This window comes from Triticum aestivum, chromosome 5D (assembly GCF_018294505.1).
Source record: "Triticum aestivum cultivar Chinese Spring chromosome 5D, IWGSC CS RefSeq v2.1, whole genome shotgun sequence".
Lineage (NCBI taxonomy): Eukaryota > Viridiplantae > Streptophyta > Magnoliopsida > Poales > Poaceae > Triticum > Triticum aestivum.
Window position 1 is genome coordinate 327,677,542 of NC_057808.1, and position 71,941 is coordinate 327,749,482.

Genomic DNA, 71,941 nt, shown 5'->3' on the forward strand with positions numbered 1-71,941 from the left:
ACAGCGAGCAGCAGCGAAACATGTCTGGGCCGGCCCAAACGGGGCTGTTGCGCGGCCCGCCACGATGGCCCACCTGGCACGCAGGCCTCTCGGGCGGCAGGAGCACTGAAGCGACGCGGCGTCGCCCTTTCCCCCCCCCCCCCGCCGCATTCTACCTACCTTATCCTCTCATCTCACTCGCTCTCTCCTCTCCTCTCATCTCACCCACTCAAACCCTCTCGCCCTTTCCCCTCCCCCCGCCGCATCGCCGCCCGCGTCGACGAGCAGGCAGCCTCACTCTTATGCCCGCCTGCCACCGCATCGGTCTCCTGCATCCACTGACCTTGGGGCTGCCTGCTGTGTGCTGCGCGACCGAGCGGGACGGACGGGGCGCGCTTCCTGGAGCACATGCGGGTGATCGATCCGGTCCCGTTCCGGTCGGATCCGTGGCGGCGCTCCTCTCCGGCAATGTCGCAGGTGGATCCGCAGTGACGCGTCCTGATCTGCGACGCCACAGCTCCGGTACGCCACTCCCCATGCCTCACAAATCCATTCAACGCGGGCTGCTCAGATCCGCCCCCTCCTCATCTTCTTCGAATCTTTGCGTCACTGAACTCCTTCTCTGTTCTTTCTGTGCCGCGGCGCCGTGACCAAACCTCACATGCACGGCGAGGACGACGACTGCTTCCCGACGCCGCCGCCCTCGGCAAGGAGGAATGACATGTACAAGCACTCGGCACAGCGTGCGCCGACCGACGCGACGCAGGGACACAGCCACCTCAACCAACGGCGCGTCTGAGCACCCGTCCACATCCCCACCGCTCCAGCCAGACGGCCACAGGACATCGCTCCGTGCCTGCCTCATGATGCTGCACCAGGCCAAGATACAGGAACGCCCCGCGCCGGTGACCTCGGCATCAACTCCCTCTCAGCAACCGCTAGCTTGCACGGATCCCGCTTATCTGATGGTAAGCAACTGAATCCTTAAGTTGTGGCAGCATCTTTGCATCCTTAGCTCTCTTTTTTAGGGTTTTTCCAGTAGGAGTAGTTTCTAGAACTTTGAGCAATTTTGTTTCCAGATGTTGCACTGAATATCAAACTTTTGGATCTTCTTTACAGTAGATGCACGGCTAATTTCTGAATTTTGTTTGCAGTAGGGGTAGTTCTATCTAAAAACCGATAGTTTGTAAACCTCGATGATAATAGGATAGACCTAAACCTCGATGATCATTTGATGATACCCGTGCCTAGGTTTGGAATGTTTGTAAATTAGCTAGTCAAGTTTTATTATCCCGATAAATCAGTCTCGCATAAATTCTAGTTAAGTGAATGCTGCCATTCTTTTATGTGTGCAATTTAGCTGTTTCCTAGCAGCAAGTATTAATGTCAAAGTTACATTCTTTCTGTCAAATTGGCAACTTTAGATAGCAAATGTTATAAAATTTTATAGTTGATGCGTTCTATTCTTAGTTTAAGCTATCTTTTTAATGCCATCTCTTAATTTTTATGTGATTTATTTTACCCTAAAGTTTATAACATCTGACCACCGTCGTGGCCCGCCTCCTGCTGCAGTAGCTGGCAACATCGACCGTCTCAGCATCTGCTACCTCTTCAGGTGATGGTAAGCCACTCCAAACCTTTTTTTTGTTGCGTGAATAAAGGTCTGTTTTGTTGACTACCAAAGCCAGCCTTACCAATATATTGGTCACGCCCATGAGTTTTGGCACTTGTTTGGATTGAAACCAATTTTGGACCATGAGTAAGATGAACCCACCAACGACGTTTTTTTTGCGGTCATACATGAGTAAGATGACTTCCTCTCTAAAAGCTTCTGTTTAATCTCTTGGACCAAGAAAACAAAACTTGATCTATCTTGCTTTTCACTTGTCAACATACAAATGGCCTCCGAACAATCAGTTTCAACTTGAAGAGGCAGGTTGCTCAATTGCATAGATAGTGTGATTCCTTCCGACAGTGCACAAAGTTCAGTTTCTAATGCATCCGTGCATGTTAGTAGGTGACGGCATGCAGCGAGCACTATATATCATTTGTTTTATTACCCTGGTTGCTTGATTGATTTCCCCTCCAATTATTTAAATACATAATTTGTTTTATTTGTTCAGGCAAGCCAACAAACAGGGAGTGCTGGCAACAGAACTCTAAATCCATCGATCAACTGAAAAACATCAATGTGAAACAAGCAGTGGCAGGTCTATCTACTTTCTTAACTCACTCAATTATTCGTGCAGCAGGAGTAGTAGTTAGGAATTTTCCGAATTAGTACATGGACTGAATTTCAAAGAAATGGTACTTTAGGAGTACATGGAGTTGATGCACTGTTGTATTGTTTACAGTAGATATGGTAAAGTTTATTGAATTTTGTATGCGGTTTAAATGGTTGCAGTTATGAACTGCTATGAGGTGTGCTCAGTTTGATATTCTTAGCATAGTGGTTGGCACTGGATGTTTGGTTGTTTATCTGTAGATGGAACTATTGTGGGAACTGGATCATGTTTTTAGTTTCTGACCTAAGTGACTACTACTTTAATTAAGGTAGTTATGGATAATTAGTTCACACAGAGTAAATTGGGTTGATCCAGTGTTTACCAGGGATATTTGTATATATGTTGGCATATGATCTAGTGCATAAATTGATTGATCGATTGCTTAGCACAATGCTGGTTAGACTAAATAATTACTTGATGGAATTATTTGCATCTAACGTGTTGCACACATACATAAGGCAGAACAAGCATACTTGTAAACTACTATTAAGGACAAATTTAATGGGTTAACTATTTCTTGTGGTGGAAGTTGGATGAGGGGCCCATTGTGAATAATTTGAGACCATTCCATCGAAGCATTTTCTCATTATGCAGTTTTTATTACATGAAAGGACTTAATATTATGACTGTCATGATATATTTTTTCAGAAGTGTTTGTTTATTTGTTTATTTTCTGGCATGTTCCGAATTGCATGCTTGCTTTTATTGCTATAAAATGTGCTGCTGTAAATCATGTGTTCAGAGTTGCATGCATACTTTTGTACTTTCTGACATGTTGTATGGAACAGATAAATAAGCTAGGGACACTGTACATTTTTTATATATATTTGTAATTTGGGAATAAGTTCAAAATCTTACTAAAATTATTTCCTAATTTTACAACTTATGCAGAGAGCAAGTGATTAATTGTTATTTATCCCGTCTTTCGTAATCGCTAATTCACTGGATTCTTAATGTGCAGACTGATGCAGAAGCAAAGCATTTCAAGAAAAATTTCCTCCAATTGAGGGAAAGAAGGGGCCTACACCACTGACAGCCGTTGCCATGCACAAACGGTGAGCTCAGTGCACGGTTTTCACTTTCCTAGGAGTGCTTGTAGCATCTGCAAATAGTGCCAGCTCAAAATAAGCACGTGCATCGTATTACTTGCTCTATCTTGCTCAAAATAAGCACGTTCATATATTTGCTCATAGTTGGTATTGGAGTATTACATATCCATTGTGAATAGTTTTAGACTATTCCATCGGAGCATTCTGTCCTCATGCAATTTTAATTACATGAAATGACATAATATTATGACTTAGACGATATATATCTTCAGATTTTTTTTTGATAAAATAGAGCTTGCCTCTCCGATTTCATATAAAGAAATCATCCGTTCACAGACATTTCTTCAGAAGATAATTATATTTGTTTGTTTTCTGGCATGTTGAAACACTTAAAAAGTTATTAGTTTGTTCTTCTGGCTCAAATATATTTGTGAGATTTCATTAAAAAATATTGCTTGGCTATGCAAATTTAGGCAGTGAACTATGGTCATAACTTAAAAAGTTAGGTGTATGCCACACTTGCGATGCCCAGAATAGACTGTTAGCCTATAATATCTGAAAGAACTGTTTGTATTCAGTTGCAGCCCACCTAATAGGACTGCTTGATTAGATCTACAATCAATTGTATTGGCTCTGAGCTTTTTATAAGCCGGCACTATCTCCACTGGTGTTCTTCATTTGGAATTTGATGGTATGCCTGACCAAACATGATCCTAATCTAATTATTTTACAAAAGAGAAAGATCCAGAAATTTGATGGTATGCTTTTTTTAAAACTACTTAAGGACAAATTTAATGTATTAATTATATCTAGTGGTGGAAGTTGGATGAGGGCCCATTCTGAATAATTTTAGAGTATTCCATCGAAGCATTTTCACCTTATGCAGTTTTTATTACATAGAAGGACTTAATGTTGGGGAACGTAGTAATTTCAAAAAAATTCCTACGCACACGCAAGATCATGGTGATGCATAGCAACGAGAGGGGAGAGTGTAGTCCACGTACCCTCGTAGACCGACAGCGGAAGCGTTATCACAACGCGGTTGATGTAGTCGTACGTCTTCACGATCCGACCGATCAAGTACCGAACGTACGGCACCTCCGAGTTCTACACACGTTCAGCTCGATGACGTCCCTCGAACTCCGATCCAGCCGAATGTTGACGGAGAGTTTCGTCAGCACGACGGCGTGGTGACGATGATGATGTTCCACCGACGCAGGGCTTCGCCTAAGCTTTGCAACGGTATTATCGAGGTGTAATATGGTGGAGGGGGGCACCGCACACGGCTAAGAGATCTCAAGGATCAATTGTTGTGTCTATGGGGTGCCCCCTGCCCCGTATATAAAGGATGAAGGAGGGGAGGCCGGCCAGCCCCTGGGGCGCGCCAGAAGGTTGGAGTCCTACTAGGACTCCCTAGTCCTAGTAGGATTCCTCCTCCCACATGGAATAGGAAAAGGGGAAGGGAAAAAGAGAAGGAAGGAAGGAGGCGCCCCCCTTCCCTAGTCCAATTCGGACCAGACCAAGGGGAGGGGCCCAGCCACCTTTTGAGGCCTTTCTCTCCTTTCCCGTATGGCCCATTAAGGCCCAATACGAATTCCCGTAACTCTCCGGTACTCCGAAAAATACCCGAATCACTCGGAACCTTTTCGAAGTCCGAATATAGTCGTCCAATATATCGATTTTTACGTCTCGACCATTTCGAGACTCCTCGTCATATCCCCGATCTCATCCGGGACTCCGAACTCTTTCGGTACATCAAAACTCAATAAAACTGTCATCGTAACGTTAAGCGTGCGGACCCTACGGGTTCGAGAACTATGTAGACATGACCGAGACACGTCTCCGGTCAATAACCAATAGCGGGACCTGGATGCCCATATTGGCTCCCACATATTCTACGAAGATCTTTATCGGTCAGACCGCATAACAACATACGTTGTTCCCTTTGTCACTGGTATGTTACTTGCCCGAGATTTGATCGTCGGTATCTCGATACCTAGTTCAATCTCGTTACCGGCAAGTCTCTTTACTCGTTCCGTAATACATCATCCCGCAACTAACTCATTAGTCACAATGCTTGCAAGGCTTATAGTGATGTGCATTACCGAGTGGGCCCAGAGATACCTCTCCGACAATCGGAGTGACAAATCCTAATCTCGAAATACGCCAACCCAACAAGTACCTTTGGAGACACCTGTAGAGCACCTTTATAATCACCCATTTACGTTGTGACGTTTGGTAGCACACAAAGTGTTCCTCCGGTATTCGGGAGTTGCATAATCTCATAGTCATAGGAACATGTATAAGTCATGAAGAAAGCAATAGCAACATACTAAACGATCGGGTGCTAAGCTAACGGAATGGGTCAAGTCAATCACGTCATTCTCTTAATGAGGTGATCCCGTTAATCAAATGATAACTCATGTCTATGGCTAGGAAACATAACCATCTTTGATTAACGAGCTAGTCAAGTAGAGGCATACTAGTGACACTCTGTTTGTTTATGTATTCACACATGTATTATGTTTCCGGTTAATACAATTCTAGCATGAATAATAAACATTTATCATGATATAAGGAAATAAATAATAACTTTATTATTGCCTCTAGGGCATATTTCCTTCAGTCTCCCACTTGCACTAGAGTCAATAATCTAGTTCACATCGCCATGTGATTTAACACCAATAGTTCACATCACCATGTGATTAACACCCATAGTTCACATCGTCATGTGACCAATACCCAAAGGGTTTACTAGAGTCACTAATCTAGTTCACATCGCTATGTGATTAACACCCAAAGAGTACTAAGGTGTGATCATGTTTTGCTTGTGAGAGAAGTTTAGTCTATGGGTCTGTCACATTCAGATCCGTATGTATTTTGCAAATTTCTATGTCAACAATGCTCTGCACGGAGCTACTCTAGCTAATTGCTCCCACTTTCAATATGTATCCAGATTGAGACTTAGAGTCATCTAGATCAGTGTCAAAACTTGCATCGACGTAACCCTTTACGACGAACCTTTTTGTCACATCCATAATCGAGAAACATATCCTTATTACATTAAGGATAATTTTGACCGCTGTCCAGTGATCTACTCCTAGATCACTATTGTACTCCCTTGCCAAAATCAGTGTAGGGTATACAATAGATCTGGTACACAGCATGGCATACTTTATAGAACCTATGGCCAAGGCATAGGGAATGACTTTCATTCTCTTTCTATCTTTTGCCGTGGTCGGGCTTTGAGTCTTTACTCAATTTCACACCTTGTAACACAGGCAAGAACTCTTTCTTTGACTGTTCTATTTTGAACTATTTCAAAATCTTGTTAAGGTATGTACTCATTGAAAAACTTATCAAGCGTCTTCATCTATGTCTATAGATCTTGATGCTCAATATGTAAGCAGCTTCACCGAGGTCTTTCTTTGAAAAACTCATTTCAAAACACTCCTTTATGCTTTACAGAATAACTCTACATTATTTCCGATCAACAATATGTCATTCACATATACTTATCAGAAATGCTGTAGTGCTCCCACTCACTTTCTTGTAAATACAGGCTTCACCGCAAGTCTGTATAAAACTATATCCTTTGATCAACTTATCAAAGTGTATATTCCAACTCTGAGATGCTTGCACCAGTCCATAGATGGATCGCTGGAGCTTGCATATTTTGTTAGCACCTTTAGGATTGACAAAACCTTCTGGTTGTATCATATACAACTCTTCTTTAATAAATCCATCAAGGAATGCAGTTTTGTTTATCCCTTTGCCAGATTTCATAAAATGCGGCAATTGCTAACATGATTCGGACAGACTTAAGCATAGATACGAGTGAGAAACTCTCATCGTAGTCAACATCTTGAACTTGTCGAAAACCTTTTTGCGACAATTCTAGCTTTGTAGATAGTGACACTACTATCAGCGTCCGTCTTCCTCTTGAAGATCCATTTAATCTCAATGGCTCGCCGATCATTGGGCAAGTCAATCAAAGTCCATACTTTGTTCTTCATACATGGATCTCATCTCAGATTTCATGGCCTCAAGCCATTTTGCGGAATCTGGGCTCACCATCGCTTCTTCATAGTTCGTAGGTTTGTCATGGTCTAGTAACATAACCTCCAGAACAGGATTACCGTACCACTCTGGTGCGGATCTTACTCTGGTTTACCTACGAGGTTTGGTAGTAACTTGATCTGAAGTTACATGATCATCATCATTAACTTCCTCACTAATTGGTGTAGAAGTCACAGGAACAGATTTCTGTGATCCAATAAGGGAGCAGGTACAGTTACCTCATCAAGTTCTACTTTCCTCCCACTCACATCTTTCGAGAGAAACTTCTTCTCTAGAAAGGATCCATACTTAGCAACGAATGTCTTGCCTTCGGATCTGTGATAGAAGGTGTACCCAACTGTCTCCTTTGGGTATCCTATGAAGACACATTTCTCCGATTTAGGTTTGAGCTTATCAGGATGAAACTTTTTCACATAAGCATCGCAACCCCAAAATTTTAAGAAATGACAACTTCGGTTTCTTGCCAAACCACAGCTCATAAGGCGTCGTCTCAACGGATTTTGATGGTGCCCTATTTAACGTGAATGCAGCTGTCTCTAATGCATAATCCCCAAAACGATTAGTGGTAAATTGGTAAGAGACATCATAGATTGCACTATATCCAATAAAGTACGGTTATGACGTTCGGACACACCATTATGCTGTGGTGTTCCAGGTGGCATGAATTTGTGAAACTATTCCGCATTGTTTCAACTGAAGGCCAAACTCGTAACTTAAATACTCTTCTCCACGATCAGATCGTAGAAACTTTATTTTCTTGTTACGATGATTTTCTGCTTCACTCTGAAATTATATGAACTTTTCAAATGTTTCAGACTCTTGTTTCATTAAGTAGATATACCCATATCTGCTCAAATCATCTGTGAAGGTCAGAAAATAATGATACCTGCTACGAGCCTCAATATTCATCGGACCACATACATCTGTATGTATGATTTCCAACAAATCTGTTGCTCTCTCCATAGTTCCGGAGAATGGCGTTTTAGTCATCTTGCCCATGAGGCACGGTTCGCAAGCATCAAGTGATTCATAATCAAGTGATTCCAAAATCCCATCAGTATGGAGTTTCTTCATGCGCTTTACACCAATATGACCTAAACGGCAGTGCCACAAATAAGTTGCACTATCATTACTAACTTTGCATCTTTTGGCTTCAATATTATGAATATGTGTATCACTACGATCGAGATCCAACAAACCATTTTCGTTGGTGTGTATGACCATAAAGGTTTTATTCATGTAAACAGAACAACAATTGTTCTCTAACTTAAATGAATAACCGTATTGCAATAAACATGATCAGATCATATTCATGCTCAACGCAAACACCAAATAACACTTATTTAGTTTCAACACTAATCCCGAAAGTACAGGGAGTGTGCGATGATGATCATATCAATCTTGGAACTACTTCCAACACACATCGTCACCTCGCCTTTTACTAGTCTCTGTTTATTCTGCAACTCCCGTTTTCGAGTTACTACTCTTTAGCAACTGAACTAGTATCAATTACCGAGGGGTTGCTATAAACACTAGTAAAGTACACATCAATAATCTGTATATCAAATATACCTTTGTTCACTTTTACTAGTCTCTGTTTATTCTGCAACTCCCGTTTCGAGTTACTACTCTTAGCAACTGAACCAGTATCAATTACCGAGGGATTGCTATAAACACTAGTAAAGTACACATCAATAATCTGTATATCAAATATACCTTTGTTCACTTTGCCATCCTTCTTATCCACCAAATAGTTGGGGTAGTTCCGCTTCCAGTGACCAGTCCCTTTGCAGTAGAAGCACTTAGTCTCAGGCTTAGGACCAGACTTAGGCTTCTTCACTTGAGCAGCAACTTGCTTGCCGTTCTTTTTGAAGTTCCCCTTTTTCCCTTTGCCCTTTTCTTGAAACTAGCGGTCTCGTCAACCATCAACACTTGAAGTGGTCTCGTCAACCATCAACACTTGATGTTTTTCTTGATTTCTACCTTCGTCGATTTCAGCATCACGAAGAGCTCGGGAATTACTTTCGTCATCCCTTGCATACCATATTTCATCACGAAGTTCTACTAACTTGGTGATGGTGACTAGAGAATTCTGTCAATCACTATTTTATCTGGAAGATAAACTCCCACTTGATTCAAGCGATTGTAGTACCCAGACAATCTGAGCACATGCTCACTAGTTGAGCGATTCTCCTCCATCTTTTTGCTATAGAACTTGTTGGAGATTTCATATCTCTCAACTCGGGTATTTGCTTGTAATATTAACTTCAACTCCTGGAACATCTCATATGGTCCATGACGTTCAAAACGTCTTTAAAGTCCCGATTCTAAGCCGTTAAGCATGGTGCACTAAACTATCAAGTAGTCATCATATTGAGCTAGCCAAACGTTCATAACGTCTGCATCTGCTCCTGCAATAGGTCTGTCACCTAGCGGTGCATCAAGGACATAATTTTTCTGTGCAGCAATGAGGATAATCCTCAGATCACGGATCCAATCCGCATCTTTGCTACTAACATCTTTCAACATAATTTTTCTCTAGGAACAAAAAATAAACACAGGGAAGCAACAACGCGAGCTATTGATCTACAACATAATTTGCAAAATATTATCAGGACTAAGTTCATGATAAATTTAAGTTCAATTAATCATATTACTTAAGAACTCCCACTTAGATAGACATCTCTCTAATCATCTAAGTGATTACGTGATCCAAAGCAACTAAACCATGTCCGATTAACACGTGAGATGGAGTAGTTTCAATGGTGAACATCACTATGTTGATCATATCTACTATATGATTCACGCTCGACCTTTCGGTCTCTGTGTTCCGAGGCCATATCTGTATATGCTAGGCTCGTCAAGTTTAACCTGAGTATTCCGTGTGTGCAACTGTTTTGCACCCGTTGTATTTGAACGTAGAACCTATCACACCCGATTAACACGTGGTGTCTCAGCACGAAGAACTTTTGCAACGGTGCATACTCAGGGAGAACACTTTTATCTTGAAATTTTAGTGAGAGATCATCTTATAATGCTACCGTCAATCAAAGCAAGATAAGATGCATAAAGGATTAACATCACATGCAATCAACATAAGTGATATGATATGGCCATCATCATCTTGTGCTTGTGATCTCCATCTCCGAAGCACCGTGCTTGTGATCTCCATCTCCGAAGCACCGTCATGATCACCATCGTCACCGGCGCGACACCTTGATCTCCATCGTAGCATCGTTGTCGTCTCGCCAACTTATTGCTTTTACGACTATCGCTACCGCTTAGTGATAAAGTAAAACTATTACATGGCGATTGCATCTCATACAATAAAGCGACAACCATATGGCTCCTGCCAGTTGCCGATAACTCGGTTACAAAAACATGATCATCTCATACAACACACTATATCACATCATGTCTTGACCATATCACATCACAACATGCCCTGCAAAAACAAGTTAGACGTCCTCTACTTTGTTGTTGCAAGTTTTACGTGGCTTCTACGGGCTTAGCAAGAACCGTTCTTACCTACGCATCAAAACCACAACGATAGTTTGTCAAGTTGGTGTTGTTTTAACCTTCGCAAGGACCGGGCGTAGCCACACTCGGTTCAACTAAAGTGAGAGAGACAGACACCCGCCAGTCACCTTTAAGCAACGAGTGCTCTGAACGGTGAAACCAGTCTCGCGTAAGCGTACGCATTATGGCGGTCCGGGCCGCTTCATCTCACAATACCGCTGAACCAAAGTATGACATGCTGGTAAGCAGTATGACTTATATCGCCCACAACTCACTTGTGTTCTACTCGTGCATAGCATCAATGCATAAAACCAGGCTCGGATGCCACTGTTGGGGAACGTAGTAATTTCAAAAAATTTCCTACGCACACGCAAGATCATGGTGATGCATAGCAACGAGAGGGGAGAGTGTAGTCCACGTACCCTCGTAGACCGACAGCGGAAGCGTTATCACAACGCGGTTGATGTAGTCATATGTCTTCACGATCCGACCGATCAAGTACCGAACGTACGGCACCTCCGAGTTCTACACATGTTCAGCTCGATGACGTCCCTCGAACTCCGATCCAGCCGAGTGTTGAGGGAGAGTTTCGTCAGCACGACGGCGTGGTGACGATGATGATGTTCCACCGATGCAGGGCTTCGCCTAAGCTCCGCAACGGTATTATCGAGGTGTAATATGGTGGAGGGGGGCACCGCACACGGCTAAGAGATCTCAAGGATCAATTGTTGTGTCTATGGGGTGCCCCCTGCCCCCGTATATAAAGGATGGAGGAGGGGAGGCCGGCCAGCCCCTGGGGCGCGCCAGAAGGTTGGAGTCCTACTAGGACTCCCTAGTCCTAGTAGGATTCCTCCTCCCACATGGAATAGGAAAAGGGGAAGGGAAAAAGAGAAGGAAGGAAGGAGGCGCCCCCCTTCCCTAGTCCAATTCGGACCACACCAAGGGGAGGGGCCCAGCCACCTTTTGAGGCCTTTCTCTCCTTTCCCGTATGGCCCATTAAGGCCCAATACGAATTCCCGTAACTCTCCGGTACTCCGAAAAATACCCGAATCACTCGGAACCTTTCCGAAGTCCGAATATAGTCGTCCAATATATCGATTTTTACGTCTCGACCATTTTGAGACTCCTCGTCATATCCCCGATCTCCGAACTCTTTCGGTACATCAAAACTCAATAAAACTGTCATTGTAACGTTAAGCGTGCGGACCCTACGGGTTCGAGAACTATGTAAACATGACCGAGACACGTCTCCGGTCAATAACCAATAGCGGGACCTGGATGCCCATATTGGCTCCCACATATTCTACGAAGATCTTTATCGGTCAGACCGCATAACAACATACGTTGTTCCCTTTGTCACCGGTATGTTACTTACCCGAGATTTGATCGTCGGTATCTCGATACCTAGTTCAATCTCGTTACCGGCAAGTCTCTTTACTCGTTCCGTAATACATCATCCTGCAACTAACTCATTAGTCACAATGCTTGCAAGGCTTATAGTGATGTGCATTACCGAGTGGGCCCAGAGATACCTCTCCGACAATCGGAGTGACAAATCCTAATCTCGAAATACGCCAACCCAACAAGTACCTTTGGAGACACCTGTAGAGCACCTTTATAATCACCCATTTACGTTGTGACGTTTGGTAGCACACAAAGTGTTCCTCCGGTAAACGGGAGTTGCATAATCTCATAGTCATAGGAACATGTATAAGTCATGAAGAAAGCAATAGCAACATACTAAACGATCGGGTGCTAAGCTAACGGAATGGGTCAAGTCAATCACGTCATTCTTCTAATGAGGTGATCCCGTTATCAAATGACAACTCATGTCTATGGCTAGGAAACATAACCATCTTTGATTAACGAGCTAGTCAAGTAGAGGCATACTAGTGACACTCTGTTTGTTTATGTATTCACACATGTATTATGTTTCCGGTTAATACAATTCTAGCATGAATAATAAACATTTATCATGATATAAGGAAATAAATAATAACTTTATTATTGCCTCTAGGGCATATTTCCTTCACTTAATATTATGACTGTCATGATATTAAGTTTTCAGAAGTGTTTGTTTATTTGTTTGTTTTCTGCGATGTTCAGAATTGCATGCATGCTTTTATTGCTATAAAATGTGCTTTAGAAAATCATGTGTTCATAATTGCATGCATAATTTTGTAGGTGAACATACAGAAAATGCAAGATAAAACATACTTTTGATTGTATACCTCAACCAAACATGATCCTAATATAACAACTATTACACTTTTAGAGAAGATAAAGATCCAGAATTGTTCGTACCTAGAGGAACTCGCCTTCTTGATGCTGTTGTGATTTTCCTCCAGGTATGCTGTTGTGATGGCCAAAGGAAGAGCAAGGAGGGGGAGGAGGGATGGCAGAGGAGGTTAACATCTATAGGTAGGCCATGCGGAGAATAACTGGGTAGCAGATCATGGCTGAATATAGTTGTACCATATATACCATTATTTTCTACCATATATACCATTGTTGATGGTGCAGATATATTTCCTTTTTCCATCAAATGCACACCTGTTAATAAATTAGAAAAGATGTAAAAAATCAGAACTTACTAAAGAATTAAATTATTGTATCTGTTCTTTATCCCAGTATCAGATAATATATTCCCAATTCCATTATTTCAGCCCACTTATTTTGTGAATACAACAGAAAAGGAAATAAAAGAAACTTCCTTTTCCTACTCCCCGTGGTCGTCTGTATGTACAAGCATTATCTCTTTATTAGGAAAATCGTATCTCTAGATTTAATACAATCTTATTTCTCTATCCCAGACAAATGAAATATTTAATTTACTAACTCATATTAATGTATACACCGAAGGATTGCAACGGAGTACGTCTGCTAATAAATCAGAGAAGATGTAAAAGATCCAAACTTGCTTAAAACAATTTTGTTTCTTTACTATTTCTTTAAGTTACTGAATAGTTTTTATGAGGTATAAAATTTTCGCATATAAAAATACAATAGTTACAATATGCGGTTTGTCTATTAAAATATTAAAGTGGTAACGGTGAAATTATAATGAATTTTTTGTTCCCTTATTTTCTCACTGAAAAATAATGCTTTGGCCTTTTATGTCACTTGTTTGGTTGACTGTATATTAACTCATTGTATTTATCTTTTGATGTGTTGATTTGGCAGCTTTTATTATGAAGCTAAGCTTCTAGACACACATCTGATCTGGTAGGTATTTGTATGAGTTGACAAGACATTCGATATGAAGCTATTAGAATACACCCCGTTCGACTGGTATGACATATTTTCTTCTGTCTTGAACTCGTCGTGCTCCTGGTAACATGGGATTTCCTTGCTACTAATGTATCGTATTGCATATGTCTGTTTTCAGTGTAAATGTGTTCTTTGATCAACCAAACCTTGGTGAATGTACAATCAGGGGGAGCCTTGATGCCTTCTCATGTAAGAGTAATATCCACAAAATTTTGATAACTTGAGTCCATTACATCATGACAATAGGGTCAAGCTCCACTTTAATTTGCAGGCAAAGCATGCAGGAAATGATTGTTGGCTTTCAATAAGCTTTGAATATGAGGTACATACTTTCCATCAGCCTATGATTTACGACAACTGCTTTTCTTTTAGCGCTGATGTTGATAAGTAGGCATTGCCGTGTTAGTTATATATAGTTCGTATTACCAAATATGTAGTTCATGACTTGTTCTCATTGACGTGATATTTCGAGTTCTAGTTAACATATCTTGGATACAGTTATACGAAACGAGGAATTATAGGGTGTGTCGCAAAACAAATGTTTAATATATCCAAAACAACAAAAAGTATTTAAACCTATATATACCATCCAATGCATTTTATAGTTATTCGTATTGCCAAATAGATAATTCTCAATTCGATCCCTAACAAAGCTGTAGTAGCCATTTATTTGCGACATATGAATATGCATCGGACCATAGTCAGTCGTTTAAAACCCTCAATGCCGCTCTAATTTCAGCCGGTATGTTTCCAGCTGCTTCGTTGTTTTTTATCGTCAGCATCTGGACCAGCAGGTTCTTTCTGAGCTGTATTGAATCCTAGAGTAGATGGAAAAATAGTAATTTATAAATTGCTGGAAAAAAATCGCACGATAAACCTCGTTATTGTGTACTTACGTGAGTGGTCTTCCTACCAGAATCAGTAGTACCATTCTGGTGGGCCATCTCCTGTAGGACAAGGAAAGCGGAGTCTTTGCTGTTACAAAAAAAAGAAACTATATTAAAACTATAACGGTGTGCTTATAACACGTGTGATCAATTTAGTATATTACCGCCTGCCGGTTGAAGAGATGCCGTGCGGTGACCAGTCCATGAGATTGTTATTCCAACCAGGGATCCTCATCTGCAACACATTGTTGAACTCTTGTTTCAACATTGTGATTTCCTTCCTCGTTTCAGTGCTATGAAAGCTGTATGGTCCACCATAGACGTCGATTGATGGATCAATTGGGAGAACCCTCCTAGTTTCCATGTCGACTACAAGTAGTCCGTACGAAGAATCCGCAGAAACAAATGGTAGTAGATACTGTTGTAAATAGACACATGTTAGTACAAAATATAATAAGCAAATTAAATTATAAGAACGAGTCTCTTACAATGTTAGAGTTGAACACATCATATTTAGGAAACGGCCGAACAATGACATTGTCAATCAGCACTGCGGTGCATGTTTCTTGCTCCATCGAAGAGTGTCTGAGGGCCCGTGCAAGAGAATGAAACTGCAAGTCGAAAAAATGTTTGTTTCCAAGCATTCTTGTACCTGCAGTGCTCTCTACTTCAGCGCTCACAAGCTTACGAACTGCAAGATTGAAGCATTCGGGATGAATTTGTCCAAAAAGGCTAATTGTTTCCTGGAGCATCCGTAGGCTGATTTCAATCTGATATGGTCGTTCGCTTCTAATCCAAATTGTGCTGCCCAAAAAATGCAGACCAATCTTTACCAAATAACATCCATCCATCTCTGTATCACATTTAGACTAACTATTTTGTATAATATAAAGCAGTGACAAAAAGTTATTTAATTAAAAACATGCTAGCGCTTTTGTGATAACCTGGTAGCTATTTTTTCTGTAATAATGTTTTAGATGTATAAAAATAACATGGGCACATGTACAATAGGTTAAAAGGTGTGATACAGAGGCACACATAAAATATATAACACCGGTGTAACAGTGCATAAAATATATACACTAAAATATATAACACCTAGACAACCAAACATAATATAGTGGACTATCATGGTTAATTATGTCTAGCCTGCTGTGGTGCCCAACTGATATCTAGCCTGCTGTGTACGAGAGTAATATGCAGAGCAATACAACTTACTTTAGTGCCTCATCGTCTTGGACAACAGTGATAAATTGAAAAATGTATTCAACGGCATCTACTAGGGCATTCACGTTGCCCGCAGCCTCCTAAGGGGCGGGCAAAGCCTCTTGTGGTGCGAGATGAACATCCACTGGCTCTCTCACAGCCTCCATTGATGAGAGTGGTGAGTGATCGAAAATTGGTGAAGACTGGGGTGGGTGTTGAAACAGGAGCTCGTCGGAGGTTATATGAAGGGATCAGATCCTGTTTGACAGCTGCATTTTCGAGACTTAAGTGCCTTCCACATAATACGGCAACTTCCATTTTTGAAAGCCAAATAATAAGCAAACTTTTGATTACACCTGATTTTCAACATCGGATGCATTAAGTCTCACAGCACATGGTACCTAAGGCAGATGGAAGGTGCCCCATATCCTTCCATCCGTGCATGTCTATATTATTCATTTCCTAGTAGAAATTATTTTCAGCTCCGGACGGATCATATCTTTCTCCGATAAGTGGAAGGTGCCCCATATATTTCCCAAACAAAACATATAAAGAAACCGGCCGCCTGTCCCAAACAAACTATCTATATAATTTATGTGTATTTAATCAGTTCAACGTGTACTATAAAATTTTGTCTACATTTTTTTGCAAACTGTTCAACGTGTTTTAAAAATCATCGTGTAAAAACAATAAAGTCTATAAATCTGTTAAACCATGTCAAACGTGTTTGTAGAAATGTAAGAATAATTTTACACATTATTTTTTGTAATACATGTAGATTTTATTATAGTTTTCTTACTATTTTTTGAGTGCATGATGTATATTTCTCAAAAACACTTCTAAAATTAAATAATAAACGAGAATTTTTTAAAACTATGTTGAATAGTGTTTTCTTCAAATGCATTAACACTTCCTTCAAGTTTGTGCCAGCTGTAATATTTTCTTACATTTCCTTGTTCAAACAGGAAAGAGAAAATCAAAAAATAAACATGAATTAGGGAAATGAATAAAAAGAAACCTATTGAGATCAGCTTACAACTCTTTCTTGCTTTTCATGTGTAATACCTATTGAGATGCATATGCCTATTTTTTGGTCCTCTGAATCAGTCATTAGTGCCTCCTTTATTTTATTGTTATTTAACGTCATAGGTAGGTATATATGGCTATTCTGTTTAGAGAGAGTTCATACATACAACACATTTTTTTTCAATTATATTATATTTGAACAAGATGTGACTCCATTAGAGTAGCTTAATAGTATTTTTCTTCCTAACCCCCCCCCCCTCAAATCAGAAAATGTTGGTAACATATACTGTTTGTCAGAAAATGCTGGCACCGTCTAGTACTTTATGTAGTCAATAAGAATGCACTTTGGCGGGGACTTATTTTGGTTACTCTATTCAGGAACACATACAATATAATCAGCTGGTTATCAGAAACATCATGAGCATGACAGAGAAATGTGGATCATGTGCGAACTTGAAGATCAAAGGCAATTGAAGGTACGTGCCTTATATCCACATGTTTTTAATTTGGCTATTCCATAGCTGGCATGTGACGATTGCCGTCAAAGTAAACCTCGTATCGTATAGCAGTGCGTGTATGGATGGAGTTACATGATACGAGTTAGTATATGATGTGAGGCATGACTGAAAACCTCACTTGCCGGCTGAACCTGCCATGGTCCATTACAAAATGCCTCCGGTTCACCTGGAGCAACAAACCTGCTCCTGACCGCACGGGTATTATAGTACAAAATATACATAGAAGCCAAAATATATTGAACCAACATAGCTAGTGGATATCAACAACAATCACTCTTTAAACTTTAAAAATATAAGAGAAAATGTCATCTGATCATCTGATCAGCACGGGCATTCAAACAGATTAATTCCTAGCAAGCAACTAAACATCACTTTATTTTTAGGTATTTATCGATGCAGCAGTCCTCCTTAGCCACCAATAAATCTCAACGCTGCTCTAACTTGCTCTGGAATGTTATCCTTTGCTTCATTCTCCCTGACCATTAGCATCTGGACCATTAGTCGCTTCCTGAGACTTTGTGGATCCTTCAAATTATGCATAAACAAAGTCAGAAGATATATTTAGCAAATATATGCAAGCTGTAACCTCATTACAAAATCACTTACGTCAGTCCTAGGCATGTTATGAACCATGTCATTCCCGATGGTTTCATACAAATGGGCCATCTCCTGTAAAACTTTGAATCCGGAGTCCATGCTGTCACAAAAGCAAACATATTGTAATAGCTATATTGGAGCACGCACTAATATGCAAGCCAAATTTAGAATAGTACCGCCGAGGTGAAACATGAATGTTCTGTTGTTCAGGCCATTCCACAAGTTGGCTGTTCCTATCAGGGGCCTCCTGTTGCAAGACAAAGCTGAATTCTTGCTTCACTAAAAGGGCTTCCCTCTGAAGTTCAGTGCCATGGGGGTCCTCCTCAAAATGAAATACAGTCTGATCCGAATAATCAATAACGATAGTCCTCTCCATTTCCATGTTCACTGCTAAAAGACCGTAGGACAAATCCACGAGTGACAGTGGTAGAAGATACTGCATTTGGTAGACAAAGGTAAATGGCAAACAAAGTAACCAACTAATTTATAAGAATGAGATTACTTACAATTGTAGGGGTGTGAAACACGTCGTATCTTGGAAAAGGCTCAAGCACGACATTGTTAATCAGTGCACTGGTGCGATGTTCTTGGCTTAACCAAGTCTGCCTTAGCGCCCGTGCTTGCACATGGAATCCCAAATTGAAAAAATGTGTCTTTCCAACAGAGCTGGTGCCTGCGCTCCTCTCTGCTGCGTCGGTAGTAATCTTACGCACAGCTAGATTAAAGCATAACGGATGGACAAGTCCATCTCCTAGGATGGTGTCTCGGATGATCCGTAGGCTAATCTCGATAGGGAATGGGCGCGAGCTCCTAATCCAGATTGTGCTGTAAAAAAGAAAGATCAAGGTTCATAACAATTATATGACTTCAAGTAATCGTAAACTCAAACGATAAAACTGTGTTGCTGTCTATAAGATATGAATAATTAAACAATAGTATATCTCACATCAAATGACCTAAAAGAGATTGTAATCTCTACCAAGTTAAGTATTTATATATTATGTACGGGCAATAAATTAACAGATTGCAGTGTTTTCGTAGTAGTACATGGACCTGCATTAAAAATGTTGTAGATTTTGGATGGATGGGGCAGCATAGTAGTTTATAGCTTGTTCAACATTGTTGTAGAAGGTGTTAGACCCCATAGTTTTGGACCACAGTTTCTTACGTATTTCGTTTGAATAGACAGGAAAGTAACCCATGTTTTATGAAAAACAAGTCCTTATCAGCTATTTATGTTAGACGCCGCAAAACACTGGTTTTAGACACAATTTACTAGTACAATATAATATCTGGTAACAACCATTGAATATGTATTTATATACTGGTTTAAGAAAAATAACTACACAATCAGCCTTTGTAACAGACGTCTGAACTTAGACAAAGACCACGCGATCCTGACCAGTGTATATCTTCTAAACGTAAAGTATATATGTACAGGGCAGGAAGAGTTTTTACGGGGGTATATCTTCTAAACGCAAAGTATACATGTACATGGCAGTGGACTTAGACGATGAAGTGCAAAAAAATATTAGATCTATCGGGCCGTGAGAACTTACTCTAGTAGTTCTTCGTCTGAGGAAAGTGCTATGAAATCGTACACGTAGTCGACTGCGTGTCGCACTCCCCCAAAATTCGCCATTGCTTCCATTAACGGGGCAAAAAGTCAGTCGTACAACTGGTAAAGCGAGAGAGGAAGGAGCCCGTAGGATTTTATTGAGTAGAGATGAGGCCGTAGGGAATTGTGCGACAACAGTTAGGAAGGTGCACCCTATCGTTCCTTATTTGAATGTTTCCATATAAATATACTATCAACAATTAAGGCACGATATTTGTTTTGATTTGTTTTGATTACACTATGCAAATGAATCAGTGACAGATTAAATGTTTCCTAATATATGTCCCTTTCCCCATAACTTTCCCAAACGAACAAAAGAAAGAAACCGGGTTTACTCTGTCGTGAGGGGGTGCAACGCTCAATGCCCACCCGGAAAGCGTTGTTGGTTGCGTGTGTTGTGGGGCCCAGTGTTTTACCTATAATACATCTGTCCCCCTCTAAATAAATCTGCGCCCCCCTGATTTAAACGGTGGGGCCCTGATTTATTTCCCTACCAAATCTGCCACCCCCTGATTTCAACTGTGGGGGGCGGTGCCTTTCCTCTAATAAATCTTTCCCCCACGTTTTTTTTGTGACGGGAATCAAGCTTTCCATTAAATAAATCAAGATTTCCACATTTTTTGAATATTATAAGGACGCTACCGTGGAAAATTTATATCATATTGCATCGTGAGCCGTAACCAAAATCAATCCATAATACAACAATATGGTAGTGCACGAAACCTTAATAAATCAAAAACACAATAAAGTTATCAAATGAACATACATAGAAGATAAAATATTATATAATTATTTGAATAAAATCATAGACAATTATTGTTTCCAACCCTAAATAGCTGTTGCGTAGTAATTTTTTATTGTCCTTTCTGCATGCACCGATCCAACTTCAGTTGCTTATAACCCTCAAGGCCGCCCTGATTTCTTCTGGGATGTTTCCATATGCTTTATTGTCTTTCACCATCAATATCTGGACAGTGAGTTGTCTCCTAAGCAGTACTGGATCCTAGAAAATATGCAACACATCAACCATTATATTAAGTGTTTTTTAAATAAACTTCACACAGAAACTCATCGTATATGCACTTACGGTAGTGTTCATCCATGTCATGCTACGCAAACAACCAAGCTGGTGTGCCATCTCCTGTAGGACAAAGAAACCAGAGTCTTTGCTGTGACACAAAAAAGTGTTAAATATTACAAGACATGCTAAATTTAATACATCACCGGCGAGCATTATAACGGTGTGCATCTTCTGGATAAGATCAGTTTAGCACATTACCGGCGAGCATTAGAAGACATGCTATCTTGTCGCCAATCCATGAGTGGGGTATCCCAACCCGGGATCCTAGCCTGCAACACATCGTTGAACTCTTGCTTTAACAATGTGATATCCTTCATCATCTCTTTGTTATGAGTGCTCTCTCCAACTTGCCCGACGTCTCGTGATGGATCCAGTACGATAACCCTCCTTCTCATACGGTTTACTACAAGTAGCCCGTATGATGAATCCGAGATAGTCAACGGTAGTAGATACTGCAGCAGGTCGACACATGTTAGTTGCTATTATGATATTAAAATAAACATTAAGTAAGTTGGTCTCTTACAACTATAGAGCTGAAAACATCGTATTTAGGGAAGGGCTGGACAACAGCATTGTTAATTAGCATCGTGGTGCGCTCTCCTTGAGGCATCCAGGAATACCTAAAAGCCTGTGACTGAGCATGAAACTGCAAGTCAAAAAAATGTTTGCTTCCAACCATGTTGGTGCCTGCATGCCTCTCTACTTCCGCGTTCGCAAGCTTACGAACAACAAGATTGAAGCACGCGGGATGAAGACTTATGTTAGTTAAAAATAGGGTGTCATGTAGCATCCGGAGGCTGACTTCTATCCGGTATGGTGTATCGCTTCTTATCCAGATTGTGCTGCAACACAAAAAATGCAAAACAACCTTTAGCAAAAAAGTGTGCAGCATTGGAACAAGAGTATGTTAAAAATGGTGACTTATTTCATATAGTTTGATTGCTGTTGCCAAACAATAATATTTACAGCAAATTAAGAGCAGCAAAAAGTTGGTACCTACCTTTAACATCTAGTAACTCGCTTCTATTAGGATTGAAATAATAAGTTGTTTCGTTCTAATAATCTGTTAGTTGTGTACACGAATATGGCCATATGTACAACATAGTGGGGGAATAAATTTACAGTACTATATTTGTAGAGAAGAGACTATGAGAAAAAAATATTCAAAAATTAGAGTTGCTGTGCGCTGGAAATATTGATAATCCATTATAAATAATTAAATCCTTCGTCATGGCTGCAACGTCTTATGGTCTCTACAAACAAAAGGAGATATAGCAATATACTAATCTTATTATAAGTAGTGTATGAGAGGGTTCTAATAAGTTTTCTATACAGAAAATAAACGTACAATAAGATAACTTACTCCAACATATGCTCCTCATGAACGCCATTCATAAAGCGAAAGATGTATTCGAGTGCATCTTCCACGACATGCATCCGTGGGGGCAGAAGATGCATGGGAGCGGGCACAGCATCATGAGGCTCAGGCACAACCTCTTGGGTCTCGGGGATCGCACCCTCCAGGGACGTGGGCACAGCAACCTCTAGGGCCGCAGTGTTTCCAATGATTTCCTCCATCGGTGACCGAAAACTCGTGAGTGTTTGGTTATTCCTGATGGAATATATGCAAACTGGGGTGGGTAGGGAATTAGGAGGTCCAGGACGTGTGTATATATATATACATATATATATGTGCCATATTTATGGAGACTTAATATTGCCTTCCAAAAATCGAAATCCATTTAATTTATGCCAAACGTTTCTAATTAGGGAAAAATGTGGATGTATCAGATCTTAGGGACGCATCAGATCATTCTCAGATTTTTTTGAGTGAATAATATCTTCCGATTGGATTTTTTTATCATTCCCAACGAAAAGAAGCAATTCACCATTGTACAAAACCAAATATTTGAGTAGGACTATGTGCATCATACATTGAAGCATAATGCCAAAAGGGCTTCACTATAACTTGACAAGCAAATATGATGACACTTGATCATACTATTTTATTGATTATAATGCACCATTAAACCAAAAAGAGATATAACGACATTTGGCAACGACATGTTGCATGCACCATGTTGATACAAAAGTTACTCTAGCGTCCATTCTTCCTGGCTTGAACGCGGTCATTGACGTAAGAAAGTGTTTCGTCATAAGTCATCAGGCTGACTTCGTGGATATCTTTGACAAAAAAAAGTGTTAGAAAAAATTACAGCTTTTTTACATAATTACATAAGAAAGCACAATGACAAAAAATTAAGAATACTTTATAAACCCTACCATGTAGATAATGATCATCATCATTAATGTCAGGAGAGAAGAAGAATGTGCTCTCCCTCATAGTTTGCAGGCATTGATCCCTTCAATTTAACTGTACGTAAGTAACAGCAATCTTCTCGAACAGATTTTCTGTGCGTTGCAAATGGTACAAGTGATGACCAGCATGCTGTTGACTTAGGCGTAGAAAAATTATCTCCCGTCTACATACAAAAACAAATGTTAGGCGTAGGAAATAATAATAAAATTAAAATAGCCATATGAAAATCTCATATACTGAATGGAGCTTACCGGAAATTCATTAGGGCAATCTCAACGAAAGGGACATGCCGTCTATATACTGAATCCCACTGATGTTGTATCTTACCAGCATAGACAAGAATAGCAACAACATCTAAAAAAATGTAATCATAATGAGACAATGCTATGTATGGACTAATGTGCAATAGCAAAGCTGAAGGTGTTGCACCAGTGATGGTTTTGTCACGTAGCGACAATATGGCCCCGAATTGTGGGAAGCACGGTGGACAAATTGACGATGATATCCTGTGGGCCGACATGCTAACCTCGGTCCTAGAATGTAGTGCGATGACATAATCCATGCATATATACCAAAAATGTCCATCTAGCATATCCGTGGGGTTGAACCCGACGGAAGTGAAGTCATAAGTCATCCCGGTATGCAGCATGTCGTTGAAACGAAATGCTTGGTTGCTGTAGGCAATTGCTTCCATCTTTGTTCCCTAATAATATTATATAAAGAAATAAAAAATCAGGTGGAGAAACTCTTTAACACATCTGCATACCAAAAAAAGTGCTATATGTGGTGATGAGTAATGACTTACGTGCTGATCAAGTAGTATACAACGAAGGTATTGGTTTCCCATAGCATTAACCCTGATCTGGGCCTTCCACAAAACCTTAGCACGAATTATCCAACAATTATGATATATATGTTCCATGTCAACGTTCTGGAAAGTCAAATTCCTGCATAGCATATAATGTATATATGAGGTAAATAAACGAGCGCGATGACAAGTCAACGTACATGATGATATATCTTGCCTGTTCATCGGAGGGATTTCTACACGAGGGATGTTGGGAGCCGGCGGATTTGCCATCACCCTCCTAGTTCTTGTCAAGTTGTAAGAGATCACCATAGTCGTAGAGGATGTAGAGGATATTGCTGAACCTGTGTAGATATATGGAGGCTAATGTATGGTGATGCGTGGCATTTATATATTACCATAGTGGGAGGCGGGAAAAGCATTAACTTTCAAAAATTAGTTTTGGAGCTCTAGGTGTACAATAGAAAGTTTGATCATCCTTTGGTAACCAAATAAAGATTGATCAATCTTTGCCATCTTAATAAACACAATTTATTATTTATAGTAATCAAACAAACCAGGATCTGATTGCAATCGAGGAGAGTATCAAAATAATTACTGTTTATTTACTTTTAGTAACACAATAAATGTGGGATCTCAGTATAACGAAGGAGATACCCTGTTACAGTAAGGGTAGTCACGTAATATATCTATTTCCATTAATGCACCAACGTTACGTCTCATGCTTGAATAAGATAACTATAATTTCATTATGTGTGTAACAAAGTATTTATTGCCTTGATTGCGCGCAATATTATGTCTCATGCTTTGTGCTTTTGCAAATAAGTTGTGCTAAACAAAGCATTGAGTTATTATGCAATGCAGAGTTTTTTTAATGAATAACTAAAACTTCAAATGAACTAAAATGAAGCATAAACATAAGTCATGTGTCAACTTTATGCCAATCATGGCTTCATGTCGAGAAATTTAATTTAAAACGTTTACTTAGTCAGCCTTTAGTAATTGCTGTGTTTGGCAGTAAACTTTTTAAAAAACCACAGTTTTTAGACATTGGAGTACATTATTTTGAAGCATAAACAACACGCACTAAATATTTTGATAGAACCGTGAGCAGTTCATTCAATATTGCTTCCTAGCTGTACTGCTGTAGGTGTCTCAGCAACGTAATTACTTAAGTTTTCATAGAACCCATTGATAGAACCCATTGATCATTCATATACTTGTGTTCGGGCATACACCTCAAATTTTAGACACTCATACAGCTCAAGGCAGTAAAAGAACTAAAAATACATTACTATATATAATAACAGCAAGCCATGTTAGCTATATATGTTCACGAAAACTGTACAGCAATTAAAACTGGGTGGAACAAATCAAACATTACACACTCATGCACTCATAAAGCTCAAGTCAGTAAAACAACTTCAGATACATGTATGATTCCAGCCTTTTCATGGGCATTTATGCTTTAATCATCTCGAGCATACATAACATATGTAACCCAATACACGCACTGAAATTCAATGTATCAAATGTAACCTTCATGCTAAAATGGTGACAAGACATACATGCTCCATGTTGTAATCAAAATTTACAAAATAAATTTAACATGATCCAGGTCTTCATGAAGCCAATCATTATTTCTGATTCTCATATTACACATAACACAGTACGCTGTGTGACATGTACATTGTCAGATTACACATAACACAGTATAAATTTATTGAAAGGCAGTTATTACTTGAAGTGATTGGTGTATACCTCCAACAACCAAGATACCAAATGAAAAGATATGTCATAGAACCGATTACAGCAATTCTTGACCATCGGAAGAGTAAATTGCATCTATAAATCCAGCAGGTCTATTAAGACCATACTTCAGCCTGTAAGTACTTCCTTGTAGACGATGTTCTTCATTGAGGTCAGCAAGGACACGGTCGGTCTTTTACGCTTCTTCGGATTGTTATGTTGCTTGTTGGACTTCTCCTTTGGCTTCTCCTTCTGAATGAGTATTTTTATGTTTCTCTTCGCGGTGGCTCGAGACAAAGCAACATAGAGTTGACCATGAGAGAACACCGGATTAGGTAGATACACACCAACAATTGGGATGGTCTGCCCTTGAGCCTTGTTAATCGTCATAGCAAAGCTAAGCCTAATAGGAAATTGCTTCCTCTTAAACTTGAATGGAAACATGTCGTTGTTAGATGGGCATAGAGGTATTCGAGGAAGGAAGACCCTCCTACCAGCGTGTTGTCCAATCACGATTTCTGCATCAATGGTGTTCCTCTCAAAACCTCGAACAACAAGCCTAGTCCCGTTACACAGCCCATTAGCTGGATCAATGTTTCTTAGAAGTATCACCGGGCAATTCAGCTTTAGTTTGAGTGCATGCGAAGGAAGACCATTGGGAGTCAATCCGTTCAGAAACTCAGGAGCGTAGTAGCCATATGGGTCATCCTCCGCACTGTCAAAGCTATGGTAGATTACTTCATCTCCGTGGAAACGCTCTATCATGCGGATGTTTATCTTGTCGACGTTGTCATTTGTGGTGGAAAGGATTGCGCGAGATGTCATGTAACTCGAATCTGCCATGTTGTCATCTAGACTCGGAAACACGTGGTCAATCAGCTTCTCCAGGTCGTCAACCTCGCCTGTAGATGGCAGACAGATATCATCAGGGAGTAGTATGTTGCCTTGATCCTCGGCTTCCTCTGTGCCATTACCGTCCCTGAGCAAGTAATCTGCAAACCACTTGTCATTATGAGCCCTCATGTTGGTGATGAGCTGAAGCTGCCGCATACTCTTCCATAGATGAGAACTTCGGAGGCTTGCATCAATTATCTGGCCCCGTGACCCCCTTCTGACGACCGGAAGCACCTGCCTAAAGTCCCCGCCAAAAACAACAGTCTTTCCTCCAAAGGGTCGGTCGCGTATTCCCATGATGTCGCGCATGCTATTGTCTAATGCCTCAACCGCTTGTCGCTTAGTCATGCTGGCCTCGTCCCATAGTATCAATGAGGCCATCCTTAGCAGCTTGGCGGTCCCACTCTGCTTGGTGAAGCTGCACGAGGCTCCATCATCACAACTCAATGGGATTTTGAATCTCGAGTGGGCAGTCCTGCCGCCAGGCATGATAGAAGCAGCGACGCCCGACGTCGCGGTAGCGATAGCAATCTTGCCCTCGCGCCTCGCCTTGGCGAGCATCGCCCTGTAAAGGAAGGTCTTCCCCGTACCTCCAGGGCCATCAACAAAGAATATACCCCCATCACCGCGTTCAACAGCCGCTAGTATCTCGTCGTATGCAGCCCTTTGCTCAAAATTCAGGGAAGATGACAATTTAGTGTCACTTTCGTCAAACTCAATGGTTGATTCCTCGATGATCTCTCTGGCCTCGCCCTCGGTTGGGTCAAATGCATCATCGATCGTTGGAAGAGCAAAATCGATAATGTCTTTACCCATAGACTGCAACATACCCCTAATGTCAAGCAACACCATCTGCTTCACCTCGTTCGGGGACGTGCGTGTCCGACGGTAGTCATCGGACATAGGCTCGAGGTGTCTATCCCATAACCCGCGCACGTCGCCTGGCTCGCAGTGCACCAAGATTGTTGCAAAGAGCCTCCTAAGAGAACATGGCATAGCCCACTGCTCCGCCTCAGTAAGACAGTCGTCGAGCGTGTTGTCTGCCTCGATGAGTCCCAACCTTTCACCGGACTCTCTAAAGCTCCCACATACCATGCCGTCGACGGTGAGCAAGTCCTCAAATGATGTTTTCCCCGGAACATGGTTCAACAACACACGAAGGTAGTATCGCTCCCCCTCGGCAGGATTGGCAGACACGATACGACCTATTTGAAAACGCTCAACCCGCCTCTTTCAGAACTTCTTTTTCTTCTCCCACGTGAAGCTTCCGGGGAAATCCTTGTACAATATATGCCTTGCCCAAGGGTGTAGTTCATTTGCCTTGAAATACTCCGTTAACATGGATTTTGAAGCATTCTCGGAGGATACAACATTCTTCAAGTCAGCCTGTGCATTGAATGCAACCCTGTGCATATTCGGGAGATGAAGAGGCAACTGCAAGACAGGCGGGTAATTGGCACACAGTGGGAAGCCAAATATCCTCCACATAGCCTCCGGAGGGGTGACCCATCTTGCGTCAACGTATCTCTTGATCTCATCAATCTTACCATCAGCGTCTGGCTGGTCGATGCTGAAAGAAGCCTTATCATGGCCCTTATAAATGTACTTATAAATGTATTTTACAGCCTTTATGCTAGAGCAGACCTCGACGTTGATGTGGCAATTAAACATCCGCAGAAGGTAAGGGTTATATGGCACAACCCATCGGTTGTCCAACATTTTCCCTCGAACCTTAGCGCGTCTACCATCGTTTCTACGCCGATAAACTGGGTATGAGTCCTTGCCTTGTATCGTGTTCTCATTGAACGGCCGCGGGTATCTGCACTTGCATTCATTATCTTGCATGCAAACATTCTTCGGGTTGAGAGCACCGCATGGTCCGTGCATCATATGTTTTACCACCATTGCATACAATTCCGGATACTTTTGCTTGTCTGGGAGCTCTGCGGAAATGAGTCGGTCATACTGCTCTGGGACAAGAAGCTTATACGTTGAATCCATGATCAACAAAAAATGTGCGTGGGGGAGGCCTCTCTTCTGGAACTCAACTACGTAAACATAAGCAACAACAACACCCAGGACCATCTTCTTGAGCAACATATCTTTCATAGCCTCTAGTTTGCCATAGAACACGCGAGCCACAATTTCAGGTCGGTCTTGCACCGTCTGTCCAGGAAGCAACTCATTTGTTATCTCTTCCCATTTATGGTTGCAAGTCATGGTCAAGAAGATGTCAGGCTTCCCGTATGTATGGACAATTGCCATGGCATCCATATGTCTCTTCTTCATGTCGCGGTCGCCACCAGGGTAAGTTCCAGGGAGCACTATTCTTACCCCAACAACGCTTGCTCGCGTCTCACCCGATGTGATCGCATCAACAACTCCTTTATACAAATCGGCACGGATCTGCGTCTGGTTCTTCCTGTACCACCTCAACCGACAGCTCTCAATCTTGATGTACATGTCAACCGTCCATTGCTGCAGTAGGCGTGCTCCACAAAGTATTGGATTGAAGATCGCAGACCGTGTTTGCAGCATGTAACAGTAGTAGTCTCTAACGGAGACGCATAACCTGCTATTCCCCTCTGCACATGTTTGAGTACCATCGCATGAGCATTATTTTTAAAAACAAGAAATTATTTGTAACAAAGTGGGACACAAACAACATACCTGCATCATCTTCGTCATCATGACACAAACGAGGATTTTGTACAACCTCCCAAGAAACATTACGTTTGGGTAGCTTCGGATGCCAACCTAGCTCCCCCATTGGATAGAATAATGGATAAGACAACGGGTCATATGCCCCTGAGGTCACACGTATACTATGCCTTTCGTTGTTGTTACCACAAAGTGTTATCCTGCGGTCAAACCTTTTTGCTAGGTCAGTGCCCTCAACCCAAATTGCAGCGACTTCAGATGACACCGGTCTATTATATCTTCTTTGGTCAAGCCTCTTATCGGTGTTTAGGTCTATCCTATAATCATCGAGGTTGTCCTTGTGTGCACCCAAACTCCTAAATTGCTGGGAGCATGGGTTTTCTTTGAGTATGTCTACTAACCTCTTCACGACATCCTGGTCTAATTGCTTGGTGGCCGCCTTATGATGATTTAGGTTAGGGTCGTCGTCATAGAAGTACAACTGCAGATGTTCTGGACGGGAGCTAGGCCCGAACGAATGGACATTGTGGTAGATGGTGTCGTGTGCTCGGAATGTGTACACCCCAGACTTCATGTTAGTGTAGTTTTCATCAAGGCTGACCCCAAGGGTTGTGAAGGCGAAATGCCCGTTGAAGAAACGTATGTTCTCCCGAAAATGTCTAGAATCTGCATCCATGCTGGACCATAGCCTCATAAGCTCTGGGATTGGTTCCGGTTTCTTAAGCTGGATCTGGCCATTGCGACAGCAGAAGCCGTCAGTCTCAGACTCAAACTTTCTGGCCTTGCAATGTTTGCAATTTTCGTCGACTTTCAGGATGTGAGTGTTGTCTGGAATGTTTGAGTAGACAGTGTCAAATGGATCAATCTCGCTAGGTTTAGCGCTAGACATGCTCGCTTCCTCGTCATCATCCAATATGTCGTTATCGGATCCTGCAGGCATTTGTTGAAAAATCACGTACAAAACAGTAATAAAAAATAAACGACACAACAATAAAGCTCCACAGTGTCATAGTGTAGAGTTGGCAATACCTTCGTTGCAAAACATGTAGTACTCCTCATCAATCAAGTCGTGTGCTTCCTGCTCATCGCCCATGGTGCCGCTTTGGAATACATCGATGTCTTCTGCATTGTCGTCGTACAGAATGCGACAACAGACAAGATCATGTTAGAACGACATGCTGAGAATGAGCATAAGAAACTGACAATCGCAATTTCATACCATCAGCACCGGCAGAGTATCTCGGCATGTTCGTCCCCGGATCGCCATCAGATGAATCATCTTTTTCGGCCCGAGAGACGGGTGATGCGCGGCTTGGGGAAGTGGGACATTCAGAGGTTGAGTTTGCTAGGTCTGTAAGGGGGATTGCGATGCATTCTTTGCACGGTGTTTTTTTCCTTCTTTCATAATTGGCCTTCCTCTGTGCACTTGACTCCCCCTTCTCAATCACCGACATGCTTTTGCGGCGCTGCACGCGATTCACGCGTATTTTTTCATTCTTTGTTTCTCTGACCTCCACCGTTAATTCGTCACTTTTCTTCTGATGGCATGCTCTGCTACTTGCGTTTTTTGCCTCCCTTTGCTCGTTTGTTAAATTACGTTTCCGCTCATTGTCACTTTGCCTCCTAGCTAGAATAGTGTCCTGAATGACAGACGCGTCTAAGTTGAAGGGGGACATGTTGCTCCCTCTTTCATTAATTCTGTAACGCTAGGGCTATTCAGGTCGTCTGGATCAATAATATTTTCAAAACATAGTTAGAACAGTTTGATTTATCGGCACTGGAGGAGTGCCATCTAGAATAGTAGGGCCCGGCTTCCGAAAAGGATATTGAACGTAAGCGTATACCTGAAGTACCAGATGGACGTTTGTTTTGATCTTTGATATGCTTATCCTTGTTCCTCCAATAAGCAGCTCGCCGCAGGGCGTTTCTATGGTCTCTCTTGCGTTCTTCTTCTGTTTTTTCCTCTGTTTCTTGTGTGTCATTCAAAATCACATCTGAATCCATTACACACATTCCCGAAAATTAGAGATCATACCACTAAGATGCAAGCAATTGCTGTTTTAGTAGGAAAAAATTTGATTACCCTGTAGCTCGTTGTCATTAACGACCCCACATGAGACCGTAGTTGTATCAGGAAATGTCCGCGCATCACGCGAGAATGATGTATAGTTAGAGCTAGCGGGGTTGCCTGGTGAACCAAAGTTGTCCACACATATTAATGCTTAATTATTAAGACGGTTCTGACCATAATGGTTAAATCATTATAAGCTTACCTGATAAATGAAGGGTCTGTGCATGTTCAACTTGAACATTATATTGTTTCTTCCGCCGATAGGAAGCCCTCCTCAGGGCGTTTCTACGGTCTCTCTTGCGTTCTTCTTCCGTTTTTTGCTCTGTTTCTGGGGTGTCATTCAAGATTACATTCAAATCTTTGGTCATTCAGAACATTCCCGAATATTAGAGAATAAAACAGATACATGCAAGCAATTGTTGTATGTGTAGGCACAAATATGATTACCTTGAAGCTCGTTGTCATAGATGAGTCCAGATGAGACCGTATTTGAACCAGGAAATGTTTTACAGCTGGTTGGGTTGTCTGGTGAACCAGAGTTGACCAAACATATTAATGCTTATTGGTTAAGATGGTACCGACTATAACGTTTAAAACATTTTAAACCCCACCTGATAAAAGAAGGGTCCGTGCATTTTCATCTCGGACATTAGGTTGTTTTTTCCGCCGACATGAAGCCCTTCTTACTGTGTTTCTATGGCCTCTCTTGCGTTCATCTTCCGTTTTATGCTCTGTTTCTTGGGTGTCATACATGATTACATTTGCATCTGGTGTCATTCAGGGCAAACCCTAAAATTAGAGAATATAACAGAAACATGCCAGCCATTGTTGAATGAGTAGGCAAAATATGATTACCTTGTATTTCATTTTCATTAATGAGACCAGATGTGACCGTACTTGTAGCAGGAAATGTTGACGCATCATGCGAGAATGCTGCATAGTTAGAGCTAGTTGGGTTGTCTGTTGAACCAAAGTTGTCCAAACATATGTCAGCTTAATGGTTTTGACGGTACCGACTATCATGGTTAAAACAATAAAACAATTTAAGCTTGCCTGATGAATGAAGGGCATGTGCATTTTCATCTCGGACATTAGGTTGTTTTTTCCGCCAACAGGAAGCCCTTTCCAGGGCGTTTCTTTGGTCTACTTTGGAAAAATATTCTGTCAATCGTATTTTCCTTGGTGTCATTAACGTCAAATAATCATGACATTCATGTCATTATCTCTAAAGCCAAATGAGAAAACACAACTTGACATCTAACGGTCATGTGGATGGTGAGATAATATTACCTTCTTTATCTCCCACACAAAGGACACCCGATGTGACCGTAGCTTCATGAGGGTATGTTACATCATTAGGCGAGACTGATGTATAGTCCTAGCTAGCTGAATTATATGATTCAACAAGATTGGTCAGTACTTATTTAAATTGCGTAATAAGTGACTACCTTCGTGCAAACACAGTGCATACGGGACGTGGATCAATTTACCAACCATGATAATCTCGTGTGGGTTTATTTATCTCCCTATCTTCGAGAACATTTGTGATATCACATAGAGACTGGGGACGGGATGACTTCCCATTGACTTGTTGGTTAGCCGAACCATCTGACTTGTTATTGCGATAAGCCACCCGCCTACGAGCGTTGATAAGATCCCTATGATCTAATAAGCAACATAGTATGAGCATCATATCATCTATAATCAGGGATATAGATTAATACAACGAATCATGTGCATACTATACGTATGCACATCAAACTAAGAGCAGCCATCAAGCTCACTAGATTTTGCAAGTACCGGCTGATTCTCATCTTGTAAGCTGACAATATCCTCATTATTTTTCTTCCGATAAGCTGCACGCCTCCTTGCATTGTACTGCTCCCTTGCTTCCTCAGCGTATTTTTTGCATTCATTATTTAGAGAAACAGTTTCAAGCAGTTCGGAAGCTGTGTCGTCTGCATCATGTTATAAGTACAAATCAAAAAACAAATAAAACACACTGAAGCACTGCCGAATACGCCGGTTGGGAAGGTGGATATCATGCCTATGGTTACCTTCAGTATCATCTCGCAGCTGCATCTTATTAATAGCATGATCTAGTGTTAGATTAGCCGTAGCCGCAAATGTTTGACCATCAGCATGGTATCCAGGCCTTACCCATTCTGATCCATCTGTAGGGTTTTAGCCAGCATGAATACAAAACCAATGTTTGCCTGGTAGGCAGGCAACCAACAAATACATCTTCAATCAATCATGTACCTGTTTCCGTCGTGTAAATTGGGTCAAGATTTGCAGCTACGGTTTAGATGCTTGGATTATATTCTTTCAGATTTGTCTCGCTCGTAGAGGCTGCAACACATTAAGCATGGTCCATGTCATTGTCAGATATGCACGTCAGGCAATACCTCACAGTAATTTTCACACAGTTATATACCGGGTTCTGTTGCGCAAATAGCTTCATCTTTTTCAGTATCAAAGGTTGCACTATATTCTTCAACATTTTTACCACTCGCCTGACCTGCAACACATTATGCAAAAAGATTGTTACTGTCAGAAATGCAAGTATTCCTGATGCAGTGCCTAATACCTGTAGCTACGTCCTCTTCTTGTTGATGTTCACCGGCTTTGCTTTTTGCATTACCCATACGCAAATGGAATGACCGTTACCTCCGACTTGTGTCTGGCTGTGGTGTTCTTGAGGCCTGGAAGAAACATAGTTGATGGCCACAATTGTTGTTCATTGAAAGCAATATAATTCTGGTAATCAATAGCTCCTTTGTAATTAATCATAAACTTTAAGCATAATTGCTTGTGGACCAACTCATCTGTAGGGTGCATTCTCATATGCTGGGGCTTGTTGAGAGGCCCTATAGCTCAAGAGTTCCAGTTCAAGTCCAGCATTCAGGACTTTATCATCTGCATAGAGGTGGTGACATGTTCCTGATTATATTATTTCAATTCCTTGCATGATGCTGATAAATCCTTGTTTAAGCATGCTTGCATTCTCAGTTTTGCAAATATTTGTAGATCTAGAAATAGGCCTCAGCCCTAACATGAGGCCCTCCCAAGTAATATATATTTGTAGATCAATATGCCTCAGCCCTGTCCCATTTTCCAGATGGGTTTTGAAAATGAAACAAAGTAACCGAAGTTATTTTCTCATTAAGATATTACTTTCTCATCTTATTTCTAGTTATTAAAACTGGTGTTGTTTTCTTTAATTTCGAAACATGCAGATTATCGTGTCTTCATCCCTGCGAAGTGACATTCTTTCCCAGTAATCTGTGCATGTGAAAATTATTTCCAAATGCGATTCTACCTGGTAGTTTTCATATTTCCAATGGCCCGTCAAGTGTGCATTTTCACGAGCTTCAGCAAACCCTTTTTCAGTCATCTGGTCCATGTACATACCAAGTGCTTGTTGAAATAAAAATGCAATTGGCTGCCAATTTTATCTTGCGTGTATCACTGGATAATTTTGTATAGTTAGTTTTAATTTTGTATACCACGATCTTCAGGACTGCTAAGCCTGAAAGGCAGTGACCAGATCACCTAACCAATAGCATTGCTCCGCGTTCTGCAGTGCTACGAGCTGTGACTGAAAGATTCCGCAGTGTTAGGATTGGAGTGCATTGATTTTGCAACATTTAAAAAGCAGCAGTGATTTATGTGAAAATTTTAACATTGTGGTGATTAATTATCTTTAGTCCACATGTGACCGGTCATGTTTTTCTTTCCTTCTAGCCACCTATGGCCTGTGAAATCCAAATGCAATGAAAATTATGGAAAATGCATGTATTAACAGAAGAATTGTCGAATTATATGGAGGACTAAACTAAATTTGACTTCACAGCTAATGAAGTTCTGTTTCCTTTTGATTGCAAATATAGGTGCTATCATGGCAGCAAGCACAGGGGCTTCAGGATGGCTAAGGGGCAAGGTGAAGGCTATGACATCTGGAGACTGCCTTCTCATCATGGGGAGCACAAAGGCAGAGATTCCACCAGAGAAGTCCATCACTCTGTCATACCTTATGGCCCCATAAGAGTCAGTCTGCACTTTTAGACAAGGGGAATATGGTTTACATTTTTACTTGTTGCATGTGTTCATTTCCTCCATTAATTTAGAGTAAGTCACTGGTTTAGTGTGTTGTCAGGGGCAGAGCTAGATATAGGCCTGATCATCTAGGGATGTAATATATTAGTCATTTTGGATCTAGAGCCTGAGTTGAAGCCTTGATTGCGCAGGGTCTGCTTCCACCCTTGTCTATAGTGAATTATGTTTACATGCTACACTTGTGAGCCAATGGAAGTTAGTATTTGGCACAAGAATTTCTCTCCATCATTGCATTTTCATTCCCACAGTTTGACTGTGTTCTGTTTGTATAATTTGAGACTTATGAATGCATCTATAATAAATTGTTGATATTATTTGTGCAGTACATTTGTTCTTTTCTCCATCTTTTCTTGTCTGTTGAATCCGTATATTTGTGGTGCTCTAGGCTCGTCGTGGTGGAGTGGATGAGCCATTTGCTTGGGAAAGCAGGGAGTATCTGAGGAAACTCTGCGTAGGAAAGGTACATGATGTGTCTTTTTTTATCTATTCCAAATCCTCCTATGCATGTATTAATACTGAATGTAATCACAGAAAAACCACTTATATTTTCTCTTGGAAATGAAAAACTAAAATCTATTGCAGGAGGTCACATTTAGAGTGGATTACACTGCTCCTAACATCGGACGAGTATTTGGCACTGTCTACCTTGGCGACAAGAACGTTGCCTACTTGGTGGTTGCTGCAGGATGGGCAAGGGTGATTACCATTTACTTTTTCCTCAATTGTTTTGTTGTGCCAAATGTCCAAAAGGGGGGTGAACCACTCCCAAATGTCCAAAAGGGGGGTGAACCACTCCCACGCGTAATATTTATTTGATCAGGTGAAGGAGCAAGGCCCCAAGGGGGGTGAACCACTCCCAAATGTCTCTGAGCTTCTGAGGTTCTAGGAAGTTGCTAAGCAACTTCCTTTAGGCCGTTGGAGCAAGGTTTGCTTTCTTTTGGGGTACCTGCTGTCCTGCAACCATCTTTTGAATTGCATGACACAAATGTTCAATCGATAAAAGATCTTATTTTCTGTGTTCTTATTTTGTGTTCTTATTTTCTGCCAACTTAGGAACCTGGTGCTGCCGAAGATTCGATAAAAGATCTTCCACCTTCAGCAATTGGCGAACTAAGTGGTTTTGATGCAAAGGGTTTTGCAGTTGCAAATAAAGGCAAGAGTCTCGAAGCCACTCGTGTTTACTTGCTTCCTAGTTTCCATGGCCCTTTATTCTGTTAGAAAGTAAATATTTATTCTGTTAGAAAGTAAATATTGAGAATGATGAAATGCAGGCTCCGTCCATGGGGAGACGTCCTGTGATGCCTGTGATGCCTATAATGTATGTGATGGATGTACATTATTATACGTGGTGCCTGTGATGGATGTAGATTTCATGGGGTGGGTGTATGAAATGCGATGGATGTAAATTTCAGATTCGACCTAAATCTCTATTCATATGATGGCTAGCGGCGGATCTGTGATACCTGGAGTGAGTGTATCTGGCGGCGGATCCTGGACGACTTCGGCGGTGGCTCGTCACGTCCTGGACGTCTCCGGCGACAGGTCCTGAAAGGGATCGGTGCCGGATCCTGGAAGCGATCAATGGAGGGTCCTGCACGGGACCAGCGCCGAATCTAATGGATGTGCGAGTTACGCGCCGGCGGTTTTGATGTGCCAGGGCGGCAGTGCATGGATGGATGGGTGGCGGTGAAGGACCGAAGGGCGGCGGTGGGCGAAGGAGGGCAGTGTCGGGGCGACTGTTCCTCGCAAGAGGGACACGAGACCTCGCTCGAGGACGCACTGTCGGGCGTTTTTTTTTCGCTGGTTAATTTTCATCGGTTTGTGCTCGGTGGTTTATTTTTGATTGTCTCAGTTAATTACGACGGGAGGTTGGGCGTCTGCGGGACTCGATCGCGGGGTTTTCATTGGTTTTTTGCGGCTGAGCGAGAGGTGGGAGCAAGTTCCAAAGAAGTACCAAAAAAGACCGTATTAGGTGGGACGAAAATAAAACCCGAAACGCGGACTACCAACTGAGACATTAGGAGTAGAGATATTTTGGACCTGGCTACCTGGCGCACGAGCGTCCTCCCCGACAGGAAAGCCCTACCGCGCGCCGGCGTCAGGACAGCCCAGAAAAGGAAAAACCTTCTGCGCGCCAGTTTCCACCTGCATTTATTAGGAGATCAAAAACTTTAAAAACTTGTAACTTTTGATTAGAATCTCAAAATTCAAATCCGTTTCCACCGATGGGTTTCTCGCGACGAGTTGTTCAAAACTAGATCCCATATGAGTAGGTTTCGACGAACTTTTTTTTCCGAGCAACTTTGTGTGCTACAGAGGCAACTTTAGTGGTATAGAAAAGCAACTCCTTTTTTCCGGTATGACTACCTATCAACGGAGGATACTTATAAGTTGGTTACCATGACTATCAATTAACTAGTTTCACCTCTAAATGGCCTAACATAAAGACAACTCCAACGTGGATCACCAAAACGCCCCAAATATAGGAATCGGCCTCTCTAGACACTTTTAATCATCCAAGGAGTCCAACTACTATCAGACATGTAAAAAAGGTCTGCTGCCCCATATGAGTTCCTTGTAGTAACACGGAAGGACCAAACGCATAGCTCTCGGCTGTTTCCGAAAACGGCAAGCACAGCCAGCGCATTGACTGAAAAGTGTTGCGTGCGAATACAAAAATCTGGCAAAACTACCATCCCACGTCCACACACAAAAATGTCAGGTCCCATGTGCTCACACTATCCATCCCATCTACATTTATTAGGGGATCAAAAACTTTAAAAACTTAAAACTTTTGAATCGAGTGTTAAATTTCAAATCCGTTTTCATCATTGGGTTTCTTGTGGCGAGTTCTTCAAAACCAGATCTCATATGAGTAGGTTTCGACGAACTTTTTTCTCGAGCAACTTTGTGTGCTACAGAAGCAACTTTAGTGCTATAAAAAGCAAATCTCGTTTTCCCCTATTATGACTACCTATTAGCAGATGATCCTTCCAAGTTGGTTACCATGACTACCAATTGACTAGCTTCACCTCTAAGTCACCTACCATAAGGACAACTTCAACGCAGATCACCAAATCGCCCAAAAATATCAGGATAGACCTTTTTAGACACTTTTAACCATCCAATGGTAGTTGCCTAATTTATTTTAACAAGTCCTTACGTCTGAAATCCTCCAAGCCGAACGAGGAGGGGCATACTCAGGGCCCCTCAGCATCCATTGCTCTCTTCGACATCAAGCCGGATCCCATCTCCTCAGACGACAAGAGGAGCAAAATCCGCCCCTCCTAGTCGAGGCCCACACAATGGACAAAGAGTCCGCACTATAAATGGAGATGCCAACCCAACAGTCAACCTCCGACCACTGTCTAACGATGCCCTCTTCGTCGCTCCCGAGCTAACACGACGTCCAAAAGTAGATGCCGCCTAAAGGAGGAGACGACGTCCCCATCACACTAACCATTTCTGTTGTAACAAGGAGGTAGCAACAACAACTTCGAATATTGATAAACGCAACCACATATAGAAAAGACTAAGTTCACCCAATTGAGCCCAATGGGGGTAGAAAAAAAACAACTATGTGACTTATACGCATTGGAGTTGTATTTAAAAAAGCCAGCAACTTTTGTGGTGTTTTTGTGCAACTCCTATGCATTCACCAGACAAACTCGTGTGTAGTCCGAGTCTGACTTGGTATCTAGATAAAGCGGCCACATATAGAAAAGGGTAAGTTCACCAAGAACCTCGTGTGTAGTCCAAGCCTCTACGGTTGCACCAAGGATCCCACCCCGAGGAGAGGAAAATCTTGACTGTACCTCTATGACCCAAACATAATTACAGGTATCTAAAACCTTTAGGTATTTACCAAATAATGGTCTTGGTAAATGTTTCTGTTCATGAGGATTGGGCAACTGGATATAAGGTTTTAGGCAAACTAATTGTTGATTGTAGGCAACTGGATACTTGGTTTTAGGCAATTACATTGTTGATTGTGGACAACTATGACTGAAAAAGGGGTAAAGAACATACACATATTCATTTTTGGAGGGTTCACAGATAAATTTAATCCTCTAAAAACACTTCACGGTTTTTGTTACGTCCCCATGACCAACTCCACCCTGCTCCCCCTCTATAATTATTCGCCAAGTATTTACGATCATACGAAGGGATCCCACCCCAAGGAGATAAATTCTTGATGCATCTCTATGACATAAACTTGAAAGGTATCTAAAACCTTTACATATTAGCCAAATTATGGTTTTGGTAATTTTTTCGTGCATAAGGATTGGATAACTGGATACATAGTGTTAGACAACTGTATAATTGATTGTGGGCAACTGGATATATGGTTTTAGACAACTGTACGGTTAATTGTGGGCAACTGGATACATGATTTTAGGCAACATTATGGTTGATTGTAGGCAACTATGACACCTAAAAAAGGGATAAAGAACATACATATGTTCATTTTTGGAGCGGGTCACAAATAAACCTAATCCACTAAAAACACTTTGTGGTTTTAGTTATGTCCCCATGACCAGCTCCACGCCGCTCCCCCTCTATGATCATCCACCTAGTATTTACGATCATACAAATGGATCCAACCCCGAGGAGATGAAATTCTTGATGTGTCTCTATGACACAATCTTAATTGAAAGGTATCTAAAACCTTTACATATAAGCCAAATTATGGTCTTGGTAATATTTCTGTTCATGAGAATTGGGCAATTGGGTACATGGTTTTAGACAACTATATAGCTGATTGTGGGCAACTATGACACCTTTACACGCAAAAAAAACTATGACACCCGAAAAGGGATAAAGAACATACACATGTTTGCTTTTTAGGGGTTCACAAATAAACTTAATCTCATAAAAAACTCCATGGTTTTACTTATGTCCCCATGACTAGCTCCACCCCACCACCCTCTATGATCATTCGCCAAGTGTTTACGATCATACCAAGGGATCCCACCCGAAGAGAAGAAATTCTTGACACACCACTATGACACAAACTTGAATGAAAGGTATCTAGAACCTTTAGATGTTGACCATCGTGATCTTGGTAATGTTTTTGTTCATGTGGATTGGGCAATGGGATACATGCTTTTAGGCAATTGTATGGTTAATTGTGGGCAACTAGGTTATCTTTCATGTATTGTGCATACAAAGGGATGCAAACTATATAGGGCAACTGAGAGTATTCAGTCTAGCACAAGTTAACTAGGAAATAAAAAAAGGAAAAAAAACATAGCAGCTCTAAGTGTTTCTGACCAGAACAAAAGAAAGCAACTATGAGCTAATTTATGTGCAACTCATGTGTATTTCCCAAACAACTTAACTGCCGGAAAAAAGCACACAGACAAAAGAAGACATGATCTTGTTACCCCCTCCCCTGCCAACTCCTTCGCTCCATCGTGATCTTGTCAATGATGAAATAAGCTTCATGAACACTGATGGTTTTTTGCTCGAAGTATATCCATGGTACTGGGCCGGCCTAATGTACCAAACTGAATAGCGCCGTGTACAAAAAAATAAGAGCACAATAGTTGCAGCTTAAAAATCCATGGAACATGACACGCAATCAATTCATAGAAACAATCATATGCGTTCTATGCTAATGGCTTAACACATGGCCTGTGTGGCCTTGTACAGACCACTCACTGTTTTATGCCAAAAGCTTAACATCAACTGGATGTTTTTGTCCTGACGCTCCCAGAAGAGCAACGAATTTGCCCAAAAGAGCAACGAATTTGCGCAAAACAATGCATCAGTCTATGCCAAGTAGCATGCATCACACACATATCCTACCAACACAAGGGGCTCAATCTCAATTGCAAGCAGCAGAATGAGAATTGGAGGATGGCATTACCGTGAGGTGACTTGTCATTCGCTGCCTGGGTCGAACAGCTCCACGCCAGAGGCTATCTCACGAAGTTGTCTTTGCTGCTGATGCGCGTAACAGCGGCGGAGCGACCCTTGGTGCCGGCGGACCACACGGCTGTACCGCGGCCAGCTGACCTGAGCAGAAGGTCGCCCTCCGGCGTGAGCTCCGTTGCGGCCCTTCCTCGACGGGGTTGCGGGGCCGGGGGCCGCTGGGTGGACGGGGGACGGGAGTGCTGCTGCTCCGGCTCCCCGGCCGACCTGATCGCCGAGCTCCTCCGGTGCACTGCCTCCTCCACGACCGCCAGGTCGTCGACGGCGGCGCTCCTATGCTTCGCCTGAGCACTGGTCGGACTAAATGTAGACGAGGAAAAGGGGATTGGATTGGGATAAGGCTTTTTTCTCGAGAAGGAAGAGAGTGAAGCGGTTGGTTTCTAGCGGCCTTGTCGGGTAGCGCGTGCGCTCAGCGCGACCGAATCGCGCAGCTGCACGATTAAGCATTTAGGATATATTTTTAACAAAAGATAAAATCATCTAGCGGGACGAAACCAAGAAGTAGGTAGGTATAGATATAGATAAAATAACGAATTTGAAGGAAACAAATAACAGAATTTAAGGAAAAATCCGCGCATCTATATCTGTGGCAGTCCGTACGTTGTTTCGTTGGTTCGCATCCCTCCCATCGATAGAAGGCATCCACCTCGCACGTTCGCCTTCCCATCCCCACCTATTTTTTCTCCACCCGCAGAACCCGTCAGACAAATAAGCAGGAAAAAAACATCGTCAACTCACATCGCCACGTTATATTTTCCATCCTGAGCCTACTTCCCTCACGTACCAGAATCGATCTCTATCCACTATTTCCTTCCACATCACCACTTTCCTAACATGTCTATTCAGATCGTGGCCACAATCAATCAATTAAAAATAATTAATGCCTTATATGAATCATCCAATCATTCCAAATACAACACCAATCATCGTCAAGGTTCCAAGGCGGCGGCGAGTATTCCCGATTCAGTCGGGGCGGCGAACCCTGCTTCAGCGTGCTCCAGCGCTTGGCGAGCATCCTTGAAGATGCGCACCTGAAACTACGAAGTGAGAGGGAGGCGCTGATGTCCTTCCTGCCACAGCACAGGTCAGCGCACGCAAGTTCTCACCTTTGGGCGGCAGGTTTTATGCACTTCCGTTCATCTCCGATGGAAAATGGTTAGCTGCCACAACACAGGTCAGCAAACACAGTTCTCGAGCAGCAAACGCACAGCCCTAACATCCACTACTATCAGTCTCGGATGTATGGTCGTTTTTCCATTGCGTTGATCATCTGTATAAGACCTAGGTAACTGCTAAAGGTAAAAACAATATTCTGCATGGTGCAAATCCAGGTCAACATCAAACGTACCATAGTTTTGGTATTTCTTTGAGAAGTTATATAGAAGGCTTCACAATGGCGACGTATTTCATTGTTTTCAGATGTCCCACATGCCTGGAAAGGAAATAGCAGAGGGTTTTCAGTGCTGGAAATAGGTAGTGGTATTAATCTATTCACTCACACTCCAGTTGGAATGATCGTATTGCATGACTGAAGCATGGTTTTCTCTTCTCTACTTGTAACATTCAGAATCTAAAATAATATCACCTGAACACACGGTGAGTATGTGTAGAGCAAAGCGAGGAGAGAAACACAAACCAAAAGGACTCTACGTGTTGCAATGCTATGCAAACAGATACCTTGTAGATTGCATGCTCATGCTAGCCAGAATAGCCTCATATATGCCAGCCTTCTTCCAGGCAAACATTGTTTGATATATTAACTTTCTATACTTGCTCTTTGGGATTCAGTACATTATTGAATATACATCAGTTCATTCTGCGCTTTTACAAATGTAGTTTTGGAAAATCACACACAAACTATTCAGTTTCTTAGTCCTCATCAACCGAATGCAGTTCTGTAAGCTAACCGGATCAGCTAATGTTTTCTTTAAGTTCATTTTTGAGTGCCGACAGAGCATAACCCTTGAAGATATGGAGGCGCCAAACCTGTGCCGACCCCCTCTTGGTGATGCCTCTAACGGAGCCCCTCTTGGTGACATCTCTAATGTTGATCATCATTCCCGAATGACTCCAGTGCCAATGCCAGGTAATTGCGAGCATAATTTCTTATTATTTATCACAATGAGCATACATATAGTTGATGAGGTTTTTCTACTGTTACTAAATGGCTGTAACATTTGTAGCCTCACTCGACCTTACCCTGTATGGATCTCACTGCGAAAGGGTAAATCTTGCTAGCAACACCAACATAGCAAGGAAAAAGAAATGACCAATACGAAAAATGCCAGTCGATGCCATCTTAGCGGCATCTCCACTATCGATTAACTCCCCAAATGGAGTCCAGGTATAATCGCACGACACAACCAAAAGGGCAATTCTTAATGTCTAATGTGTGGAGGTACTCTTCACTGGTTTTAATTGTCTTTCTACTCATTTTAGTAAAGATTGTTCCACAGGAAATATCGCAGACCGCGACATCTGACCATAACATGCCAGATAAGGTTCATTATGACGGGGAACATAACAGGACCTCATCAACAGAAAGAAGGGGCATTCTAAACGCGCGGAGAAGAGCAACTTGTAAGGAGCAAAAAGAAAAGGAAAGTACATCACTCCCAGCCTGACGGACAAACGTATTTATGAACATGATGCATTGACGGGACGGTTAAAAATCACAAAGGGTAAATGTGTCCCCAGTTTTGTCTCATTACATACTTGATAAATCGCTTCTTCTTAAAGTTGTTACTGCTGCTGCTGATGGATCCACTTAATGAATTAAACTAACCATTTGTTTTGGATTGTACATGAGCTACCATTGTGGTACATCTACTAATATATTTTTTGGTAGTTTTGTTTGTATGTGAACGTTCTATACATGCCATATACTATGAAAGAACAGTATGTACATGCCGTATATTTGTTTGTGTCACAGACTTTCATGTCTTAGTCTGATCCTATCATTCTCCCTATATCTTGTTCAAAGACATCCATATGAACCTATATGTCGTGGAAGTGCATATGTACTTCTCAATTGTTATAGAGAACGAAAACTGGGTGGCATGTGTTATCAGAAGTTATGTATAATCATTTAGGGAAATATCAAAAATAAAAAATCCCATGAGTTGGGAATAGGGAAATTCAAGTAGGTAGGAAGTACTGACATACCAAGTAATAATAAAGAATAGCACCCTGCAGCTACAAAATCACAATCATTTGTTCAAAGATCTGAACTCAATTCACCCTGAAAAACAATTAGTCATCTTAATTAAGTCAGACTGCATGATAGTCGGATGGGACGAAAGCAATTGACTGTCAAGGAACATACCCGTCTGCACCTGCCTGCACCCGGCACAACCATCGCCTTCACCACTGCTGCATTGCCTCCAAACTCCTTGGTGAAGATACTGAAGCAAATAGGAAAACTAATGAGTAAGCCAAATGCAAAATCAAAGAGAGATTATCTCTACAAAGCAGATGATATGGGAAAACAGGACCAACTGCAAGGAGAGGAAAAATCACAAGTAACAGTTAAAAGCGTCTACAAATTAACAGCTACTATAAGTAAGTATTTACCATTCATTCATTCCTAATCAAAAGAATCTGTGTGAAGATTTTTGAGCTATGACTTAAATTTGTTCTGAAGAACATGATAGTAGAGATTCATGCATTTTCAATGGACATGATAAACCTAATATGGAGAGAGATTATCCTATACCTAAATCAGAGGCCCGTAGTTCTGAGGAAATTCTCCTACACCTAAATCAGAGACCGTAGTCCTGAACAAATTAACCCAACACCTTGTATTTCACTACAGTTGCAAACTGGGTGTTTTGATGTGAGATACACTCAGAGTGAACAATGGATATTAAGTGATTTGGTTTACTACTAAACAGTCGGATCAATGCTCAAATCTGAAGTTTGCTATGGGTGTAAAACAGAGAACAACTGTGGATCACTTAATTCACTCCTTTCGGCCGTGCCTACCGTCGTCGTCGCGCAGACCTCCGGTCCCTCCTGAGCACGGCCTCCTGCTAGCCTTGCCGATGCAAGCCTCCCTGTGCATCTCACCGCATCAGAATTGATTGGCGCACTTGCTCCTGTCCAAACTACACCAGTCGCTGCCGCAACCCACAAGCACATGGCGATGAGAACTGAAACGAAGCAAACAAGCAGAGTGGGAGGAGGACGGGGCGTACACAGAGGCGGGGCCATTCCGCCGTTGTGGCGGTCTTGGAGCCCGACGGGGGCACGGGCGACCTGTGTGCCGTGGGCAGCCGTCGGGAACGTCGAGCCGCGACGCGACCTGTTGGCGCCGGATTCCCAATAGCGTCCCCATCGCCGGCACATCCATCCCCGCCACCGCGTGCCGTCCTCCACCTCCTGCCCCCTCGATCCATCAATTTGATCTCCTCAACATAGCCGCGGAGCCAGTGCTGAAGTGTCCACTCTGGCTCAGCCGAGAACGCACCAGTGAAGGTAGGCATTGAGGAGGGAAGGAAGGAAGGGCATGTGGAGCGAGGCGTAACGAGAGATTGAAGCAGCCTCCGTGGCGGCTGGGCGAGGCCGTGGGAGTGGATGAGAATGGGGCGAGCAGAGTGAGGGGAATGGAGTGACGGAGTGGCTTGTCGGTGAGATTTTTTTTTAGGGGTCGGTGAGAAAATCCAGCTACTGCCAAGTACTCCGTACAAATCCAGCTAAAGCCCAGGCCAGTTTACCTGTTAAGGCTGACTGCGTCCATGGATGCCTTTAGTTTTTATTTTTATTTTATTTTTGAGCAAAGGATGCCTTTAGTTGAAAAATAAAGCTCTTTGTATTGCCTGCAAAAAAAAGCAGGTGCGGCCCATATAGCCAAGTACTCGTTCTTTGTTTTTTTGGGTCAAAAAGATCAATTGACTGGTTGCCAAATATCTTTACCTATAATTTTTCAAAATTCTCTTTAAATATATACCCTATGATTGGTCAAGAAATTCCGATCAAAAATCAAAATTGTGGAATGTAACTCACTTATTATAAATTTATATGTACATTGGTTTTCAGGTCCTCTGTTACAATTTTTAGACTGAATGATGATAAATTCACTTGAAAGTTAAAATGTGGGTTACATCAATTATGTTTTATTACTAAGTGTACATACAATATTTGTGGCAACAGTCATATTCCACACATGACACACGCGTTGTGAATTACAATTATATTTTTATCAGTGTCTCTATGTCAAAAAATGTTGCCCGTGGCAACGCACGGGCAGTCTACTAGTCAACAATAAGAATACACATGCTTATCAGCCCTGTGCGCAGCAAGTCGGGTGCAGGCTGTGGCGCAGACACGTTTGATAGTTGTTGGTGGGCATCTGGATACCGTGCCATGATTGGGCAAGGGTGCACCGGCGGTTCCCAGTCGACATCAAACTCGGCGGCATCTGCCTCTGTTCATAGGAAGGACGTTGGGGCAACGACCTCAGAGTTATGGTGGATGTTGCAGGTCGGCTCACGCCGTTGTGAAGCGACAATGGTTAGTTCTGCACTACGGCATGGTCAGCCTCCCGACGACCACGATAATGATCTTTGGTAGGCATACATCCCACCCATCTGCTAGTGCCACTCTGGCCTAGCATGGAGAACTGGTAGATGTGACCGTCGGAAGATTTGTTGCCAAGATGGCGTTTCAAACACACTTCATATCCGGGGTGAAAGTCCTAGTTCTGGCCTTTGCTGGTCAGACTCATCAGCGGCGAACTTAGGTCATTATCTTGTTGAAGACATTGTCTCCGTGATGACAGTAGCATGTGGGCATTTAACCCTTCTTGAAGGTGTTGCTGTGGAAAAAGTGGACATAGTCCTAGGTGTTATATTCATATCTTATAATGTTTCTGTCATAGTTGCTTCTGTTATATACTCCATTTGTTGATGTTGTCTGGGTGTCTCGCATCATTTAACAAAAATGTCTATGTGTGCATCAATTGATGGAGAGGCCGGAGGCTCCAACCTCTTTTTTTTTTAAAGGATAAACGCGCTTGATTCACTTGGTCTCTCTCAACCTCTACTCTAAATGTGATAGCCCATGGTAATTAGCTTCTCCTAGAGATCACTCCCACCACAGGTTATAATTGGGCAGTGCAACAATGCTTTGTGCAATTTAAACGAGCAATTAACCTGGCGGATGGGAAAAAATGGCGGGAGCTCAACCAGGCACGACGTCGACCTTCCATGCATTTTCGCTCCATTTCCCAGACGGCTAGCCGTACGCACGTCCACGCCGCGCAATGGCCGGCTTGTCGCCGCCAAGGCGGACGATGTCCTTGGGAAGCGGCTCCCGGCGGGCGGCGGCCGCCGGCATGGCCGGCCCCAAGCCCGGGCTCGCCCGGTCCGTGTACGTACCGGCCTCCATCTCCGTTACAATCAATTTCTTTGCATGCATGCATGCTTGATCAAATGTAAGTTGTTGTTGTGATCACCTGACCGATCGCCGTAGCATGCATCGCGTGGCCGGTGGCGCAGGACCCTGGGCAGCGAGCGCACGGTGAAGCGGCTGCGGCTGTCCAAGGCGCTGACGATGCCGGAGAGCACGACCGTGCTGGAGGCTTGCCGGCGCATGGCGGCGCGTAGGGTGGACGCCGCGCTCCTCACCGACTCCAACGCCTTGCTCTGCGGCATCCTGACCGACAAGGTGCATGCCGTAGCTAATTCCCTTCTCTCGACAAGGAAGGTGGAAATGGAATTGCCAATGCGCGGTCTGAGCTGTGATTTAATCTACAGGACATTGCTACGAGGGTGATCGCCCGCGAGGTCAGGATGGACGAGACGCCGGTGTGGAAGGTGATGACGAGGCATCCGGTCTTCGTCCTCTCCGACACGCTTGCCGTGGAGGCGCTGCAGAAGATGGTCCAAGGTCGAGCTGCACCTGGTCTTTTCCCTTCTCTATGAGAAGAGTTGATTAATTAATTGCTCCGGTGTAATTTCAGGCAAGTTCAGGCACCTGCCGGTGGTGGAGAACGGGGAGGTGATGGCCATGCTCGACATCGCCAAGTGCCTCTACGACGCCATCGCCAGGATGGAGCGGGTGTCCGAGAAGGGGAAGGCGGTGATCGACGGCACCGACAAGTATCACTCTGGGAGTACGTAGCACCAGCAGCAACCCTAGCTAGTAATCAATCCTATGTCAAGCTAGTGTGCTGATTGATTGCAGTCAATTCATCTACACATAACATCCCTATGAAACGAATAAGGTTAAAGAACTTATCTCCTGTTGGGTTGGATCTGCAGGTAACCCGAGCTCGTTGCTAGAGGCTTTCAAGGAGCAAATGTTGAGGCCATCCTTGTCGACAATAATCACTGCTGACTCAACGTTTGGTTCATGAGCCCCTCTGCATGCGCTTCATTCAGTTATCTGCGCATGTAGTGCGTTAGTTCATCAGAACTGATGCCATGTGGATCTATAATGTAGGGTTGTGATCGCAGCGCCGGGCGATTCGGTGCTCGCGGCGACCAAGATGATGGTGGAGGCGCATGCGAACTCTGCCGTCGTGGCCGTCGGGAATAAACCTCGGGGCATCCTCACGTACGTGCCTTTCAGTGGCATTTCCTTGTGTCAGGTCAGATGAGCGTTTTGCTGATTATCCTCCTTTGGTGTTGGCAATGGTCTACGGGCGTGCAGCTCCAGGGACATCTTGATGAGAATGATCGCCAGGAACCTCCCTGCAGACTCAACCCCGGTCGAGAAGGTAGATGCCATTCCAACTCCAACCGCCACGGTATATCTCTTGGCTGCCATGTGAATGTGATGGAAGCTAAAATGTATATGATTCGCCTGCAGGTCATGACTCTTGACCCCGAATGCGCGACGGTGGACACGCCGATACTGGATGCTCTCCGGACAATGCAGGAGCGCAAGTTCTTGCATCTTCCCGTGATGGACAGAGGTATATCCTGTGTGCTATGCAGAGTAGAAGATAAATGGCAACTTGTCACTCAGATATTACATATATTTTGTGTGTGTTTTTTGGGGCAGACGGTTCCATCGTGTGTATTGTGGACGTGCTCGACATCACGCATGCCGCCATCTCCATCGTAAGTCCTCCTTTTTCTCAGAAGACAGAAAAGGTTTGAGTTGATCGAGATGTCTCCTACTGATTGCACTCAAAAATTATATAGGTTGAGAGCAGCGGCACCGGGGACGAGGCGACTATCTCGATGATCCAGAGGTTCTGGGACTCCGCCATGGCCTTGGGCTCGATGGACGACGAGACCGAAACCCAGTCTCTGATGAGCGACGCGACCAGGTCCCAGATTTTTTTTGAAAAGGAGGCGGCCAGGTCCCAGATGATGTCCGAGGTCATCCACGAGGCGGCCGAGCCGCCGTACCCCGCGCTCTTCTCCTTCAAGCTCCAGGACAGGCGAGGCCGGATGCACCGCTTCAGCTGCGGTACGTACGCACTGCCACCGACCGTGCCGTGTTCACCTTCGCCCCCATTAACCTGCTACTTATCGTCTGCATGCATGCGCTGCAGAGGTGCAGAGCTTGACGCCGCTGGTCACCTGCATACTCCAGAGGCTCGGCACCGACATCGACCGCCACCGTCTGCCTCAGATCTTGGTGAGTGGTTCATCACGTACGGGATACATGCGATGATGAAACTGGGCAAATGCATGCATGCATGACCCAGCTGGTACGTACGTATGCTTGCAGTACGAAGACGAGGACCGGGACATGGTGGTGCTGGCGTCGGACGACGACCTCACGGCGGCGGTCGACCACGCCAGGCTCTCCGGATGGAAGGCATGCATGCATGGATCCACCGGCATCACGAAACTTGTTCCGTTCAGCCGGTTTGGTTTGAACTATTTTTGTTTCTTTTGCATTTGCAGGGTTTGAAGCTCTTCTTGGATTACTCTGGCGGCACGCCGGGTCGGAGAAGCCTGGCATCTAACAACGGAACGACGACGATGGACCTGGCCAACCGGGAAGCGTGGTCGGCAGCCTACGGCGGGGTCGCGGCCGGGGCTGCCCTGGTCACCGGCCTCGGGGTAATGGTCTATCTGCGAAGAGCCGGCTAGTTGTACTTACCATGTAGTAATCCCATTCCCATGTGAAAAGAAAACATCTCTTGGAAATCTTTAATCTGCACGGTGAGGTTTGGATCTTCATTTTAGGTAGATAAACAGAGGGTAACACGGGCATGACACACGCTCACGCAACGTCTACTCACGGAGACCAGTGTCAATGTGTCGTACATCTTCAGAAATGAAGAAGGCACAGCTGCGTGGCAAACGACGAGAACATCGCGCCCTGCTGAAAATTTATCACGCTTTAACAAAATGCATAGAGCGTCAAACAGAGGAGTTGATACTTGGTGCGTTGGGGGTTCATCTTGCTTCGCCTCGGTCCACACAAGTGCTACATAACCATGGTTCCGTCGATCCCGAGAGGCACCGACAATTGTAGATTCTGGATGTGTAACACACCAAAGGAAAGGGGATCGAGAGCGGAGGGATGAGCGAGAGAGCAGACTTGGAGAGGAAGAAGGAAGGTTGATTGCAGAGGAAGGATTGGGTTACAGGAAAGGTTCACACACGCATCCTCGCACGGCCACAGGCGGCCACCCTTTATCGTCACCCAAGCACGCCACTTGGCTTGGCCAGCTGGCTGGACCCACTAGCCAGCTCTACGGCACACTAACAGCTGGTTAGGTGTGACATTCCTCCCTCCTTAAGACGCTGCGTCATCTTCTTCCACCGCGTCGTCGCCGGCGTCGTCCTCCTCCCAGAGCTCTGCGGATGGAAAGCGGTGGCGGAGAACCTCATAATCCTCCCACGTCATCGGTACGGTGTTGCTTGCTCCCCACTGGACCTTGATTTGCACCACTGGCGCGTCTCCATGCTTCATCATGCGCCGATCCAGGATGCGTGTTGGGAAGAGGCCGGCGGTGGAGAGGTCGGGCACCTTGGGTAGTTCCCCGTACACTGGCGTGAAGTCAGGTGTGAAGGGCTTCAACTGTGAGACGTGGAAGACGGGGTGGACCTGGCTCTCTGGTGGCAGGTCGAGCTTGTATGCGAGCGAGCCGATCTTCTCGATGATCTTGTAGGGGCCGAAGAACTTGAACGCGAGCTTGGCGCATGGGCGATTGACCACCGAGCGCTGCGCGTAAGGCTGGAGCTTGAGCAGGACTTGTTCCCCCTCCTGGAAATGGCGCTCGGTGCGGTTGCGGTTAGCATTCTTCTTGAACCGGCGTTGCGCGCGCTCCAGCTGGGCGCGTATGTGTGCGGTGTGCGCCGCCCAGTCCATCTCCTCGCCTGCTGCTGTCGAATCCGCCCAGGACGCCATTGTTCCGAGATTGGCTTCTTTGCCATAGAGAGCCTTGAAGGGCGTTCCTTGGAGAGAAGCGTGGAATGTCGAGTTGTACCTGTTGGGGATCGTAGCAGAAATTTAAAATTTTCTACGCATCACCAAGATCCATCTATGGAGTCATCTAGCAACGAGAGAGAGGAGTGCATCTACATACCCTTGTAGATCGCGAGCGGAAGCGTTCAAGTGAACGGGGTTGATGGAGTCGTACTCGTCGTGATCCAAATCACCGATGACCGAGCGCCGAACGGACGACACCTCCGCGTTCAACACACGTACGGAGCAGCGACGTCTCCTCCTTCTTAATCCAGCAAGGGGAAAGGAGAGGTTGATGGAGATCCAGCAGCACGACGGCGTGGTGGTGGAAGTAGCGGGGATCCCGGCAGGGCTTCGCCAAGCGCAAGCGGGAGGGAGAGGTGTCACGGGAGGGAGAGGGAGGCGCCAGGGGCTAGGGTACTGCTGCCCTCCCCCCCACTATATATAGGCCCCCTGGGGGGGCGCCGGCCCTGGGGATCCCATCTACATGGGGGGGCGGCGGCCAAGGGGGGAAACTTCCCCCCAAGTCAGGTGGGGCGCCCCCACCCCCAGGGTTTCCAACCCTAGGCGCAGGGGGAGGCCCATGGGGGGCGCACCAGCCCACCAGGGGCTGGTTCCCCTCCCACTTCAGCCCATGGGGCCCTCCGGGATAGGTGGCCCCACCCGGTGGACCCCCGGGACCCTTCCGGTGGTCCCGGTACAATACCGGTGACCCCCGAAACTTTCCCGGTGGCCGAAACTGGACTTCCTATATACAATTCTTCACCTCCGGACCATTCCGGAACTCCTCGTGACGTCCGGGATCTCATCCGGGACTCCGAACAACTTTCGGATTTCCGCATACTAATATCTCTACAACCCTAGCGTCACCGAACCTTAAGTGTGTAGACCCTACGGGTTCGGGAGACATGCAGACATGACCGAGACGACTCTCCGGTCAATAACCAACAGCGGGATCTGGATACCCATGTTGGCTCCCACATGTTCCACGATGATCTCATCGGATGAACCACGATGTCGAGGATTCAATCAATCCCGTATACAATTCCCTTTGTCAATCGGTACGTTACTTGCCCGTGATTCGATCGTCGGTATCCCAATACCTCGTTCAATCTCGTTACCGGCAAGTCACTTTACTCGTACCGTAATGCATGATCCCGTGACCAACCACTTGGTCACTTTGAGCTCATTATGATGATGCATTACCGAGTGGGCCCAGAGATACCTCTCCGTCAAACGGAGTGACAAATCCCAGTCTCGATTCGTGCCAACCCAACAGACACTTTCGGAGATACCCGTAGTGCACCTTTATAGCCACCCAGTTACGTTGTGGCGTTTGGCACACCCAAAGCACTCCTACGGTATCCGGGAGTTGCACAATCTCATGGTCTAAGGAAATGATACTTGACAATTGGAAAAGCTCTAGCAAACGAACTACACGATTTTTGTGCTATGCTTAGGATTGGGTCTTGTCCATCACATCTGAAAGATCGTGGATGTCGCCTAGAGGGGGGTGAATAGGCGCTTTAAAATAATTACGGTTTAGGCTTGAACAAATGCGGAATAAACCTAGCGGTTAATTTGACAAGCACAAAACCTACAACAACTAGGCTCACCTATGTGCACCAACAACTTATGCTAAGCAAGATAAACAACTAAGTGATAGCAAGATATATGACAAGAAACAATATGGCTATCACAAAGTAAAGTGCATAAGTAAAGGGTTCGGGTAAGAGATAACCGAGGCACGCGGAGACGACGATGTATCCCGAAGTTCACACCCTTGCAGATGCTAATCTCCGTTTGGAGCGGTGTGGAGGCACAATGCTCCCCAAGAAGCCACTAGGGCCACCGTAATCTCCTCACGCCCTCGCACAATGCAAGATGCCGTGATTCCACTAAGGGACCCTTGAGGGCGGTCACCGAACCCGTACAAATGGAAACCCTTGGGGGCGGTCACCGAACCCGTACACTTTGGAAACCCTTGGGGGCGGTCACCGGTACCCGTCAAATTGCTCGGGGCGATCTCCACAACCTAATTGGAGACCCCGACGCTTGCCCGGAGCTTTACACCACAATGATTGAGCTCCGAACACCACCAACCGTCTAGGGCGCCCAAGCACCCAAGAGGAACAAGCTCAAGGGCACCAAGCACCCAAGAGTAATAAGCTTCTCAACTTGTAACTTCCACGTATCACCGTGGAGAACTCAAACCGATGCACCAAATGCAATGGCAAGGGCACACGGAGTGCCCAAGTCCTTCTCTCTCAAATCCCACCAAAGCAACTAATGCTAGGGAAGAAAATGAGAGGAAGAACAAGAAGGAGAACACCAAGAACTCCAAGATCTAGATCCAAGGGGTTCCCCTCACAAAGAGGAGAAAGTGATTGGTGGAAATGTGGATCTAGATCTCCTCTCTCTTTTCCCTCAAAAACTAGCAAGAATCCATGGAGGGATTGAGAGTTAGCAAGCTCGAAGAAGGTCAACAATGGGGGAAGAACACGAGCTCAAAGGATAAGGTTCAATGGGGAAGAAGACCCCCTTTTATGTGCTCAGCCCGCACACGAGCGGTACTACCGCTCTGGCAGAAGAAGCAGGGAAAAGGAGCAACCAAACATGAACCTTGGGGCGGTAGTACCGCTTATAAGCGGTACTACCGCGCACCCCAGCGGTACTACCGCTGGAGGAGCAGAACACGGGACCAAAAAACAGTAGCGGTACTACCGCCCGACCGGAGCGGTACTACCGCTTATAGGCGGTACTACCGCCCATCAGGGCGGTACTACCGCTTATAGGTGGAACTGCCGTGCCTTACTGCCGTGCAACTACTGCAAAACTCGACACGAAAAATGCAAGACCCAAAATCGAGGCGGTACCAGCGCGGAACCGTAGCCGTACTACCGCTTATGGCCATAGGCGGTACTACCGCTTTGGACAGCGGTACTACCGCTTGGGGTGATAAGCGGTACTGCCGCTCTGGCCGCGGTACTACCGCTAGGAAACCAAAACTGCCATAACTTCTGCATATGAGCTCCGAATTGAGCAAACTCAAGCTTGTTGGATTGAGAAAGACGAGTAGCATCAAAACAACGACTGGTTATAGTAAGAAGAGGCAGGGGAGGTATGCCAAAAAATAGAGGAGTGAAACCTCCAACCGAGAAGAACCGGCATGACCTCCAACATCGAAAACATCATAGAAGATGCGAGTGAACTCCGTTTTCGATGAACTCGAGCTTGTCATCAAGATGACCATAAGCTCCAAAACTCACAAAGAGAAGAACCAAACAAGAACCAACAAAGATGATGCAAGGATGCAATGGTTTGAGCTCTCTATGAACGATACGATCAAGCTACTCATCGAGAGCCCCCCTTGATAGTACGGCAATCGATCCTATAACCCGGTCTCCCAACTACCATCATGAGACCGGTAAAATAGAAAACCTATCAAGAGCAAACCTTTGCCTTGCACATGGTCCACTTGAGCCAGAAGATGACGATCTTGACTCCCTCAAGATGGACCACCTTTCTTGGTTGTGTTGGCTCGATGAAGACTAGTTGATTGCTCCCCCATACTCCACTATGGGTGAGCCACTCTTCCGCACATCTTCACAAGTCCATTGTCACCACAATGGACGGAAAGCTTCAAGCATTTGATCTCTTCATGATGCTTCACTTGAACTTGCACACCGCAACATCTTCACAAGTCCATTGTCGCCACAATGGACGGCAAGCTTCAAGCATTTGATCTCTTCATGATGCTTCACTTGAACTTGCACACCGCAACCTAACCCCACAAAGAACTCTCACGAAGATCATGGGTTAGTACACAAAGCGTAATCGACAATGCTTACCACACCATGGGATCGCTTGATCCCTCTTGGTACATCTTGTGCGCTTTGTGTGTTGATCAACTTGATAGTCTTGATCAACCTTGACTCTTTCCAACTCTCTTCATTTGGATGATGTCTTGAAGGTAAACATGAATGATCACACAATCTTCTTCTTCAAGACATGCTTGCAATAAGCTCTACTCTCACATGACCAATCTTTGGATAATTCCTTAATAACACCTTGGTCACCACATAAACTCCTTGAAACCAACACATGGACTTCAAGAAATGCCTATGGACAAATCCTTCAAATATAACTCAAGGCAACCATTAGTCCATAGAGATTGTCATCAATTACCAAAACCAAACATGGGGGCACCGCATGTTCTTTCAACATCATTCTCCTAATGATGTGATCCCGTTATCAATGACATCCAATGTCCATAGTCAGGAAACCATGACTATCTGTTGATCAACGAGCTAGTCAACTAGAGGCTTACTAGGGACACGTTGTGGTCTATGTATTCACACATGTATTACGATTTCCGGATAACACAATTATAGCATGAACAATAGACAATTATCATGAACAAGGAAATATAATAATAACCATTTTATTATTGCCTCTAGGGCATATTTCCAACAGTCTCCCACTTGCACTAGAGTCAATAATCTAGTTACATTGTGATGAATCGAACACCCATAGAGTTCTGGTGTTGATCATGTTTTGCTCTAGGGAGAGGTTTAGTCAACGGATATGCTACATTCAGGTCCGTATGTACTTTACAAATATCTATGTCTCCATTTTGAACACTTTCACGAATGGAGTTGAAGCGACACTTGATATGCCTGGTCTTCCTGTGAAACCTGGGCTCCTTGGCAAGGGCAATAGCTCCAGTGTTGTCACAGAAGAGAGTCATCGGGCCCGACGCATTGGGAATCATCCCTAGGTCGGTAATGAATTCCTTTATCCAGATTGCTTCCTGTGCTGCCTCTGAGGCCGCCATGTACTCCGCTTCACATGTAGATCCCGCCACGACGCTTTGCTTGCAACTGCACCAGCTTACTGCCTCTCCATTCAAAATATACACGTATCCGGTTTGTGACTTAGAGTCATCCAGATCTGTGTCGAAGCTAGCGTCGACGTAACCCTTTACGACGAGCTCTTCGTCACCTCCATATACGAGAAACATATCCTTAGTCCTTTTCAGGTACTTCAGGATATTCTTGACCGTTGTCCAGTGTTCCATGCCGGGATTACTTTGGTACCTTCCTACCAAACTTACGACAAGGTTTACATCAGGTCTGGTACACAGCATGACATACATAATAGACCCTATGGCCGAGGCATAGGGGATGACACTCATCTTTTCTCTATCTTCTGCCGTGGTAGGGCATTGAGCCATGCTCAATTGCACACCTTGCAATACAGGCAAGAACCCCTTCTTGGACTGATCCATATTGAACTTCTTCAATATCTTGCCAAGGTACGTACTCTGTGAAAGACCAATGAGGCGTCTTGATCTATCTCTATAGATCTTGATGCCTAATATATAAGCAGCTTCTCCAAGGTCCTTCATTGAAAAACACTTATTCAAGTAGGCCTTTATACTTTCCAAGAATTTTATATCATTTCCCATCAATAGTATGTCATCCACATATAATATGAGAAATGCTACAGAGCTCCCACTCACTTTGTTGTAAACACAGGCTTCTCCGTAAGTCTGTGTAAACCCAAATGCTTTGATCATCTCATCAAATCGAATGTTCCAACTCCGAGATGCTTGCACCAGCCCATAGATGAAGCGCTGGAGCTTGCATACCTTGTTAGCATTCTTAGGATCGACAAAACCTTCCGGCTGCATCATATACAATTCTTCCTTAAGAAAGCCGTTAAGGAATGTCGTTTTGACGTCCATTTGCCATATCTCATAATCATAGAATGCGGCAATTGCTAACATGATTCGGACGGACTTCAGCTTCGCTACGGGTGAGAAAGTCTCATCGTAGTCAACCCCTTGAACTTGTCGATAACCCTTAGCGACAAGTCGAGCCTTATAGATGGTCACATTACCATCCGCGTCTGTCTTCTTCTTAAAGATCCATTTGTTTTCTATCGCTCGCTGATCATCGGGCAAGTCAGTCAAAGTCCATATTTCGTTTTCATACATGGATCCTATCTCGGATTCATGGCTTCTAGCCATTTGTCAGAATCTGGGCCCGCCATTGCTTCTTCATAGTTCGAAGGTTCACCGTTGTCTAACAACATGATTTCCAGGACAGGGTTGCCGTACCACTCTGGTGCGGAACGTGTCCTTGTGGACCTACGAAGTTCAGCAGTAACTTGATCCGAAGCTTCATGATCATCATCATTAACTTCCTCCCCAGTCGGTGTAGGCACCACAGGAACATCTTCCCGTGCTGCGCTACTTTCCGGTTCGGAAGGGGTGACTATCACCTCATCAAGTTCCACTTTCCTCCCACTTATTTCTTTCGAGAGAAACTCTTTCTCCAGAAAGGACCCGTTCTTGGCAACAAAGATCTTGCCTTCGGATCTGAGGTAGAAGGTATACCCAATGGTTTCCTTGGGGTATCCTATGAAGACGCATTTCTCTGACTTGGGTTCGAGCTTTTTATGTTGAAGTTTCTTGACATAAGCATCGCATCCCCAAACTTTTAGAAACGACAGCTTAGGTTTCTTCCCAAACCATAGTTCATACGGTGTCGTCTCAACGGATTTTGAGGAGCCCTATTTAAAGTGAATGCGGCAGTCTCTAAGCATAGCCCCAAAATGAGAGCGGTAGATCGGTAAGAGACATCATAGATCGCACCATATCCAATAGAGTGCGATTACGACGTTTGGACACACCGTTACGCTGAGGTGTTCCAGGCGGCGTGAGTTGTGAAACAATTCCACATTCCCTTAAGTGCGTACCAAATTCGTGACTTAAATATTCTCCCCCACGATCTGATCGTAAGAATTTTATCTTTCGGTCACGTTGATTCTCCACCTCATTCTGAAATTCCTTGAACTTTTCAAAGGTCTCAGACTTGTGTTTCATTAGGTAGACATACCCATATCTACTCAAGTCATCAGTGAGAGTGAGAACATAACGATAGCCTCCGCAAGCCTCAACACTCATTGGACCGCACACATCGGTATGTATGATTTCCAATAAGTTGGTTGCTCGCTCCATTGTTCCGGAGAACGGAGTCTTGGTCATCTTACCCATGAGGCATGGTTCGCACGTGTCAAATGATTCGTAATCAAGAGACTCCAAAAGTCCATCTGCATGGAGCTTCTTCATGCGCTTGACACCAATGTGACCAAGGCGGCAGTGCCACAAGTATGTGGGACTATCGTTATCAACTTTGCATCTTTTGGTATTCACACTATGAATATGTGTAACATCACGTTCGAGATTCATTAAGAATAAACCATTGACCAGCTGGGCATGACCATAAAACATATCTCTCATATAAATAGAACAACCATTATTCCCGGATTTAAATGAGTAGCCATCTCGCATTAAACGAGATCCTGATACAATGTTCATGCTCAAAGCTGGCACTAAATAACAATTATTGAGGTTTAAAACTAATCCCGTAGGTAAATGCAGAGGTAGCGTGCCGACGGCGATCACATCGACCTTGGAACCATTCCCGACGCGCATCGTCACCTCGTCCTTCGCCAGTCTCCGTTTATTCCGCAGCTCCTGTTTTGAGTTACAAATATGAGCAACCGCACCGGTATCAAATACCCAGGAGCTACTACGAGTACTGGTAAGGTACACATCAATTACATGTATATCACATATACCTTTGGTGTTGCCGGCCTTCTTGTCCGCTAAGTATTTGGGGCAGTTCCACTTCCAGTGACCACTTCCCTTGCAATAAAAGCACTCAATCTCAGGCTTGGGTCCATTCTTTGGCTTCTTCCCGGCAACTGCCTTACCGGGCGCGGCAACTCCCTTGCCGTCCTTCTTGAAGTTCTTCTTACCCTTGCCTTTCTTGAACTTAGTTGTTTTATTCACCATCAACACTTGATGTTCCTTTCTGATCTCCACCTCCGCTGATTTCAGCATTGAATATACCTCAGGAATGGTCTTTTCCATCCCCTGCATATTGAAGTTCATCACAAAGCTCTTGTAGCTCGGTGGAAGCGACTGAAGGATTCTGTCAATGACCGCGTCATCCGGGAGATTAACTCCCAGCTGAGTCAAGCAGTTGTGTAACCCAGACATTCTGAGTATGTGCTCACTGACATAACTGTTTTCCTCCATCTTACAACTAAAGAACTTGTCGCAGACTTCATATCTCTCGACCCGGGCATGAGCTTGGAAAACCATTTTCAGCTCTTCGAACATCTCATATGCTCCGTGTTGCTCAAAACGCTTTTGGAGCCCCGGTTCTAAGCTGTAAAGCATGCCACACTGAACGAGGGAGTAATCATCAGCACGTGATTGCCAAGCGTTCATAACTTCTTGGTTCTCTGGGATGGGTGCTTCACCTAGCGGTGCTTCTAGGACATAATCTTTCTTGGCAGCTATGAGGATGATCCTCAGGTTCCGGACCCAGTCCGTATAGTTGCTTCCATCATCTTTCAGCTTGGTTTTCTCTAGGAACGCGTTGAAGTTGAGGGCAACGTGGGCCATTTGATCTACAAGACATATTGTAAAGATTTTAGACTTAGTTCATGATAATTAAGTTCATCTAATCAAATTATTCAATGAACTCCCACTCAGATAGACATCCCTCTAGTCATCTAAGTGAAACATGATCCGAGTCAACTAGGCCGTGTCCGATCATCACGTGAGACGGACTAGTCAACATCAGTGAACATCTTCATGTTGATCGTATCTTCTATACGACTCATGCTCGACCTTTCGGTCTTCCGTGTTCCGAGGCCATGTCTGTACATGCTAGGCTTGTCAAGTCAACCTAAGTGTATTGCGTGTGTTCCGAGGCCATGTCTGTACATGCTAGGCTCATCAACACCCGTTGTATGCGAACGTTAGAATCTATCACACCCGATCATCACGTGATGCCTTGAAACAACGAACCTTCGCAACGGTGCACAGTTAGGGGGAACACTTTCTTGAAATTATTATAAGGGATCATCTTACTTACTACCGTCGTTCTAAGCAAATAAGATGTAAAACATGATAAACATCACATGCAATCAAATAGTGACATGATATGGCCAATATCATTTTGCTCCTTTGATCTCCATCTTCGGGGCGCCATGATCATCTTCGTCACCGGCATGAGACCATGATCTCCATCATCGTGTCTTCATGAAGTTGTCACGCCAACGATTACTTCTACTTCTATGGCTAACGTGTTTAGCAATAAAGTAAAGTAATTTACATGGCGTTATTCAATGACACGCAGGTCATACAAAAAATAAAGACAACTCCTATGGCTCCTGCCGGTTGTCATACTCATCGACATGCAAGTCGTGATTCCTATTACAAGAACATGATCAATCTCATACATCACATATATCTCATTCATCACATCCTTTTGGCCATATCACATCACAAGGCACATGCTGCAAAAACAAGTTAGACGTCCTCTAATTGTTGTTGCATGTTTTTACGTGGCTTCTATAGGTTTCTAGCAAGAACGTTTCTTACCTACGTAAAACCACAACGTGATATGCCAATTTCTATTTACCCTTCATAAGGACCCTTTTCATCGAATCCGTTCCGACTAAAGTGGGAGAGACAGACACCCGCTAGCCACCTTATGCAACTAGTGCATGTCAGTCGGTGGAACCTGTCTCACGTAAGCGTACGTGTAAGGTCGGTCCGGGCCGCTTCATCCCACGATGCCACCGAAACAAGATAAGACTAGTAGTGGCAAGAAAAATTGACAATATCTACGCCCACAACTGCTTTGTGTTCTACTCGTGCATAGAAACTACGCATAGGCCTGGCTCATGATGCCACTGTTGGGGATCGTAGCAGAAATTTAAAATTTTCTACGCATCACCAAGATCCATCTATGGAGTCATCTAGCAACGAGAGAGAGGAGTGCATCTACATACCCTTGTAGATCGCGAGCGGAAGCGTTCAAGTGAACGGGGTTGATGGAGTCGTACTCGTCGTGATCCAAATCACCGATGACCGAGCGCCGAACGGACGGCACCTCCGCGTTCAACACACGTATGGAGCAGCGATGTCTCCTCCTTCTTGATCCAGCAAGGGGAAAGGAGAGGTTGATGGAGATCCAGCAGCACGACGGCGTGGTGGTGGAAGTAGCGGGGATCCCGGCAGGGCTTCGCCAAGCGCAAGCGGGAGGGAGAGGTGTCACGGGAGGGAGAGGGAGGCGCCAGAGGCTAGGGTACTGCTGCCCTCCCCCCCACTATATATAGGCCCCCTGGGGGGGGGCGCCGGCCCTGGGATCCCATCTACATGGGGGGTGGCGGCCAAGGGGGGAAACTCCCCCCCCCCCCAAGTCAGGTGGGGCGCCCCCACCCCCAGGGTTTCCAACCCTAGGCGCAGGGGGAGGCCCATGGGGGGCGCACCAGCCCACCAGGGGCTGGTTCCCCTCCCACTTCAGCCCATGGGGCCCTCCGGGATAGGTGGCCCCACCCGGTGGACCCCCGGGACCCTTCCGGTGGTCCCGGTACAATACCGGTGACCCCCGAAACTTTCCCGGTGGCCGAAACTGGACTTCCTATATACAAGTCTTCACCTCCGGACCATTCCGGAACTCCTCGTGACGTCCGGGATCTCATCCAGGACTCCGAACAACTTTCGGATTTCCACATACTAATATCTCTACAACCCTAGCATCACCGAACCTTAAGTGTGTAGACCCTACAGGTTCGGGAGACATGCAGACATGACCGAGACGACTCTCCGGTCAATAACCAACAGCGGGATCTGGATACCCATGTTGGCTCCCACATGTTCCACGATGATCTCATCGGATGAACCATGATGTCAAGGATTCAATCAATCCCGTATACAATTCCCTTTGTCAATCGGTACGTTACTTGCCCGAGATTCGATCGTCGGTATCCCAATACCTCGTTCAATCTCGTTACCGGCAAGTCACTTTACTCATACCGTAATGCATGATCCCGTGACCAACCACTTGGTCACTTTGAGCTCATTATGATGATGCATTACCGAGTGGGCCCAGAGATACCTCTCCGTCAAACGGAGTGAAAAATCCCAGTCTCGATTCGTGCCAACCCAACAGACACTTTCGGAGATACCCGTAGTGCACCTTTATAGCCACCCAGTTACGTTGTGACGTTTGGCACACCCAAAGCACTCCTATGGTATCCGGGAGTTGCACAATCTCATGGTCTAAGGAAATGATACTTGACAATTGGAAAAGCTCTAGCAAACGAACTACACGATTTTTGTGCTATGCTTAGGATTGGGTCTTGTCCATAACATCATTCTCCTAATGATGTGATCCCATTATCAATGACATCCAATGTCCATAGTCAGGAAACCATGACTATCTGTTGATCAACGAGCTAGTCAACTAGAGGCTTACTAGGGACATGTTGTGGTCTATGTATTCACACATGTATTACGCTTTCCGGATAACACAATTATAGCATGAACAATAGACAATTATCATGAACAAGGAAATATAATAATAACCATTTTATTATTGCCTCTAGGGCATATTTCCAACAGTACCAAAACTCGGCCATGGGCAGCCAGCGACGCCACTTGTGCGGCGAGTCGTGCACCGTGCAACGGAGATACATCTCCATGCACTGGTTCACCCGTTCGCTTTGGCCGTCCGTCTGGGGGTGGTAGGTCGTCGAGTAGAGCAGCTTGGTACCCGCTCCGGTGAGCAGCTCGCGCCACAGGTGACTGGTGAAGATCTTGTCGCGGTCGGAGACGATGGAGGAGGGGATGCCGTGCAGCTTCACCACGTTGTCCCAGAACGCTCTCGCCACTTGTGTGGCATTGAAGGGGTGGCGAAGGGGAACAAAGTGCGCGAACTTGGTCAAGCGGTCGACGACCACCATGATTGTGTCGCAGCCCTCCGAGCGCGGCAAGCCCTCGACGAAGTCCATGGTCAAATCCTCCCATGGTGCGGCCAGAATGGGCAGCGGGGCCAGGAGCCCGGCCGGCTTGATGTGCTCGTGCTTGGCCTGCTGACACACCGCGCACTGCTGCACGAAGTCGTCGACGTCGCGCTTGAGTCCTCGCCAGTCGAAGTGTTTGCGCACGCACTGGTAGGTGGCGGTGCTGCCTGAGTGGCCTCCCATAGCGCTGCAGTGCAGCGCGGCGATGAGCTTGGTGCGCAGAGCAGAATTTGCCCCGATCCAGAGGCGGCCCTGGCGTCTGATGGTGCCACGATAGAGCTCGTAGCCGTGCTCGTCCGGGCTGTGCAAGGCGAGTTGCTGCAGTCGCTCCTGCGCGTCGGTGTCGGTGGCGTAGGAGTTGATCACCTCTTGCACCCAGGCGGGCTGGCACGTAGAGAGCGCGACCACCTCGAATTGCTTGCCCACGCGGGAGAGCGCGTCGGCAGTGCCATTGTCCAACCCGTGTCTGTACTGGAAGCAGAACTGGAGTCCCACCAGTTTCGCCATGGCTTTGCGCTGAAGCTCTGTTTCCAGGTGCTGCTCGCCGAGGTTGCAGAGGGACTTGTGGTCTGTGACGATGTCAAAGGGGCCGCGCTGCAAGTACTGGCGCCACTTGTCGACGACTATCATCACGGCGAGGAACTCCTTTTCATAGGTGGAGAGCTTCTGGTTGCGCACTCCCAGCGCCTTGCTGAAGTAGGCCACCGGGTGGCCATCCTGCGCCAGCACCGCGCCCACCCCCGTGTCGCAGGCGTCCGTCTCGATCGTGAAGGGCCACTCGAAGTTGGGCAGCGCCAGGACCGGTGTGGTGACCATGGCGTGCTTGAGCATCTCGAACGCCCTGTGCGCCTGATCGGTCCAGGAGAATCCCTTCTTGGTGAGCAACTGCGTGAGCGGCTTGGCGATGATGTCATAGTGCGGCACGAACTTTCTGTAGTAGCCGGTGAGGCCCAGAAAGCCGCGCAGCTCTGTGGCATTCGTCGGCGTCTGCCACTGCTCCATGGCCTGTGTCTTCTCCTTGTCCGTGGCCACGCCCTCCTTGGAGATCACACGGCCGAGGTAGTCGATGTGGTCGCAGGCGAAGGTGCACTTGGATTCTTTGACATAGAGCTGGTGCGCGCGGAGCAGCTCGAAGACGATGCGCAGGTGCTCCAGGTGTTCCTCCATCGTCTCGCTGAAGACCAGGATATCGTCCAGGAACATGATGACGAACTTGCGGACATACTTACCGAAGATGGCGTTCATCAGGCACTAAAAAGTGGCGGGCGCGTTCGTGAGGCCGAACGGCATGACCCTGAACTGGAAATGCCCATGATGTGTCTTGAACGCCGTCTTGGATTCGTCCTCCTCACGCATCCTGATCTGATGGTATCCTGCCCGCAAGTCTAGTTTGGAGAACACTGCGGCGCCGGCCAGTTCGTCGAGCAGCTCGTCGATGATGGGCAGGGGAAACCTGTTCTTGACGGTGGCGTCGTTGAGGCGGCGGTAGTCGACGCAGAATCTCCAGGTGTCGTCCTTCTTCTTCACGAGCAACACCGGCGCGGCGTAGGGACTGACGCTGTGCGTGATCACTCCGGAGTCCAGCATCTCCTTGACATGTCGCTCGATCTCGTCCTTCTGGAGCGGCGAGTAGCGGTATGGGCGCGTGTTCGCTGGGACCGCGCCCTCCACCAGCGTGACGGCGTGGTCGTACTGGCGGTGAGGAGGGAGCCCTTGCGGTGCCGTGAACACGTCGACGAATTCCTCGAGCAGGTCGGCGAGCGGAGTTTGACTTGGGCATTTGCGAACTGGGCGCGATGCGGGGCCGCAGGTGTCCACCATGGCCATGGCCCAGACATCGTTCCCGGCGATCATCTTGCGCAGCTCGTCGGGTCCGACTGCCTTGAGCGTGGTGGTCGGCTTGGTTGGGACGCTGCGCAGTGTGACTTCTTCGCCGTCGTGCTGGAACTTCACCCACTTGTCCTGCCAATGGCACGTCATTGGACTGTGCTGGGCGAGCCAGTCCATCCCCAGAATACCATCGTACGCTCCGATCCCTAGCTCGCGCATGGGCGTCGCGAAGGTGTGGCCCTGCATCCACCACTTGAGGCCGAGCACCATGCGGTTGCAGGTCAGTTTGTCGCCGTTGGCTACGCGCACCTCTGTCGGCGGCATCTCTTCCGTGGCGAGGCCGAGGCGATCGGCAAACGCCTTGTTGACGAAGCTGTGGGTACTACCCGAGTCGAGCAGTAGGAGCATGACCTGGTTCCCCACCAGCGCGCGCAACCTGATCGTGGTCGCCGAATCTGTGCCGTCGAGCGCCTGCGACGAGAGGAGGTAGCACTCTGGCACGTCCACGGCCTGAGCAGGGGGTTGCGCCGCTGGGCCCGGGTCGTCGAGCAACTGCAGGGCGTGGATGGTGTCGTCCGAGAGCACCTCACCGTGGTCACCCACGTTGATAGTGAGCAGCTGCGCGGGTTGGGCGCATCGATGCTCTCTGGAGTAGCGATCCCCGCACTTGAAGCAAAGGTTGTTCGCCCGACGGAAATCGCGCAGCTGCCGCTCCCGCGCGTACTCATCTCCTTGGGCGCGGATCGGCGCGGCCGCGGCGCGCTGTGGTGTTGCCACTGCTGCTGCTGTTGGGGGTGGTCGACCCGCCGGAGTGATGCGAGGGCGCACGCGTGTCGTGCCCAATTCTTCCTCCTGGATGCGTGTGAGCACCGAGGCACGCGTGATGCTGGAGGGTGCCTGGAGGCGCACCGGGGCGCGCAGCTCGTCCTTTAGGCCGAGGAGGAACTGCGTCACGAAGAATTTGGTGTTGATCGACGGATCAAGCGCGAGCAGGTGGTACATCTTTTCGTCGAACGCGGCGCAGTACTCGGCGATGCTGCCTGTTTGGCGTAGTTGCAGTAGCTTGTGCATCACCACTTCAAACTCATCTGCGCCAAACTCCTCCAGGATCGCCGAGGTGAAGAGCTCCCACGTGATGTCGCGATGCGTTTACCGGAATGCCTGGAGCCAGTGCGCGGCCTGGCCGTCGATGTAGAGCGTCGCGGTGGCGACCCAGTGGTGGGTGGCCACCTTGTAGAGCTCGAAGTAGGCGAGGCAGCGATCTAGCCACAAATAAGGCGTCGTACCGTCGAACTTGGGAAAATCGTGCTTCGGAGGCTTGTGGTACTTGCTGGTGTGGTAGCCCGTCGGGGACGCGGTCGCCGCGGCGACGAATCCGCCCCGCGGCGGCACAGGTAGGAGCGGCGGCCGGTGGTCGCCCAAGCGTGTGTGCGACGAAGACGGGCGCGCTGGATCCGGCACCGGGCGCGCGGGGACGGTGGTGGAGGAGGAGGCGGCGGTGGAGGTTGCTGCTGCAGGTGGGCGGGCTGGTGAAGGTGCTTGGTGACCGAGCCCGTCGGAGAGGCCGACCCTTCCACCGTCTTGCGCGTGAGGTCGAGGTCCGCTTGGGTCAGATCGAGCTGCCGTGAGAGACCGCGCACCTCCTGCGAGATCTGGACGTTGAACGTTGCCTGGAGCTCGATCTGCTTCTCGTGCGCCACCTTCTGGTCGTTGACCTTGGCCAGCAGAACCTCGAGCATCTTGATGATGTTGGTGTTCCCCTCGTCCATGGCGGCGAGAACTTGCTGCGTCACCGCCGAGGCCTTGGAAGGAGCCGTTGTCTTGCTCTGAAGGGGGTCGAACCTCGCGACGGATTTTGTGCGGTTCGCCGGAGCAAACCACACCAGCGCGGTGGATGTTACCGACCCTCAATCAAGCGCAAGGGAGAAAAAAATTCGGCTGATTTTGGCTCTGAACACCAGTTGTAACACACCAAAGGAAAGGGGATCGAGAGGGGAGGGATGAGCGAGAGAGCAGACTTGGAGAGGAAGAAGGAAGGTTGATTGCAGAGGAAGGATTGGGTTACAGGAAAGGTTCACACACGCATCCTCGCACGGCCACAGGCGGCCACCCTTTATCGTCACCCACGCACGCCACTTGGCTTGGCCAGCTGGCTAGGCCCACCAGCCAGCTCTACGGCACACTAACAGTTGGTTAGGTGTGACAGGATGGTCAAGGTTTGGAGCCCAGGCTACATCCTCACCTAGTCCTTGTGCATTTGAGGGGCGAAGAAGAAATCTGTCCTCCGGTGTTGGCGTCATTAAGGTGGTTCTTCATAAGCATTTAAACGAACACCTTTTGTGAATGTCACACATTTAAACAAACACATCAAGTGTAGTAGTATCTGATTAAACATGGCAACTCCCAACATTGGACGTCACCGTGGAATTGGTTGTGTAGTACCTGAAGTTGAGTACAGTTCACCATGTTCCTGGCAAATATAGCACTGTGAAAATTGCGAACCCAAATTAATTAACTCGCAAAAAAAAGGAAGAAACACAACTACTGCATTTCGCGGAAATGGCACATCGTCGCCAGTAATAATTCCAAGATGCATCAAAACGTTGAATATTTCCTTGCATGGTACCTCTTATCTTTGCCATCCATTTATGCATCAAGATCCATGCAGACACATTTGTCTTTTTTGTTTCTCTCAAATGACACAACATATAATCTTCAAATTTTGCAGAACAACAATACATTCTAGGAAAAATACTTTCAGATTTTTTCATGCATTTTAAATACTTGGAATAATATTTTTATTCAAAGAAAATCTCATTTTATATATTTATATCAGAACAAAAAATCTGAAAGTTTTTTCACACATTGATGTTCTAATATTTGTTCGATCTGCAAAGTTTGAAGTTCATATGTTGTTTCATTTTTGAGAAACAAAAATGAGAAATCTTCTTGTTGTTAGTTAATTGAAGAGTACGGATCTCAAAGCAAGGCTGGAGGGTTGAGGATAAGAGGTTCCATGTAGCCTGAGCTACAATGGAACTTTGTGTTCCTTGCATTCGCCTCCTAAATAAAATACTAGGCAAGATGCCGTTGTAAAAAGAAGAGGATACTACATATTTGGAAACCAATCAATTCCTGCCGGAAAATCAATATTTCTATTGATATAGTAGTATATAATTCGAGCTTTAAAAATCAGGAAGGCATTTTAATGCCAAATATTTGATTCACCCTCTCTATATAAACGACTATACAAGGACCAGAGATTACCGGATCCTTAGGCACACGACAAAGAAATAAGCGATTCTCCATCGATCTCTTCGTCATGGCACACAAGAGCAACGTGACCCGGATGGCTGCAGTTTTTGTGGTTCTTATGATCATGTCTTCCACTCTATCATCATCTTCCTGCTATGCACGTACAAGTAATAACATCTCTTGTTGTTTTCTTCATGTGTTTCCAAATTTTGTTGTTCTCTAGAGTTTGGATCGGGTATTTGGGTCCATAAGTTTGTTAACAAAAATCCATCACTACTTTTCCCTACATACATTATACGTCAATTCATTGCTCGATTTATGTCGGGACTTATATAAATCATCGATCGAACTTGCAGTTGAAGATGGAGTGGATTCTCCAGTGTGCTTCCATGTGGAAAAGTGCCAGGACCGTTGCCAGACCGCATGCAGCATCGGCGGCAAGCCCTCGACTGGAGCCTACTGCAAGATCGATCAGTGTTGTTGCGCCTAGCATGATGCCTCTATTCTCGCTCGAGCAATAATTTTATTACAGCTTCTTACAAATGTAGTATTGGTTACCGAAAAATTATAGAGAAAAGTCCCCTCTTGCCACTCGGTTTAAATTTCAACCCTCAACTCTAAAACCGGTAATGCAGCACCCTTAACTTCCCACTCGGTTCACAAATCAACCCCCTGCTCAGTTTTGGCTGTGTTGACGGTTTTGGCTACGTTTACTGCTGACTAGACAACGCCACGTCAGCTTGGACTATGCCAAATTTTTGAAACGTTATTTTCGCCCTAAAGCGCTACCCCAGATCGATGGACCTAGCCGGCAGTTAGTTTCCTATGTACGTGAGCTAGTACGAGCAATCGATCCACCTGCATGTGTGGCTGTGTGCTAGCTTCCTTGGGCCAGCTTGCACTCGTACTTGAGTTAGATGAGATCTCGGGAAGATCCAAGCCAGCGTTCTAAAACCAACAGCCGCAGCTCGCCGCCGGTACACCTCGAGCCGGAAGCCCGGAAGAGAGGAACAGGGGCTCGGCCTCCCCGCCGTCCATGGTGGAAGTGGAACTACAGGTCCTGGCGGCTGGCGGCTGGCGAGACGGGCGCAGAACTGCGTGGTGTGCCTTGAGGAGCTCTTGCGCGAGACGGCTGCCTGTAGGAAGAAGTTCAAAACGATTCCCTGCTCCCACTCGGTCTCCATTGAGCATGTTTCACAATTCTTCACCCTATGGACGCTGCTTCAAGAGGTCCACCTTGATGAGCTTGCCGACGAAGACATACTTTGGAAACACACGGCTTCCGGGAACTACTCCGCAGCCTCCGCGTACAGGGCGCAGTTTTTGGGCTTGGTCCTCTCCCCCATGGACCAAATGGTTTGGAAGGTTTGGGCCCCTCCGAAAGTCAAGTTCTTTGCTTGGCTCGCGCTTCAAGATAGGATCTGGACTGCAGACAGATTGCAGAGGCGAGGCTGGCCAAACTGTGGCCCTTGTCCCTTGTGCAGAGAGGTGCAGGAATGCGGTCCCCATCTATTCTTCAGATGCCGCTTCACCCTCAGGCTCTGGAACATGGTGATTCAGAAGCTCTGCATCCACGACGTGGACACGTCCGCATGGCACTTGTACGACTCCATCAAGGAATGGTGGGCGAGTTTGAGCGCCGAGGGCACCGCCAACCGAAAAGCGAAGGCTTCGATAACCATGTTGGTTTCATGGGTGATCTGGAATGAGCGTAATGCAAGGGTGTTTAGACACAAGAGTGCCCCTCCGCTTGTCTTGCTAAACAATGTGATCGAAGAGTCTAACCTTTGGGTTAAAGCCGGGGCGAAAAATTTAGGGTCTTTCTTATTGCGAGAGTAATTGCCATGCCGTTTCTTGGCACTGCGTTGTAACAAACTCTTTCTCCTCCTCATTTAATATATGAGGCAAATCTTTTGCCTCCGTTTCAAAGAAAAAACTCGGTCCGCCTGCGCTGCTTCTTCTGCTGGCTGCGCTTCACGGTGGCCGCCTGCGCGGAGGAGCACCGCAAGTCCAAGCAAGCACAGTGAGCGGCCTAACTCTCGTGAGTCGTGAGTCGTGACCCATCACAACCAATCCGAGCATAAAACAAACGAAATAATGTTTCAAATAAGCTGGCTGGATAATCGAAAGCTGACGTGGTGTTGCCCAATCAACAGTCAACGCGGTCAAAACCAAGCGGGGTTGATTCCTGAACCGAGCGGAAAGTTAAGGGTGTGGGATAACCGGTTTTGGAGTGTAAACCGAATGGCAAGTTGAAGGTTCTAATGCGGACTTTTCTTAAAATTATACAATTGAGTTTTTTTTTACGACGAGAGTGCTAATTGATCGCATGTCAGAAATATTTCACATAAACGTGTGTTTTACCTGTTTATCGCATATGCTCTTCTCATGCTCCTATGCTACTACCCAGAACCATCAGATCAATTGTTTGGTTACACAAGCAAGCATTGGTATGATCAGAAGATAAAGATTGAGAAAATATATGCACTCGTAATAGGTTTCTCTTTGAGATCATAAGAAGGGGGAATCTTCAGTTGGACCGCGGGATGGCTCCTCCTCTCTTCCTTCCATCCTCTCCGTGCTTCCGACCCCTCCCCGCCACTCCGTCCCCTTCTCTGGCTCCCTCGCCGGCCTCACCCCCTCCCCGTCGTGCCCTTCCCCTCCCCTCCCCTCCCACACTCCCCGCTCCTGACCCCTTGCTACTTCCTGATGGCCTCTCGTCTAGCCCACGGGCGTCGGGTTCTCACTTTTGGGCACTGTTGGACGAGGCGGATTCCGACGATGAGCCGTTTCGGTCCGCGTCGGCAGCATCGACCGTGGCTGTTCTGCTCCGGCCTGTAGTCCGCGGTCGCAAATTCGCCCTGGGCGGACGCGGCCCTGCATGGCACGCGTCCTCGTCGACGGATT

General features: G+C 45.2%; 2 protein-coding genes and 4 long non-coding RNA genes across 6 annotated transcripts; 3 read left to right on the plus strand and 3 right to left on the minus strand.

Annotated features, from left to right (window-relative positions):
* Positions 1-23,107: 23,107 nt before the first annotated feature.
* On the minus strand, positions 23,108-23,774 carry LOC123121510 (uncharacterized). Its single transcript, XR_006459770.1, has 3 exons — positions 23,687-23,774; positions 23,399-23,598; positions 23,108-23,299 (listed from the first exon to the last, which is right to left on the minus strand). It is a non-coding gene; the product is annotated as an uncharacterized lncRNA (long non-coding RNA).
* A 6,505-nt stretch (positions 23,775-30,279) lies between these two features.
* Positions 30,280-32,996, minus strand: LOC123121511 (uncharacterized). The gene is made up of 11 exons (XM_044541513.1): positions 32,909-32,996; positions 32,672-32,779; positions 32,474-32,578; positions 32,230-32,385; positions 32,066-32,143; positions 31,821-31,946; positions 31,631-31,735; positions 31,392-31,541; positions 30,767-31,272; positions 30,577-30,669; positions 30,280-30,477 (listed from the first exon to the last, which is right to left on the minus strand). The coding sequence occupies exons 4-9, from the start codon at positions 32,369-32,371 to the stop codon at positions 31,205-31,207; spliced, it is 669 nt and encodes a 222-aa protein (XP_044397448.1). The 5' UTR covers positions 32,372-32,385; positions 32,474-32,578; positions 32,672-32,779; positions 32,909-32,996; the 3' UTR covers positions 30,280-30,477; positions 30,577-30,669; positions 30,767-31,204.
* A 3,000-nt stretch (positions 32,997-35,996) lies between these two features.
* On the plus strand, positions 35,997-36,643 carry LOC123121514 (uncharacterized). The gene is made up of 3 exons (XR_006459773.1): positions 35,997-36,197; positions 36,320-36,433; positions 36,558-36,643. It is a non-coding gene; the product is annotated as an uncharacterized lncRNA (long non-coding RNA).
* A 4,661-nt stretch (positions 36,644-41,304) lies between these two features.
* LOC123121512 (uncharacterized) lies at positions 41,305-46,267 on the minus strand. Its single transcript, XR_006459771.1, has 6 exons — positions 45,871-46,267; positions 45,659-45,792; positions 45,000-45,078; positions 44,840-44,915; positions 42,781-43,106; positions 41,305-42,705 (listed from the first exon to the last, which is right to left on the minus strand). It is a non-coding gene; the product is annotated as an uncharacterized lncRNA (long non-coding RNA).
* LOC123121513 (uncharacterized) lies at positions 43,016-44,597 on the plus strand. Its single transcript, XR_006459772.1, has 3 exons — positions 43,016-43,760; positions 43,858-44,018; positions 44,131-44,597. It is a non-coding gene; the product is annotated as an uncharacterized lncRNA (long non-coding RNA).
* Positions 46,268-47,861: 1,594 nt separating the features above from the next.
* Positions 47,862-50,743, plus strand: LOC123124799 (CBS domain-containing protein CBSCBSPB5). Its single transcript, XM_044545355.1, has 13 exons — positions 47,862-48,043; positions 48,172-48,340; positions 48,430-48,562; positions 48,636-48,788; positions 48,937-49,018; positions 49,118-49,231; positions 49,328-49,394; positions 49,487-49,592; positions 49,682-49,740; positions 49,825-50,095; positions 50,181-50,266; positions 50,360-50,449; positions 50,539-50,743. The coding sequence occupies exons 1-13, from the start codon at positions 47,937-47,939 to the stop codon at positions 50,725-50,727; spliced, it is 1,626 nt and encodes a 541-aa protein (XP_044401290.1). The 5' UTR covers positions 47,862-47,936; the 3' UTR covers positions 50,728-50,743.
* Positions 50,744-71,941: the final 21,198 nt, after the last annotated feature.

What these genes read in the sequence shown, in the direction of transcription:
- LOC123121511 (XM_044541513.1), bottom strand. Translation starts at nt 32,371, where the DNA reads ATGTATGACACCCAAGAAACAGAGCATAAAACGGAAGATGAACGCAAG. An exon ending in ACGGACCCTTCTTTTATCAG is followed by an intron (nt 32,144 to 32,229) that starts GTGGGGTTTAAA and finishes CTGGTTCACCAG; the next exon opens with ACAACCCAACCAGCTGTAAA. An exon ending in ACAGACCCTTCATTTATCAG is followed by an intron (nt 31,736 to 31,820) that starts GTAAGCTTATAA and finishes TTGGTTCACCAG; the next exon opens with GCAACCCCGCTAGCTCTAAC.
- LOC123124799 (XM_044545355.1), top strand. Translation starts at nt 47,937, where the DNA reads ATGGCCGGCTTGTCGCCGCCAAGGCGGACGATGTCCTTGGGAAGCGGC. An exon ending in ACCGTCTGCCTCAGATCTTG is followed by an intron (nt 50,267 to 50,359) that starts GTGAGTGGTTCA and finishes GTATGCTTGCAG; the next exon opens with TACGAAGACGAGGACCGGGA. An exon ending in CCAGGCTCTCCGGATGGAAG is followed by an intron (nt 50,450 to 50,538) that starts GCATGCATGCAT and finishes TTGCATTTGCAG; the next exon opens with GGTTTGAAGCTCTTCTTGGA.